Consider the following 67,853-nt stretch of genomic DNA (forward strand, 5'->3'; position numbering starts at 1 on the left):
GGCCCCCACAAAATAATATAAAGAGTCGTAGGAACAACTGCTCTCAAGGTGATGCCAAAGTTCTGGCAGTAACTAGTGTAGATGTTGCAAACACCAAATGTTCTAAAGGCCACTCATGGGGTGATAAGTAGTTTTCCACAGTAAAAGGAGACACCTGAATCATTGGCCTGAGTTCCAAGTGCTGTCATGGAGAAGAGTCACCAGCACCCTGATGTCCCCAAGAACAGCTGCCAGAAGTCACCCACTGGCTGCATCAGAGGGGCATCCGTGACTGTTCACTATTTGTTGAACTGGTGCCTGTTCATTGTCGGAACAACTGGTGTCCCCTTTCATCCACACACCCATCTTTTGTCATGATAATGAATAGATTAACTCGTTTCATTTGCAATTTTATTTGAGAGAACATACACATTCAATATGGAGCCGTAAGCGTTTCCATGGGACACTTGTGCAGAAAAACATCAGAAACCCATCTGTATCTGTAACAGTGATTGTCTCTGCCTTCCCCATATGGAAATTGACATATCTAAGACCCCCAAACTTGAACCTATAACAAAAAAAACAATCCTCTCTAAAAAGCTAATTTTTGCAAAACTGGTACAAGTGGCTGTTTTAAATGACGTGTGACTCAAAACTCATCAGCATGAAGAGGGTGCCCTGAGTGGATGTTAATGTTTACTCAGGAGTCAATGGCATGATTTCCGGAAACACTGTGTATTGTCCATTGTCACCCACCAAGTCAGAGTTTGGCATCGCCCAAGATGGCAGGGCTAGGGCTGGCTGGTGAGCAAAAGCAGAAGGCACGGTCAATGCTGAGAACGTCTAAATAGAGCCAACTGACAAATGTCACATAGTGTTTCCCAGGGCATGTCACCCTTTAGGTGACTCTCCACATTCTGGGGGATTTGAGTGCTCGTGCAAACATGGCAAAGTTAAACAAACACATAAACAACAGTAAACTATCTTGCAACCTTTGGTAACAGTTGACTGGAAAGAGTCGACCAATTGCCCCTTGCGGGCAATCTGGGGTTCCTGCATAAAATTCCCTACCCAATGGAGCGCGGGCTGTGAACTACCATGGAACTCTTAAACACTTCAGATTTCTAGTACATTCGGAGTGAAAGGCAATGCTTTGGCACAGATCCTTTTAGAAGCTCAAGAAAAATGACCACTCACTTTTACAAAGATATCTCCAGAATGCACCCACACCTGTTGCATGGGAAAACCCAAGAACTGAGACGAAGAAATTGCACGCGAAGGCACCTGTATTTACTTGAAACCCTAACTTGAAGAATGGTGAGTTGCTGGTGGTTTTCATTCCTTCTCTTTTGTTTTGGCTATACTATCTTCATGTTTCAACTAGAGGTGGTTACATGTAGAAAGCTGTTCGCTCCTAGAGGCAGCACCTGGGAATCCTGAGCGTTACTTATCTGAGTGGGGAAAAAAGAAGGAAAGCCCTTTAGAAAAGCCCTCACACCGCAAGGCCCTGGCCTGTCTGCTGGATAGGCCTGGGCACCTAGCAGCCCCCTGGTTAATTCATATCAGTGGTCTTAGTAACGTTCATCATGCACCGCCAACCCCCAACTCCAAATGGGTCAAAGCTGACCCTCCAGTACAGAGAACTTCTCAAGGGAAGGAAATCCGAGGTCTTTGGGGACCAGAGATGATAGCACAGCAGGTAGGGTGCTTGCCTTGTGTGAGGCCATTGTGGGTTCAATCCCTGTCACCCATATAACCCCCTGAGCCTCGCCAGGAGTGGATGCCTCAATGCAGTCAGAAGTATCCCCTGAGCACCGCCAAGGTGTGGAGCAAAACCAAACCCAAACCAAAACCACAACAAAGAGGAAAAAAAATCAAACGTCTTTGGAGACGTTCCAGATGCTAATCCGAGGTTCCCTCAACGAGCATGCTGCCTTAAACGAGAAGCTGTGTGCTGTCCAGCCCAGAGCAATCTGAGAGAGCTGGGGTTCGAAAGAAGCAACCCACGTGCATGGACCAGGGGGGAAAAACACAGGACATAGTTGGAAGGAATGAAAACCATCCACCTGCTTACAAGTGACTTAATGGAAGATGCCAATGGTTGACATCAACCCTAGATCCCACCACAGTCTTCACCCTCCTTTCCGCAGGTGCCAAGACAACCTGCAGAGGCTGGCAAAGGCTGGCTGTGTTTCCAACCCCGGGAACTGAGGGCTTAACTCACCTGATTGAGAACTGCTCTTGTCATCATTTGGTAGATTTTTGCAAACTGACAAGGACCCTCTAGGATGATATTTTTTGATATGGGCTGCACGACGTATGAGGGTCTCAGTGTCATTGGACATATCAATGACAGTACTACAGTACCATTCCTGTTCCGGGGGGACTAAACTTTTTGATGAGTCCAGACTCTTATTCGCTTCTAGTGATTTGCCTTTGATTGATCTGCTGGTGGTGGCTCTTTTGGACAATGTTCTAGAAAGAGAGGTTAGGTTAGAACCCTAACTATTCCCAAACCGAGACTGACCGTGTGATAAAAGACCTTACTGGAGGGAGACTTGTTGGGCAGGAAAACCCAAGAAGTTAAGACACAGGAGACATTTTACAGGAAGCCAGGAAGGAATTTTTCCTTCAATTAAAGTGGCAGGCTCCCGTCTCTTCAACCTGCCACTGGCCAATGGTCAGGGAGGAGTGAGGATTAACATGGAAACTCTCCCTCCAGGACCCTCTCCACACCTACACTACACTGCTTAGCAGGCTCTCCCACCCTTGGACCCTGTAGTTAATATCTTCTCAAGCAACCATCGTAAGGTTTCTTGGTAATAATCAGTCCCTGCTCTTTTGACCCTCCCTCAGAATGTTCATAAGTAATGCAGGGACATTAATGACTTGAGAGACAATGGGACGTGAAATAGGTACTGAGGCGTACAAGTTACAGTGGTCACTCACTGTCCCCGTCCCTGCTATTATGATCCTTATAGACCACTGTCAACCGAAGCCCTGTTTGGAGTGAAATATATCTGAGGTGTGTGACTCTGGGCCCTGCCCTGTAATGTGTTAGCAAACAAGGCCAAGAAGTGCTCTGGGCTTTGATTTTTCTTGCCTGGAAATAAGCTTTACCTAGCAATCTATCCTGGGCAAACCAAGAGTGCTCTCAGCAATTCCGCACATCCTGGTGAGAATATCCACCACCCCCTGGCCAGCTTCCTGGGCCAGCCTCACTGACGACTCACCTAGCCCCCTTTGTCACTGCCCCTGCGCCTTTGCTGCTCATTGGCTGGGCAGACTTCGCACCACAATCGAAAAAAACTCTTGTTCCTGGACGCAGTTGAGTAGATGTGGGGTCTAGGAAAATCAGTTTGGTGGATTTCTTGGCGTTCCGCAAACGTATTTGGGGTTTCAAAGATGTCTCTTCACTACTAAGTGAAGCTATGGGGGGAGGGAGAAGAAGATAAAATGGGATTTTGAAAGGAAGTGTCCAGCAGTACATGCACGGGCCAGCCCCTAGGAGCCAGGCCTGGGCTGAGGCCTCGCTGCCCATACCCCATGGTCCCACCCCTAGCTGATTCCCGCCCACACCCTAACCTTTCCTCAAGGCTTTAGGTCAGGGGTCCCGCCGACCTTTCTTACACCAGTAGGCTGGCATCTGTAAGCAGGTCCACCCAGATGGGTGCCTTTCTGCCATGTTACCCTACAGGGACTGAATGGCATTGATTTTTTGGTTTGGGGGCACATCGAAGCAGTGCTCAGGGACCACTCCCAGCTCGATCAAAGTGCTGAGGGCTGAAGGCAGGCATCCTGTGTCAAGCCCTCTCTCTGGACCCATCTCTGTGGACTGTGGCCAGCGAGCAGCAGCATCACTGTAGCTCTGCACTGGCTAGGGGCCGGGTTGCCGTGTGACCAGCTTGCCCGCTCCACTCCCACTGGGAGGCTAGAGGAGCACCACAGAAGAGTCGAGAGGGCATACCCATCTTGTCACGGCCTGCTGTCCTCACACAAGGCGGAAATGAAATCCCACCTGGAGGCAGGCAGATGGTCCACGAGGCTGGGCAACACCTCGCAAGTGGCGATGCACTGGCCTCTGCCACCAGAGGTTCTCTGGAACCCGGCAGGCCCTAGCGGCCAAAATCAGCTTCCCAGGTACCAGGCGGGGCTCTCAGCATATCCTGCTGGAATCCCAGGCCCACCCTACTGCGTTCTCCTCCTTCCCAGATACCAAAGCTGCAGAGCTCAATTGGCACAATGCCACACAGCTCCAAAGCAGAGAGAAGCCCCTCAAGGCAGGCCTGGGACTCAGGTGGTTACAGAAGTTCCGCAAGCAAACCTGATGAATTTCTGTCATCCGACAGATCAGTTTCACTGTCCGACTCCTGCTCATCATCGGCTTCATCTTCATCATCAGCGTCTTCAGCTTTGCTCAGAGATCCTGCAGCCTAGGAGGGAAACAGAGCACACAGACATGATTCCATTGTCCTGAGTTATTTATTATTGGGGGGGGGGATGGAACCGGGGCCGACGGCACATAGCACTGTCCTCCTGTTGTTCTTTGATTTGCTCGAGCGGGCCCAGTAACATTGTGAGATTTGTTATAGTATAGGCATATCGAATGCATCACGGGGAGTTTGACAGGCACTCCGAAAGGAGCGGAGGATTGAACTCAGATTGGCCAACCGGACACGTGCAAGGCAAACGCCCTACCTGCTGTTCTATTGCTCCAGCCTGGCACACATAGGAAACACCTTAACTCCTGAACTCTAGTCCCTGCCTTAGATATTTAAAAGGTGACAGACTTGACTGTTGGACTTCAGTTAGAAGACTGAAAACTATCTAACCAGGACCAAAGAGGTGGCTTAGAGGGTAGAATGCATGCTGGAGGCCTGGGACCTATTCCCAGCATTACATGGTCTCCCAAGCATCACGGGAGCCATCCCAGACCCACCCTACCCCTAGCCTCTTGGGGGCCTGAGAGACAGCAAAGCAGGTAGGGCACATACACCTTGCAAGCAGCTGACCCAGCTTCAACCTCCACCACCCCAGATGGTCCCCCAATCCCCAGGAGTGATACCTGAGCATAGAGCCAGAAGTAAGGGCCACTGGGTGTGGCGCAAAAACTAAACCAAAATCTACCCTCTTTGGGAGCATGATGGGGACACCCAAGTGATGTCTTTCGGCTAGAGAGAAAAACCCTGGGTGAGGGTCATGGGAAAATGGCTTTGTGCTGGCAGGTGGTTCCAGTCCTCCCAAGTCTTAGCTACGTCAAGGAAAACCTCTCAGGTCAAGGGAGCTTTTGGATGATCATTGAGATGGTGGATCCCAGCACTTTTCAGTCATGAAATCTCTTGTGCAACAGCCAAAACAGGGCAATTATAAACAGACAACGTAATGATCGGTGCAGAGGGTCAAATGGCACATAATCTGGAAATAAAAAGAGCTATTTGAGGGGCTGGAGCAACAGCACAGCAGGTAGGGCATTTGCCTTGTACGCAGCTGATCCAGGTTTGATTCCCAGCATCCCATATGATCCCCTGAGCACCACCAGGGGTAGTTCCTAAGTGCAGAGTCAGGAGTGACCCCTGTGCATCGCCGGGTGTGACCCAAAAAGAAAAAAAAAGCTATCTGAGGGCTGGAGTACGGCAGGTAGGGCCCTGCACATAGCAGCCAACCCTGGTTCGATTTCCAGCATCCCATATGGTCCTCAAGCAAGGCCAGGAGTAACCCTTGTGCATCGCCGGGTGTGACACAAAATGCAAAAAAATAAAACAAAACAAAGCTCTTTGATATGTGTGAGCTATACAAAGACCAAGGGTGCTGTAAAACTGGGAAACACTAATGAGCTAGACCCCAAGAGCACCAAAAAGAAAATTAAAAAAAAAACTTGTTTGTGAAGTTATGCATGTGAGGTAAACATATATAGATATATACACATACATATACACACATATCCAAAGGATTTATAATGCACAAATCAGTAATAAGAAGGTTAAGTGGCCATGCGCTAGGGAGCCAACTCAAAGAGCTAGAGCACTCACCTTACATGTGGGAGTCCCAGGTTTGATCCCCAACGATGCTTAGGGAATGCATAGCTCCCAGCTGTGGAGCCAAAACAAAACAATGCTCCCACCCAACCGTCAAAATGGGTAAAGACCTTTGCTAAAAGTGAATCTCCAGCAGGAAGAGTTTGCCTTGCATGCTGCCAGCCTGCATCCAATCCCAGGCATCCCATATGATCCCCTGTTCACTGCCAAGACTGACTCCTGAGTGTAGAGCAAGGTATAAGTCCTGAGCACCACTATGTATGGCCCCCCAAAACAAAAAATGGATCTCCAAATGGACTGGTGGCCTATGGGAAGTCCCTCCATTTCCATTAGCCATTAAAAAATATATTGAGGGGCTGGAGTGATAGTACAGCGAGCGGGTAGGGTGTTTGCCTTGCACAAGGCTGACCCGGGTTCAATTCTCAGCATCCCATAAGGTCTCTGGAGCACCGCCAGTAATTCCTGAGTGCAGAGCCAGGAGCAACCCCTGTGCATTGCTGTGTGTGACCCAAAAAAGAAAAATATATATACTGATAGATCTCATGGCCTGAACATTAAGAACTTCAACCTAAAGGATAATAATGAAGACAAGCCATAAATTAGATAGAAGGTATCCAACTAAAAAAGTAGAACTAGAGGGGCTGGAGTGATAGTACAGAGGGTAGGGCATTTGCCTTGCACGCGGCCGACCTGGGTTCGATTCCCAGCATCCCATATGGTCCCCTGAGCACCTCCAGAAGTGATTCCTGAGTGGAGCCAGGAGTAACCCCCTGAGCATCGCTGGGTTTGACCCAAAAATGCAAATAAAAAAAGAAAAGGAAGTAGAACTAGAACTCTGAAGGCCCTACAAGAAAAGGACAATCAGCCCAGAGCTTTGTTTTGTTATGCCAGGGTACATGCAGGGGGGTTTGGGTCACATGCAGTGGTGGTGCCCGGGGATTACTCCTGGCTCTGTGCTAACAGGTGAGTCCTGGCAGTACCTGAAAGACTCTATAGGGTACTGACAATTGAACTGGGGTCAGCTGCATGGCAAACAAGCACCGCACCGCAGCCCAGAGTTTCGAATCAAGAAACCTCTGCAGTAGAGGACAAGATAGGAAAGAGAAATGAAGGGATGAAAAGATGCTCAAGACTTTTAGTTTACTAATCCAGAAATGGAAAGGTCTATGTATACGGCAGCCCTGGTTAGAGCGGCGTCAGCAGTAAGAGGAAGCAACACTGGCAGACGTGAGTGAGGGGCTACCTTTGATGGGATCCAGTCTGTCCTTCTTGTCCGCTTCATTATCTCCTCAATCCTCTAGTTACGAGGAAAAGAAATAAAAGATTCAAACGTGAAAACAGATTCAACCAAAACAGCGGTCCTGCAGAAGTTGATGTACTTCCGTTTTCCAGAAGTGACTGCTCCTAGCCATTGACACCAGCCCTTTGAACTGGGTTCCTCCAATGCTGTCACCTAGAGGATGCCTTGCGGGCTGACAGCTCCCCCCAATGTGCATCTGGTCTCTCCCTTGTACTTCCGGCAGTGTTGGAAACCCACTACAGAGAGTAAGCACACAGGACCGTGTGCCAGTTAGAGCTTATGACCTAACTGGGGTGGGCACAGACTGTGACTGGTGCGAAGAGGTTTGGCTACACAAGGTTAGCTAAGACCTGTCTCCGAGCGAGTCTTTCTTTCCTTGGAAGAGAGCCGTGGAGCCTGATCTTGCAAGAGGCCACGCATCACCTCAGCCAGGAGGTGAACCGCACGAAATGAGACTGGGGTTGACAGCAAGCACTGAGGCAGACTGGAACTTCTCACTCAACAGCACCAATTTTCAGCAGGGCTGGTGCTGGTGGCACGCCTATGCCCATTACAAGTGACTGCTTGTAGCAGCTTTGTGCCCCTGGACTCTTGTTCGACCAAGCAAGGTACCACCATTGTGGCTAGACACGAGGGTGAAGGATGGTCTCGCAGAGAGGAGACTCTTTGGCATAGGAGTTGGGGCCTTAGATAACGAGAGGAGAGTGAGAAACCCCACCAGTAGCCAGCATGTCTGATTTCCCAAAGCACACCTTGATCCATGGGCCGAATATTGTTTTAAACAAAGACGCAAACCCCCCCCCCAAACAGAGAGAGCGAGAGAGGAGAGAAAGAGGGAAAGAGAGAGTACCTTCTTTCTTTCTAATCTTTCCTTCAAATTTTGTAACATAATTCTTTCATGTTCCTTCTTGCGTTTGTCCGCCTCTTCCTGAGCTTTAGTTTTGGCGTCCCCTTTCTAGGAAATTTGTATAAAAAATACCGCTTAATCTCAACATTATCAAGTGTTAGCCGAGAACACGAGTTCAAACTTGTAACAGTGAAACATTGTTCAGGACAAAAGAATGGAACCGAGGCCGGGGAGAGAGCACAAATGGCACAGCATATACCTAGCACAAGGTATGGCCAAATCCAAACCCTGGCACAGCCTAAAGGGGTAAGCAGTTACCACTGAAGGGGTAACAGTTACCCTGAAGAGGTAAGCAGTTACCACTGGGCCCCAGGAGAGCAGCATTAAGCCACACAAACAAAATCAGTAACGCTTATGGCTCCTACAAAATAAAAATCAATTTGATAAAGAATGGAATCTTCTGATTGAGGGTACTGTGTCACAATGTGACATTCAAGGAATAGCAATCTTCAGAGCATCAGCTAAACTGGATGAAACTAGGGACACTGATCAAGAAGCTGGAGAAGGTAAACCGTCCTCCCTAGGACTTCTGGGTTACCATTACAGTGACGCCAGACCACTATCATCTAAGAGCTATCCATTCACATAGGACAGGACATGCACTCTACCACTGAGCCACATCCCCGGCCATCTCTGAAGCACCACGACAATTCTTCTTGAGGAATTCACTGATGCCATGTAAAAGAGGAATTGGAAGAACAATACACTGAAACTGCAAGATACATTGGGGCAGGCTGATCACACAAACTGAGTGAGACATACACCGAAGCAGGACTGGCAGGTACCACACAGGCCTGGGAAAGCAATTAGGAGTTCCAGACACCAAGCTGAAATCTTATTAATATGGACACGCTAAAATCTAATATTTCATTGTTTTTCTTTTTGGCTTTTTGGGTCACACCTGGCGATGCTAAGGAGTTACTCCTGGCTCTACACTCAGGAATTATTTTGAACCTGAGTTGGCTGCGTGCAAGGCAATGAATGCCCTACCCACAACAGCACCACAACAAACCTAACTTCTTAACCTTGCAAACCTCCTATAGTCTTGAAGCTGAATGTGTGGTACAGCTTTCATATCAATTTCTTTACAATTATTTCCTGTAAATGTTCAATAGACACCAATATACCCAGAAGTGATGTAATGTTTTCTCAGAAAAACACTATAATGCCCAATATTGTCTGCCATAGTAGGGCAGGGGGAGGGCTGGGGGGATATTTGGGACATTGGTGGTGGAAAATGTGCACTGGTGGAGGGATGGGTATTTGATCATTGTATGACAAACTCAAACCTGAACGCTTTGTAACTATTTCACAGTGATTCAATAAAAAAAATTAAAAAATTTAAGACTGCTCACCTACAATTTTCTACGTTCAGCATGTTTCTTCTCAGAAAAACATTCTAGCATTTTGCCAAGGGTGGCTAAGAAAAACTCAACCACGTTGGCTACTAGCTTGACTATAATGTAAAATAAGTGACGACCAGACGGTGCTGCATTGGCGCATCATCTTTTGTGAATGCAAAAATAAAGCACAAAGTTTGCTTGCCACGTTTTTTATCTTCAAGGTGTCAGTGCCCCTTTGAGACTTAGGAAGTTGCGAGAGAACCTATGTCAGTACAACCTTTTGATCATCCGGCTCTGAGCTTCCTCCAGCTTTAGCAAGGTCTTGCTTCTGTGGAATGTAGTCGCTCTTCTGCAGGTCAGCATCATCGGATGTTTGCGGTTGAGAAGGTACATCCTCTCCGGGAACCTCCAGGTCTTTCTCTTTCCTAGTGAAGGAATGAAATGACACTTGGTTTTTATCTTGGACTCGATCATATGCAGCTTCCACTTACACAATACATTTCCTGTCGCTACACAGAAGGAACTACAATCCCTCTACCACCCTATCGTTTCTCATTCACATTCAAGTTAGTACTTGAGAGCTTATTAAGTACCTTGAGTTTGATGGTAGTAAATTCAGAACTGGGGCTGATGGTAAATTCAGAACCGGGGCCGGAGCCAAGCTTTGGGTATGATCTTCTACCGCAACCTTTTGTGATTCTTTCTCCCTCTGTTCGCGAATAAGGCGGCGTTTCTCAGAGAGTATTTTCGTAGCCTCTTCCTTATTAACGACACCTGGGGTGGTTTTATTACCCAGGTCGAGGTCTAGTTTAAAATAATGTTAAACAGTTAGTTTTGGAAGCTCACTGTTGCCTCTCAGCTCAACAAAGAAGCGCTTGATGATAACCAGTATGAGAAAATATTCCAGGGGGCTGGAATGAAAGTACAGTGGCTAGGGCATGCGGCTGACTTGGGTTCAAGGTCCCCCAATTCCTGAGTGCAGAGCCAGGAGTAAGCCAGGAGCATCCCCAACAAAAAAATAAGTGACAAAATCTGCAAATGGTTGATCATAGAACAAGGTAAAGCAAATAGTGTATGCTGCTCCCCAAAGCAAGGTTGACCACTCCCAATGACTTTAGTAGGGGACTTACCTTGGGACTTTGGTTTAGGAGTCATTCCTCTCATCCTCTCATGTCTACTTATGCTATTTGGCATATAAAGCATCTGCTGTACAGGTGTTATTTTGTAAGTCAAAGAATACTGCGCAGATGACTTTGACATCACAGGTGAGGGAGGACACTTCGGCTTGCTGGGAAAAACAAAGGGAAAAGTCTGATACAGTGCTGGGATACAAGCGTGTTAATTAAAAATTTGGGGTGTAAAGTAAGTTGTCAACTCTTAAGAGTTTAAGGTAAAAATCAATTAAAAGACTTCCTTGATGTTTTACATTACCCTGAATACTACATCATTTCACTTAGTATTCAGTGAACACTAATACTGCAACACTAACCTGATACGGGAACCGCCTCCAGTGAGGGATGATGATGCATAGCATGGGTTGTTCGATGTTAGCTTTTTGGCTAGATGACCGGAGCTCATTTCTGTTTTCTAAACACATCAATACAATCAGTTAAGATCACAAGTACTTACCATCCTATAGCTGGGTTTGCTTTCAAAAGAAACAGTTATTCTGAATAAAATACAGAAAGATCTTTTGAATAAAATGAAATAAAATACAGCTACCTGAACTCCCAATTTACCTCTCAAGCATCAGAATTAGGTACTTATTCCTAAATTCATTATTTAAGTAATTTAAAAGAAGTTTTAAATTTCAAAATTTTATTATAGTTCTATACCCAAATTAAGGATTTGTAAAATTTCAAAGCTTGTAAAACACAGTCCATACAAATTACCATAGTAGAGCAACTTATTTATTTGGATATTGGGCCATACCCAGAAATGCTCAGGGATCACATGGGATATGCCAGAGATTGAACCTGGGTCAGATGTTGTCAAGACAAGCACCTTACAAGCTGTACTATTTCTCTAGCCCCCATAGCAGAGAATTTTATTTATTTTGAGTTTGGGGCCACATTTGGTAGTGTTCAGGAATCACTCATGGTGGTGCTCAGGGAACCCTATAGGATCACCAGGGCCTGAACCCCGGTCAGCCACGTGAAGGGCATGACCTGCTGTACTATCTCTCCCGCCCCCAGAGCTGAAAATTTTAAATGACTGATGTTAGGATCCCATTTCATGGATTTTATCAGAGAATACTATAATAAGCTGCTTATGTTATGAATCCTGACCAACATATCCATCCACAGGCACATTATATTTTAAGAAAACTTAGAATTTGGGCACTAGAGCAATTAATTATACAGCGGGTAGCGAGTTTGCCTCACACACAGCCAACTTGGGTTCGATACCCGGCATCTCATATAGTCCTCCAAGCACCGCCAGAAGAAATTCCCGAGCACCACCTGGTGTGACAGAAAAAGCCAACAAACAAAGTAAAGAGAGCTTAAAATTTAAAGGTACTTAGACAAACCTGTCGAGCGTTCTTCATATCAGAAGACGGCCCGGTGATTTCATCAGTAGCTGATTCACTTAGCTGGTTCATTTGATCCGCATACTGCGCACGGGGCAATTCCATAGGATGTTCTGGAAGGACCTCCACCTTCACATCCAATGGGATTTCTACCAGACTGGCCTCCGGTGATACCTCCACACTTACGTCAGGAGAGGAGGTACCTAGACTCACCTCTCCTGATGAGTCAATGCTCACCTCTGGTGACGGATTCACACTGAGTGCCTCAGAGGATTCTGTACTTACTTCAGGCGAGGGGTCCAGGCTATCACCTGGCGATGACTCCAAACTGACCCCAACACAGGTTTCCAAGTTGGTCTCACACACTGCCTTATCAGCCGATGATGTCAGCTGGCCATCCGGGTTGAAGCGTTCTCCTAGTTCGATAGCAGGAAGCGATGCGCGACTCATCTTTGATGTTACTACCTTTACTTCCTGACTTGGGGATGCTACTTCCATACGCAGAGATGCAGGGACCTTGAAGGTCGGAGGAAGGCGACCTTTGGCAGGTTCTTGTCCTCGGGATTTGCGGGGAGGTTTTCTGACATTTTTATTATGGAGTACTTTGGTACTCTTGCTAATTGGTGTTTGGTCACTTAGCTCGGATGTTCCGGACTCAGGCATAGAGGGAATGACGATCACAGACTGTAGCTCATGACTACTTCGACTACGATTAGACCGTGCCATACACGGAACTAAGGCATGAGTGCCTGTACATAAATTGAAGATAAGAACGTAAGTAAACAATTGACGGCTGCCACAAACACATCACGTAACAGTTTAAGGACACGGAGAGACAGGAGACTGCTTATGAAGAAATTCCAAAGATTACAAACATTATACAAGCCTTTAGTGAACTGGATTACAATCCCAAGACACAAGCCTTGCAAAGTTAGTACTTTCCAACAAGAGAAACGCTGTCAAGCAACAGTTCACGGGAGAGGAGAGTAAGGTATTTCTCCGAAATGAAGCTAGCAAAGTTTTCTATTTTAATCAAGCTTTAGTTGAGAATGATTTCCACAGAAAATTAAGATCATCAATACTTCTTAAGAAGGATCTTCACTAGGAAGGAGAGGGTAGATGCAGAGTTAGTATAAAATTAGTTTATAAACTATAATTATATATTAAACTATACTGAACAGAGAAAGAGAAGAGGAAGACAAACTTACACTTACAGGCCCAGACATCTTACTTATTCAGCATTTTGAAATTTGCATATTATTTTTGTGAAATGCTGAATGCCGGTAACAATACTTATTTGATAAATCAGACTATATAAAACATTAAAGCAAGACCATCAGTAAGATGAGCACAAGGATGCAAATAGAAAGACAATTCAGAAAGATTGGAAAATTCATTGAAATCTACAAGGAGCAAGATGTCCTAGAATGCAGTGGTTTTCAACCTTTCTGCATATGTGAAATGGCACGAGTCTGTGAAATGGGACGTTGAAAACTGGAAGCTGCCCTACTGTATTTAAAAAACACCAAGATGGTACTCTTCAAGAACTTACATACTCAAGAAACATCATGACCTAACATTATGATCTAGGCACTGACTCATAGGATGAAAACTACCTGATGGTGATTTATAGAACATGCTCACTCAACTGGTACTTCCAAATAACCTGAGTATGGGGGAAGAACTCTCACTTGAGACCACGTTTAAAATCCGGTCCTTTTAGCATTAGTGACATTTATAGGTCTTACATTAAAATCACTCATTTGGAAACTGCTAATTCAAACTATTTTTATGCTTCACCATAATTAAAACCCACACGTACAGATAACCACAAATCTTAGGCTTTCGACCCTTTTACGTAAATTCTTTCTGGTGTTAGGAAGTGAAGCTGAGCTTTTGCTCCTTGTTATCATCACTGACTTCCTTGGGATTCTCAGATGACTGAACAGATTACCCTTTCCTAAATAATAAGAACAAAAAAGAATTCAATTTAAGGTCTAAACCACACTGTGAAAGTAGTGACCCTGAGAGTAACGCAATAGGATTGGACATGACTTGCTGCCTGATCAGACTACATTTTTAGAGAAGAGAAGTACCTTAGTAAAAGGATCAAGCACACAACAATAACCCCAGCAAAGAATTATGCAAAACCATATATGTTCCAGAGAGCTTCCGTGTAAACTTTTGTGCACAACCAAAAAGAAAAAAAAAAACTCATGTTGGGTGTGGTTATGCCACCGACAAACAGGTCAAGTTCACTGCCTGAAGTCCCAAAAGACAAATTCTTGTCCTAAGTTAGCCTTTTCATCCTGAGCACTGTTGGATCTGTAAATAGAAATAGCAACGACAGCAAACAAAAACCAAGAAATTAAAGATAACTAACCAGGCGGTCTTCCAACAGGTTGATTTTTATCAGAATGTAGTTGAGCATCCGTGTATTTTCTATTTAATGATGAACTCCTCTTACCCATCTTTCCTGGAGAGCAAGGGAAAAGTTATTTTTTTTTAGAAAGTTCAAGAGTAAGCTACCTTCTCAGATTAGAAACATCTTCTTTTCTCTTGTTTGTAATTAAAGAATTAGAGAGCCCTGGGTTTCAAGCCTGGCATCCCATTCTGGTCCAAACCACTACTACAAAGAGAGCCAACACCACCAAAAAAAGAGTAATAACTAGCACCATCCACTGAAAAACAATGTGGCAGTGCTCCATAATCTAAAGAAGTGGTACAGTGAGGTCCGGGATGTGGCTGGGTGTGGGCCTGGAGGGCTACAATGGTTGAGAGGTGAATTTTTTCACCTGTCCCTTTATTTTTTTTGGGGGGGGGGGGTCATACCCAGCAATGCACAGGAGTTACTCCTGGTTCATGCACTCAGGAATCACTCCTGGCGGTTCAGGGGACCGTATGGGATGCTGGGAATCGAACCTGGGTCGGCTGTGTGCAAGGCAAAAGCCCTACCCACTGTGCTATTGCTCCAGCCCCTCACCTATCCCTTTAGCAACTCAGTATAAAGTTATTATGATAGCCAAAGCAAAGGTAGCATTTAGGGCACAAAGCTCAAAATCTCAGGTATACCTGCAACCTCTTACTCTAAGAGCCAATATGCAAATCAGCAACTTAATGCTGCCAGAGTTACCATCTTTGATGTCAGCAGCAGGTTTCCCCTCAGCTATAGGGCCTTCCCAAGACCATCTTTTCTTGGAGTCCGCGCGGCTGTTACTGCGTTCAACAATACGAGAGAGGACAGCTTTGTAGCGCTCCTATTCAAAAGAAATGACGGGAAATAGTTACACGTTCATTCTATTTCACTAACACAATGCTGTGAAGGTCATGCCTACTTTCATAGGATCGCTGGTAAGATCTGAAATTCTGGACTTCGCTAATGAAGTTTGAAAATCTCTGATAATTCGAAACGGATGGTAAAACCACGAAATCTCAATCAATGAAAAGCCTTTTGAAAAAAAGACACCTTTGATAATGGACGTGGATCACAACTACACAAATGGAAATGCCACCTGTGGGGAAACTTCTCATCTCTGCTACAACAGCAACTTTAACAACCAGGTTTTTTTTACTCCCTAGGACAACCACGGTTTCTGACCTCTGTCCACATGGGGAAGTCTAGCAGGGGAAATGGAGCTATTCATATCACTGCAATTCTTAACGTTTACCATACGGTGGCATTTTAAAATTTAAACTGCTTTAACTAAAGGTTGTTGGAAAGCACCTAGAAATCCCAAAAATGTAGTTAAGAACTAAAAAGATTTTAACCCTAATCCTATCCCGTTTCCAAATACACAGTCACTCTGCACTTAACTCTCCCTCCTTCTACCCCTATATACTGAGAAGTATATGGATGCCTAAGAGAGAGGGCATGGCAGGGCATGTAAGAAGCAGGCAGTGGGACAGGGACAGGCTCAGCACAAGCTCAAGGTCACAGGTATCCCGTGTACCATACTGAGGTGGACAGAGCACTCTTCCTGGTTTTGGTAAATTCCATAGGAGCGAAGTTTTAGGGATCTGATCAGAACTGGGGTAAGGGCCTTTATTCCCTTCCCAGGTGAAGAAAAAGGGAGCCCAGGCCTAGGAAACAGCAAAGCATCTGATGAACATGGTATAAAAACGTTACTTGATCTTCTTCGAGCTTCTGCTTCCTCTTCTCCTCAACAGACATCCGTCTTTGTTCGTCTTTCTCTTTCTGCTCTTTCAGTTTCCGTTGTTTCTCCTCCACTTGCTTTTCATGGTAGATTTTTGCCTTTCTCTCCTTCTCCAGTAGCTGTATTTCTTTATTAGCTGAAATGGTCCAAAGTGTAAAAGGTAGGAAATAATATTTCCAATGTTATTCCAAAATATTTCAAAATAACCTGTGGTACTCAAAGGGCCTCTTCCTAGAACCCCGCTTTTCCCAAGTCAGCTTGCTAAGCAGGAATTTAGTCCAGGGAGGAGGCTTGCAGGGGGGAGACAGGCACTAATGCTCCCCCACACTGAAGCCCCACCCCCCACCCTAAAGTCTAGACCACAGGGATGCAATTGTAAAACCCTCTCACAAAGAGCCACAGGAAGAAACAGGTCCTTGGCCTAAACAAAGAAAATCAACATTCCATTTGAATGAAGCTCACCAAGTTGTTTTGTCAGTGGATTCAGAAGACCCCAAGGAAAAAAGATCTAGCTAAGAAATGATGCATGTGATCGCTCATTTCGCTGAGAAAGAACACAAAAATTACCCTTAAGCTTGATTCCCAGCATCCCATATGGTCCCCCGAGCACTGCCAGGAGTAATTCCTGAGTGCAGAGCCAGGAGCAATGCCTATGCATCACCAGGTGTAATCCAAAAAGCAAAACAAAACACCACTTTGGGACTTATCTAACATGAAAGTCCTGTATTAAGAGTTCTTTAAAAGAAAGGTCTGAAATAATATACCGTCATCTCGTCTTCTTTTCTCTTCTCTACGTTCTTTTGCAAGTCTCTGTTTTTCATCGTTTTTGAGGACAGATCCATCTAATACTAAAGGAATAAAAAAAACCTTGGTATTAGGAATCAAAATGTAAAGCTATGACACTTGGACATCGAGCAAAGCAACCCAGGACTCCTACTTGGTTTAAATGTCGACTTCATACTGGTAGTGGTGGTGGTGCTGGCCTGATGTTGAAGGCCACTTTGACTTCGACGCTCTGCTGCAATGGCCTGAGCCGCAGCAACTGGAAGAGGAGGAAAGAGACCCGATTAGATCGGCGTACAAACTACAGCCAATTAGAATTCTGGCAATAGTGGACAGCACCATAAAGAATTCATTTGGGGTGACAACAAGGACTAAGGAGCTATAATGCTCCGGCAGCAATGCAGCTAGCAACATCAGCGCAAGCTTGTGGACGCGTAGGAACTAATGATTAATGACTTTCAAGAAGTATTTCCTAGCAGGCAAGGAATCAAAAAACTTTTCCCCATATACTGTGAACCTAGAAAAGTTAGGCTTCTGTAGGGATTTGAGTGTGGAATCAAAGATATCATCCTCAAAAGATTTGGTACAATATTAAGGAGAGTATTTGTAAATTACCTAGGTTAAGGGTCCTCTAGTCTAGCCACACAACAGTCACCTAAATTGCTTTAACAATGCCTACCTCTTTGGGGTGGTACCCTCCCTCAAGCCTTTGTTAAAAACTATTCTGATGCACAGCAGAGATGCATAAAGGAATTTCTAATGAGATGGTACCATTCTTAAGCAAACAAGAGTAGTTTACACAACATACACGCCCACTAGTCTGTGAGAACCGGCAGAAATGTGATATATAAGGTAAGGAGATGAAAAATACAATATTGGAAGGCACAATCTAAAAGGTAGTAAAACAAGCTAAAACCCCAATAGGACAGATTATGTGAGTTTCTTAAAATGGGAAGGTAGAATATTTCAGGGAATACTATGGTGGTATTTCTACAAGAAACAGGGGTTGGAGTTAACAGCTGTTACCAAGATACATAAGAGCCATTTTAGAGAGTAACTTGGAGAGCAATATCACCAGGGTTGCCATGGTGATCACCTTTTCAAAGGGAAAAGAGTTTTTTTAAACTTGAGAGGCCTACCAACTCAGGTAGCCCATAACCCAACTAGACTCTTCTCAGCATTCAACTGCAAACAATTCTGTGGACCACAATTAACCTCTGAATTTGTTTTGAAGGGAAAAATCTTAAGCCTATATACACTTTTATCTTGTCTCTTGCAATATCTCAATTCCACATCAAATCTGTAGGTAGGTACCCAATCCCATCCCATGATCTCTCTTCCCAAGGTCCCTTTCTTGTGTGTTGAGGAAGTATTAAGTTTTAGAATAGAAAACCAAGCAAATGACAAAAATAAGGTAGATTCCTGGAGTTTTTGCCAAAAACCAGAAGGCAAAGACAGACTCCAAAGTCTTAAATCCAATCCATTTCTGTATCTTAAAGGCAATGAAAATTCTAGTTAAGCTCCCTCCATTTAGAGCTGCGTATATGACAAATTTATTGTTCAGGGAGGTGTTTTACCTCTTGCAGCAGACTTCCCAGCTGATGAAATTAAAAAACAGCATATTTTGGACTCCATTCTCCCTCCCCTTCCCCCTCTCTCTGGAGAGCACTTCCACTCCAAGCTAAAGCAAACCCAGCATGTGATGTTTCCAATTCCATGAAGGATTGTCAATTAGGGTTCTTGGTGAAGTCTTTTTTTTTTGGGGGGGGGGGGGAAGTACCGTTTCTGCTTTGATACACTGTGACTTCAAGTTAATTGTCCCATCCAAGGTTTTCAGACTATTCCCACCAGTCAATCTCGATCATGGTAGTTCCTTTAAATCATGAAAATTGATGGGAACAATCTCAATTTTTGACAAAACTAAGGTGTCTAAGGTGAACGCTAATAAGGTAGAGACAGAAGGCAAATTTCCTTTCCAAGAAAAGAAAAAGTTCTACTTGCTCCCATCACGCTTTCTTTAAGGAGTTGTTTCGATGTGTTTTGTATTGTTTATATGAAACTTAACAATCACCGCCCATCTAAATCGGCTTGTAACGGCATATCAAAAAATCCCTCGGGATTTTAAGAAAAACCCAAAGATCGTTTCCTCCGAGGAAACGGAGCCGGAAAAAACGGGCTCAAAAGGTGGAACCGTCTCTGGGAGGGAAGTCACAGCGCCGCCAAACTTCAGCAAACGATTTTCGGGGAGAAAAACCGTTGGGCGCGCGGGGACCAGTTTAGGAACAAGCATCCTTCGGGGCTGATCCCCGTGCGGCTCACTTTGGGGTCGCCAAGATGTGCCACGGCTCGGCATGTGCGGCCAAAGAGCCGCAGAAACTCCAGGAACGACTTTCGACTTTCGTCCCCACTTGGCGCTCGACGGCCCGCCCCCCTCCGCTCCGCTCCCTCATCCCTCGCCGATGCTCATCAGCGGGGTGCGGACGGTGACCGCAGGACGGCGAGCCTGGGAAAGGATGAAAAGGGGGAGCGAGCGCCCACGGGCTGCGGGCGCACTTCCACTCTCGGGGGACGTCCGGGACACCCCGCGGGGCGCGGTCACCGATTACCCCCCCTCCCACGGCTATCCATCCCCGAAGGCAAACGGGTCCCCTAACGGTCATCGCAGGGTTCGGGGAGGGGGTGCCGTGTCGCCGCCCCACTCCCGCCTCCACGGAGCCCGTTACTTCCCCGGTGCCCCGCCCCTCCGGGCGCGACAGTGGGGCCATTGACTTGGGGAACCCGTCAGCCCCAGGGCGGCGTTGACCGACCGTCTCGCCCCAACCGTCGAGGCCTTCCCCCACCCCATCCCCCGTTCCCCCGCCGCGCTCGGTCCCATCGCCAGCGGTTCCCAACCGGAGCGAGCGGGGCGAGTTAGGGGGGTGGAAAAGTTTTTTGGCGTCGGCCAAGAACTTTCCAGACGCCGCCCGGGCCGTGAGAAAGCCACGTGGCAAGCGGGCCCGGGCCCGAACCGTTCCCGGGAGCCGCCTTTCCGCTCACCCATCCGCTCGCGCATCCCTCGCAGGGATGTGCCGCCGCCGGCACGGTCCGCCATCTTTCCGAGCTGCCGAGGCACTGGCCGTTGCGAGCTCCGGGGCACCAGTGCGCAGGCTCCGGCGCGACCTCGGCGCTGGCTTTGGCCGCGCGGCTCCCCGCCCGGGGGCGGGAAGGGGCGGGGCCGGGGGAGCCACCGGGTCTCCCGCCAACCTCGCAAGTTCAGCAGCACCCGCAGCAATTAACTCCTGCCTTAGGCGACAAGTGACCACCTACGCGCCCCCCACATCCCCCCCCCACCGCGCGCTGTCACTCTCGTGTCAGCGATGCGGAAACTAACGACCCTGCCGATCCCTCGTTCACGGTCTAAACGGAGTTCCTCTGTGTAGAGACCGACTAGGATGGCACTCTGGGGGTCCTGGTGATGGAGGAATGACACTCAGGTGCTGGCTAGGCCACCCACGAGTTCTGCTTTACTTATCCTCGAACCCCATCATCCAAGATCTCTGATCGGAATCAGCATCTTCCAAAAATAGAAAGGGAATTCACTATTGACACAGTTGAGAAAGATTGGACTTGAACTGTGTAATAGATAATCACTGTACGCAAAGGTCAGGTTTCTCGCTCTGAGAACGACAGCTTTCTTAGGAAATGCGGGAGAAGTGGAGTGAACACCAGAATAGCTGAAACTCACAATCAAGAGGTGGTGAAGGGTGGGGGAAACTATCAGAAAATCAAAGCATCACACACATCATAAGTGTGTCTAGGTAGTTGAATCTTAGTCTTTGAGCCCTTCTGTCAGTTTGAAAATACACAAAGTTTCCAGCAAGTGAACTATTTTCAAACTATTTTCACATCACTTGCAAACCCCTACCAGCTTAAAAATTAAAAAATGGATGTGGAGAAACTTATGGGGAGGCACTCACAACAATCTTTTCTGCATTTTGTATGCATTTCAAGCCTTGAAAGACCTTAACTCCTGCCTGGGGGAAGAGTACCCAGACAACAAAGAGGCACTGGAATAAACCAATGCACGCTGCATATGCAAAGAGAGATGAGGGCTGCATATGCAAAGAACTACCCTGGGATCCGGGGAGCTCGGAGGAATGGAAATCATCACCTGTGGGGCCATCAGATAAGCCTTTGTGGAAGAACTGGCCTTGTTTCTGGGCCTCAAGTCCCAGAGCTATTGTATCACATCCCATGCACCACAAACAATCCTTCAGGCCAGCCATCCGTAGTGGAATGGGAAGATGGGGTTTCCTCCCTTTTTTTTTAAAGAAATGCCCAGGAAATCCGGATTTTAAAGAAAACTATCTTACTTTTAAAAGGATGACACTTAATCGCTTGGAAATTATCATGCGCAGGACAAATAAAATGATACAATATCTAATCAGCGTTCAAAAGTTGAGTGCGAGATTTCAAAGTGCACACGTGGCTTTCAAGCTTGTAATGTGTAGCTAATTCTCATTTTTGCCTTCAAAATCTCAAATGGCTGGGGGGGAGTTTACTACTCGTTTGCAGACCACCTACTCTGTGCCTTGTGGGATCCCTATTGGAAAAAGATCTCTGTCCTCTGTTGACTGCAAGTTGATGATTAGACCTCAACCCCAGTACCCCCTCCCTTACACGTGTCCTTGGGGCTCCAAGAAGCCTCCCAGTGAGACTGTCTGTGCAGATTCTCAGAAAAATATTAGAACTGGAGGCTGCCAAGTTGGGGAAAGAGTCTACCCTGGAGTCAACCCAGACTCAGCTGGAAAGAACTGAGGCGCTCCCCTCTGCTCCTCCTGTGTTTGGAAAGCGCGTGTTCCCCAGTGAGCGAAAAAGAACTGGAATCCTGCTCGCTTCTTTTTCCTACTTGACTCCTTTTTTCCCTTAAGCCTGGCGCCAGCAGGAAAAAAATATTCAGAAACCACAGTCGTTACAGGTCTAGGAATTGTCACATTTTTTTTCTATTAAAAGATGAAGTTTAAAAAATGAAATTGACATGTAATAAACCCCCAGTGAGCTTCCCAAGTCTAATCAGTTTGCCTTTTTGAACTGCCACCAACCACAGAACCTCGTGCTGGGTGTTTTTACAGTTTCATGACCCTGAGGTGGCTTCTCCTTGCCATCCTGAACTACCAGATCCAAGCAGTCGGGCAAATAAATGGTTCAGACAGGCCTCTGGTTGCATCTCCTTTTGCCTCTTCTACCTCTTGCCTAGCATCTGTTGCAGCTTGGCTGTGAGGCAGGGGAAGAGCCGATGTTTCATGGTAACTCATCTCTTGCCAAGTCTATTCACTTTTTCCTGCCTTTTCCCAAATCTGTACTTTATAGACTTACCTCAGGCTCTGCTCACCGGGGCCTGAAATTCCCACTGTAATACCCCACTCCACCCCCCCCTACCCGTGATGTATTCAACATGCCAAACACAGTAACAACAAGTCTCACGATGGAGACGTTACTGGGCCCTCTCGAGCAAATTGATGAACAACGGGAGGACCGTGACCGTGAGCGTGAGCCCCCCTACCACCGCCCAGCCTAAGAAAGGAGACTTGGGTACTTCTTGGCTTCCCTATTTTGCCAGCAGGACCAGGTGACCTTGAGCTCTGTATCCTCTGAAGTGGGATAAGAATTTATATATATATATATATATTTTGCTTTTTGGGTCACACCCGGTGATGCTCAGGGGTCACTCCTAGCTTTGCACTCAGGAATCACTCCTGGCGGTGCTCAGGGGACCATATGGGTTGCTGGGAATAGAACCGGGGTCAGCTGTGAGCAAGGCAAACACCCTACCCCCTGTGCTATCACTCCAGCCCCCACGAATTGACTTTCTTATTGATTCTTCATCATTCTGAGCAGGGCAGGGTGGGGGCACGTTTTTCTTTACTCAGGACTGACTTCAAATTGCCTGTGTAAAGGAAACCATGCCCCATCTAGCACATACTGTTTATCCTGCAGAGCCTGTTTGTTGAATGAATGAAGGAGAGTAGTAAAAGGCTCCACAGTATCAAAGGGGGAAGAAATGAAAATATTTTGAATGGCCACTGGGGTGTTGAAAAGGCCTAGACTTCAAATTATTAAAGGGCAAGAAAATGTCCTCATTTTTTTCCCCTTGACTTCAAAAAAAGTAGAGCAAACATGGGCTGTGCCTTCTCATTCTAAATACAGGTCTGCAATATAAAGGGAGCTTCAGAGGATGCCCAAAGCAGAAAAATATCAAGGAATGCCCTTTAAAGACACTTTGGAATTTCTAATAGAGCTGAAAATTGGTAAAATCCAGATGGGAGAAAAAGAGAACGAAAGAGGATGGTCTGTTAAAACACAGATTTCTGGGCCCCATTCCCAGAGTTTCTGATTCTTCAAGTTGTTCATTGTATGAGATACACCTCTAAGGAAATGTACCACAAGTCTACAAGGAGTTCAACTGCAGCCAAGTAACTTGTGATAAATATTTTAAAAATCTAATACACATCTAGTGTCCTGTAGGACTTCCTGATAACTATTTTTCCACAAAGGGCAGACAGATGTTTTGCCCTAGGGTATGCTAAGTGCCCTGGTGAGAACTTCAGGAGGGGGAAGGGCATCAGAATGGGGGGTGGGGAGTTCACAGTGGAGGGGATGAACAGGAAGGAGTTGGGGGGGGTGCAGCTGCCATTTCGAGCAGAGTCTGATACAACACACTAGTTGCAAGCAGTTCCTTTGCTTCTGCTCCAAACCCAGCACATCCACATAAGCACCTTCATTGCTCACACACACAGGAAGTGAAATGCAAACAAAACTCCTCTCCTCAGATCCCAGAGAGGCATTTCCCAGGGAATTCCGGTCTGATCTAGGGGAGATTGTGATCGCTTCCCCCCCCCCACCCTCCATTCAGCCCGAAGTTTGTCCTGCTGTAAACTCAGCTGTCTCTCTAAGCTGCTTTGCACATACTAGACGTTTGCAAGTTGTGTGGATTAGAAGGAATGACATCCATATTTGTAACCCTGCACTTCATCCATCATGCACTGTAGTGGGGACCTACACGCACTCTTTTAAAAAGTCTTGAAGCCTCCGAGACTTCAACTGAAGTCTCTTTTTTTTCAATGATTAATACATTTGTCCTCTTCTTGAGAACTTCCCTCTGCAAAACTCAATTGTCTCACCAATGGACTGATACAGTTCTGCTAACGAAGAAAGCAGAAACTATACACCTCATTGTTTCTTTGTGGTCAGCTCGGAGATCTATTTAGAGAATGTGTACTTTTGAGGGCAGGGAAAGGGCCCTGGAGTACAAAGAGAGCTGTGTGCACTCAGCCTGGGGCACGTGGGTTTACTGGAATGCACCCACAAGCAGCCAATAATCCAAGTGAGTTTCACCAGTGGGTCCTGATCATCTCCACAGCAGTCAGGCTGGGGTGAAGGACTCAGCAATACAGCCCTCCCCTCCCCCACCCCAGACCCGCTTCTCCAAGAACCTAGGAAAGTTTTCTAAGAAGACTCTTGGGTTCGATGGGAGGAAAAGAGATGAAGTGCCGGTTATGCCTGAAGTCAATGGGTGACTTATTTCTCTACCGGATTCCTCGTCTCCTGAAAGACCCTTGACTTCACTTGTGTTGCCAGATGTGACTGCCAAGGATGGAACATAGAATGGGAAAGCTGGACCGCTTTCCCAATACAGGCCGTTTCACTTCCCCTGAGGCTCAGCGAGGGTGTTGACTCAAGCTGGGACCCTGGCACCCTCTCTAATGCTCTTTGCTCTGCACAGATGTGGAAGGCTGGCCAAGTCATCTTTCAGAAGGGAAAATAAGTGAGAATTGCTGATCCAATACTGGGAATCATTACAGAATTGAGCAGGAATTTGACCTATATCCTCCCAATGAAACTGAAACGGGAGATGGGAGGGAAGTAAAGAGAGATACCATGGCTGTGAAGGCAAGCTTACAGCATGTTTAACAAACTGCTTTTTGGGTGAAGGGGCTTTTAAATTGGCCCCTACCTGTTTCTATGGGATCATTTCTCACTATTTTTTCCTTTTCCTTGTCCTGTAGGCAAACATCTGACTTGGGGGTCTTGGCTCTCTTCTCTTTACCCATCCCTTTCACTGAGATTCACATTCATCTTTATATTAATTTATTTTTGGCTTTTTTGGGGTCACATCTGGCGATCTGGCTATGCTCAGTGGTGACTCCTAGCTGACTCCTAGCTCTGCACTCAGGAATTACTTCTGGAGGTGGCCTGAGGACCATATGGGATGCCAGGGATCGAACCCGGGTCAGCTGTATGCAAAACAAATGCCCTACCCGTTGTACTATCTCTCCGGACCCTGATCTGACTTTATTTATTTATTTTGCTTTTTAGGTCACACCCAACAATGCTCACCCAACAATGCTCAGGGTTACTTCTGGCTCTGCACTCAGGAATTACTCCCAGCGGTGCTGGGGTGCCATATGGGATTCCAGGGATCAAACCCAGGTCAGCCGCATGCAAGACAAATGTCCCACCCATTGTACTATTGCTCCAGCTTTATTTTATTTTTAATTTTTTAATTTTCTTTTGCTTTTTGGGTCACGCCTGGTGATGCACAGGGGTTACATCTGGCTCTGTACTCAGGAATTATTCCTGGTGGTGCTCAGGGGACCATATGGGATGCTGGGAATCGAACCCAGGTCAGCCATGTGCAAGGCAAACGCCCTACTCGCTGTGCTATTCTCCAGCCCCTGATCTGACTTTAGAGCTCTTGCTGAAGGCAGTGCCTGATAGGCAAGGGCTAAGTGAGCGGCAAAATCAGTGATTTGAATCTGGGGGTGGGAAGTGAGCGTGAGGGTGAGGGAAGGGTTCATCACTGATCTAGAAGGATTTAAGATTGTTCTGCTGTACATGAGACTTATTAGGGTGGTCGTAGAGAATTCATTCAACTGAAACAGATCCAGAAGAAACTGTTCGGTCTTCTAAAATGAACTAGGTTTTTTTTCCTCTCTCTTTCTGGAAGGAGGAATGTGTGTTCCAATTGTGGTTCCTCCTGGCAGTGTGTGTACTAGGACCTTGGAGGCTGACTTCAGAAGGAAGGTGTGAGAAAGCAAGTACTGATTTCAATTTGGGTTCTGTAGAAATATTTAGGAAGCCTGTGTGGTGTTTTCATGATTAAAAATGACCCTGGTGCATGCGTTTGATGGCAACACAGCCCACAGCAAGGCTGACATATGCTTTTACCCATTCTCCATATGTTTCATTTATATCTTAATCCACAGCCTGCTGAGAAATCGCCGGGTAAGAGCACACTTTGGGGACTGCTGTCAGTTGGCCTTGTGCTATTTTCTTAGCCTATGTATGGTAATTCACACATCCTCCACTGTGAGCTAGAGTCTGGCCCAGGGCCTGTGGAATTGCCATTGGACTGACTGCAGGGAAACGAAAATTCATAATGTGAAATGAACTTGGTTCAAATCTGAGTCAGGGATGTGGTGGGTCTGTTTATAGGAGGGGAGAATAACACGAAGAAAATTGGTGCAAGGGGGCTGGAGCAATAGTACAGCTGGCAGGGCCTCTGCCTTGCATGTGGCTGACCTGAGTTTGATCCTTGGCATCCCATATGCCCCCTGAGCACAAATCTGAGGAATGTGGTGGGTCTGTTTATAGGAGGGGAGAGAATAATGTGAAGGAAATTGGTGCAAGGGGACTGGAGCGATAGTACAGCACGAAGGGCGTCTGACTTGCATGTGGCTGACCTGAGTTCGATCCCCGGCATCCCATCTGTCCCCTAAGCAACACCAGGAGTAATTTCTGAGTATGCAAGGGGGCCGGAGCAATAGGACAGTGGGTAGGGCATCTGCCTTGCATGAGGCTGACCTGAGTTCGATCCCCGGCATCCCGTATGTCCCCTAAGCACCATCAAGAGTAATTCCTGAGTGCAGAGCCAGGAATAACCCCTGAGTATCTCTAGGTGTGACCTCAAACCCCCAAAACAGGGAGAAATGTGGTTATATAGAAACACTCCAAGTTTAGTAAGAGAATCATAGACTGTCTGAACTTGGGAAGTCCCCGAATACGCTCTTAAAAGAACAGGGACTCTGCTACTCAGTGCATCTAGCCAGGGGTCCCAGTCCTCTCTTCGTCTCATTTTCAAAATGTGTTACACCACCCAAATTATAATCCCTGTTGTGATGAAATTGTCATGAATAGTCAATATCTGCAAACTAGCGAAACGAAACTCAATGAAAGTTTCTCCCTTCCCATTTTCTCTCCTTTATATTCACGTCTACAATTATTTTAGGTTGACATAGTTGTGATGTTTGAGTCTATATCTCATTGCCATCTCCTTTCACTTCGCGCAGCCCACACACTTACCATTTTAATGCCTAAAGAACATTCCATCTGGTGGTTAGACTTGACTTTTTTATAGACACGCTGCCATCCTTGAACATTCTGAGTGCCTTCCCTTTTTCCGCCAATATAAATAGTGGGACTTGGAACAACCTGACATAACTTACCTCCTTTGGGGATTGTCTCTTTGGAATATGTTCTTAAAAATAGAAGGATGACTAGAAAGGGCTTTCAAACCACATTACCCTCCAGAAAAAATGCCCCACTTAGCAGTGTTTGTATATCACTACTGAGAGACTGATTGGGGGGTGCTTTTATTCTCCTATCTTACTCTCACTCCACCCCTTTTCTCTCCTTCTTGGCATTATTCAGGCTCACCTTTATTTTTTGCCACATCTAGCATGGTCAAGGGTTACTCCTGGTTCTGTGCTCAGGAATTACTTCTGGTAGGGTCTGGGGAGTCCAAGTGGGGTGCCCAGGATTGAACCCTACTCCGCATGTGCAAGGCAAAGGCCCTACTTGCTGTACTATTGCTCCAACCCCTCACCTGGTTTCTTGATGTCTTTCGACATGTTGCAGAAGGATGTCTGTTTCAGTTATTTGGAGAAGAGGGCATTGCTACATAAAGAGGTGTTCATGGGACTCCGTTGTTCTTTTGTGTCAGATGTTATGATGGTCAGATGCTGCAAAGAGAACCAAAGAGGAACCAGAGGTCTGTTATATTTCTCTTTTAACAGTGAAACCTGGAGTTAGACTTACAGGTTCTTTAAACTACCTGAATCCCAGAGTGTTTGCATGGAAAAAGGCACTCCTTACTCTCCACTGGGACTTGGACCCCCTACTCATTTTTTATTTCCTACGTATTTTTTTAGCGTGTGAAGAGAAGGCATTGAGGTTGCTTCTGGTAGCCCTGTGCATAAGGCACTTTAAACTTGTGTTTGGCATGCCCTGCTTCTTTGTGTCATGTTTCTCTCGGGTAATGTCCTCCAATCCCCTACATGCAGCATCATTAATTCTGGTCCAACCTTCTAAAGATGGGGAAACTCAGATTCCAGAGAGGTGAATTATCCCTCGTGCATTCACCACTTATAAGCAGAAAGGGGGAAGTGCATCACTCCTTGAAGTGTAGTTTCCGCTTTCTCTCTTTCCCTCCCTGTATGATCCCGGGTAAGTCATTGGGGTTGTTTGCTCCTCTAAAAGAGGGTAGGTTCCCATGAGCTGCTTTGTTCTTTGGGTCATACCCAGTGATGCACAGGAATTACTCTTGGCTCTGCACTCAGAAACTACTCCTGGCAGTGATTGGGGGACTTTATGGGTTGCTTTGGATCAAACTTGAACCCAAACCTGGTTTTCCACGTGCAGGCAATCACCTTACCCTCTGTACTATCGCTCCAACCCTTACAAGTTTGACACTTATGCCTGTTTTTCCGAGAACTGGTAATAGCTAGGAAATCTAGTTAGTATTTTAGGAAAATAAACACAAAGAATCGAGGTGCTTCCAAATCCAACTCAGAGATGGAGAGAATCAAAGAATCAAGAGACAGGACCTTTTTTTTTTTTTTTTGGTTTGGCAGAGCTAAGTGTTACTGCCATCTAGTGAGGAAAAGAAGCATGACCTCCAAATCAAACCTGTGGAAAAATACCAGAATCTTCAGGTGACCTGATGACTGATGAGATCTTGCGCCCCACTCCCTGACATTAACCACATTCATTTAAATATTGTTTTCATTAAAAAAATATGTGCTTACGCTCCTATTTGCCCATTCCAAGTTTTTCATGATCGTGTTTCAAGCATAGATTGTTTCATCATCAATCCTTTCACCATGCCCACTTCTTTCCAATTTCCCCCTACCTCCTCCACTTGCCTCCCCCACTTGTCTCTACAAGGGGTGCTTCCCTTCTTCCACCCACTCCCCTTTTAGGTCAGACCCCACCCCCAACAATGCTCAGGGCTTACTCCTGGCTCTGCACTCAAAAATTACTACTGGCTCAGGTGACCCACTATGAGATATCACTCTGGCCCCAAGGGACACTTTTCACTATTTGCTTTCGCATTGTGGATTATAGTACTGTTGCTGACAAAGGTTCACACCTAATATTTTACTACCTTTCAGCACCACCTCCTTCTCTGGCTGAACTTCCCTCCGCCATAGTCATTGCCCCCTGCCTATCCTATCCCCCACCCCCCTCAGAGGAGCCTGTTTCTGACTACTAGTTCTCATGTTCTTTGTTTCCATTGTCTTTAAACACCTCAAAGGAAGATAACCAAGATAACCAGAACATAAAGATAGCCCAGGGAATGGGAGAAACTATTTACCTAACACTTATATGATAAAAGATTAAGATCCAAGATATGCAAGGCACAGGTTGAAACTTACAAGAAAAAAAATATTCAAAACCATTAAAAAAAGTGGGGAGGAGAGAAGGCAGAAACTTCCTCAGGGAAGAAATACAGATGGCCAAAAGGCACTTGAAAAAATGCTCTGCATCACTAATGATCAAGAAGATGCAAATCAAAACAACAATGAGATACCATCATATATCAAAAAAGAACCAGAGCACTGGGTGCTGGTATGGATATGGGGGGAGAAAGAGACTGATTCACCGCTGGTGGGAATGTTGACTGCTTCAAACTAGGAACTGAACTTCCATTTGACTCAGCAGCCCCACTTCTCGGAATCTGCTCCCCTATCTTCCTTGCAGCATTATCCACAATAGCCCAAATTGGGATTTCACTGAAGTGTTCAATCTTAGAATATTTCTGCAGGCCACTCTCTCCCTTTGACTGAAAGGGAAGATGAGCTTTGCTGGCCAACATTAGACGTGATGATCCTTGGTCACCTCTAAATATGTCTGCATGTACTTTGTACCTTTCCCACGTCCTCTCCCTTTCCCAGAATCCCAGATGGAGTCTGAGCAGTTAAGGTGCTGTGATTGAAGAAATTTTGGGACAGATCATGCCACATTGTTAATCAACAGATTTAGGAGGCATTAGACAGGCAAATCTCTCTTATTTGGGATCAAGGAATTGTAACTTTGGTTTGGTGGTCACATTTGGCGGTGCTTTATGGCTACTCTTAGCTTGGTGCTCAGGGAATCTCGAGGTGCCATTCAAAGCATGTGTTCCAGCCTTTTCTACTATCTCTCGCTGACCCAAGTTAGGATAAACATAAAACTTATATTTTGTGGCCACACTCAGAGATGCTCAGGGGTAACTCTTTTCTGTGCACTCTACATTACTCCTAGACCAGATTTAAGCCCGGGTCAGGTCAGCCAGCCTTGTGCAAGGCAAGTGTCCAACTCACTGTACTATCTCTCCATAGTATAGAACTGGTATAGAGGTTTACCTCGCTGGCCCAAGTTAAGACTTGTGTTTTGTGGCCACACTTAGAGATGCTCAGGGGTAACTCTTATCTCTGCACTCAACATTACTCCTAGCCCAGGTTCAAGCCTGGGTCAGGTCAGCCAGCCTTGTGCAAGACAAGTGTCCAACCCACTGTACTATCTCTCCATAGTGTAGAACTGGTATAGAGGTTTGCCTACCAGTTTTACTTTTTTGGGGGGGTAACACCCTGCGATGCTCAGGGGTTACTCCTGGCTCTGCACTCAGGAATGACTCCTGGCGGTGCCCGAGGGACCATATGGGATGCTGGGAATTGAACCTGGGTCGGCCGAGTGCAAGGCAAATGCCCTACCCGTTGTGCTATCACTCCAGCCCCTGCCTACCAGTTTTAAATGACTCCATTGGCATGCTAACTTTTCACAATGGTGCTAAAAGTGTTTTGATCCAGGCCACTAATGTAGTTAATACAAGGGGTATAGGTGCAGTTGACTCTGAGGGAGCTTTAAAATCCAGTACTTGGGCCTAGGAGACAGCTCCAAGGACTAGAGTTTCACTGAAGGCCCAAGTTTGATCCCCAGCACTGCATAGTCTCCTAACCCAAGAGCAGAGCAGGTATAGTCCCTGAAACTGCTGGGTGTGGCTCCCCAAAACCAAAAAACCCAAATCTTTAAACTTAAATCCAAGTGCTTTAAGTTTTAAGTGAGGGGCAAGTTGGGTGTGAAGAGTCTCAATGAGTATATTTCCGTCTTCCTGAGATACTTTCCCACTCACCATTGGGGCCTCCCCAGGCCCTGCCAGACCTCTAGGTGTGATCTTACCTTTTCCTCTGTTATCTTGAATGCCAGAAGTGCATAGGTTATTAAAACATAACTTGTATGTTAGACATTGCTTTACCAAAAGCCTTTATTTCTTTTATAATACTCTCGACAAACAAAACCTTGAGATAATCCACTTATTTTTATAATGATTCAACAAGGACTTTGAATAATAAATAATGATGATGATTTTTACAATAACCTATATCACCCAGGGTAACCATTGAAACCATGGCAACCACTGAGTTGGGGCTTTGCCTTCATGATAACATTAAAATCTAACAAGACTCCAATGAGGGAGGTCATATGCTTATGGCTCTCACTTACTCAGCTGAGTAAGCAATCAAATCCCCCAGAATCCCAGGGCTTATATCAGGAATACTGTAGGGGATCTGTACATTTCTATCTCTAGAATAAGATTCCCAGCTTCAGATTCCATTTGTAGAATTGAGAGATACTCTAGTCACACAGCTTCTGCAGAGGACTGATTTTTCCGCTAGTTGCCTGTAGGGGGAGAGATTACCTCAGGGAAAATATGTTCCATAAATTTACAACAAATTGTTTGCTCATGGGGGGGGCAAGGGGATGACAGGGTGTAGGAGGACCACTAACTCAATTAAGGGGAGAAATGTCAGATTGCCTGTTATTTTGAATTATCAGAACAATTATTTCTCTCTATTAATTAACACTGGCAATTAAGAATTGACTATATAATCATGGATTTCAAACATTCCTCTCTCTTTTTTCACACATTAAACATATTTTTTCATGGGGGGGTACACCCGGAGATACTCAGGGGCTCTGCACTCTGGAATTACTCCTGGCAGTGGTTGGGGAACCATATGGGATGCCCAGAGATCACAAGGCAAGTGCCCTACCCACTCTATTATTATTGCTCCAGCCCCAGTACTAAAGCACAAAGGTTTAGTCATCAAAATGGATGGACTGCCTTCAAGTGTTTGTTAACTAAGATCCGATTCCCCTCTTCCATTTAATTGTTAATTAGGTGAAGAGCAAGAATTTATTAGTATTACACATATATAATATAATATCAACGACCATAATAATTTTACTTACCTTAACCCCCTTATTAATTTGATGGGTTATTTGTGTGTGTGTGTGTGTGTGTGTTAGATAAAGAAAACACGGCAAAGGTTTTACTACCATTTTATTTTGTGTTGTTCCTGCAGTTTGATTTTGTAAAGGAAGAAACTAATACACAGGGGCATTCAGAAAATGTGAACAGGAAATAGTTGAGCACAAGCTGAGGATGCTTTTTAAAAAATCTCTTTAAAGAGAGGAAGTGAGTGGGGGACTGAAGGAAGCCGTGTTGGGAGGAGTCATCAACAGAGAAAAAAGTCTAATTTTTAAAAATGCCTAGACCCCAGAAGCTTTCCTGAAATAAGCCTGATACTCCTGAAACCAGAAGGGGTCTTTCAGGGTCAAGATTATGACATCAGCTTCAATATCATTGAGTACCTCCGCCCTTCCCCCTGTGGGTTCTGGCTTTGGTTTTTAGCATTTTTAGATACACAATAATATTAGATCAAAATCAACCAGGGGACCAGATTCATCCAAGTTGTCTTTTCTGGCATTGCCTTTAAGGAGCCACCAAAGAAATAGGAGAGAGCCACAGGGACTTCATTTCAGAGTGTGGTCGGGGAAGGGGGGGTTGGAGGGCTTGACAGTAAGTGTTTTCATCTCATTGCATCTGAATCCGAACTGTAATCATGTGGCCAGTGGGCTCAGGCAGGCAATTTAGCTGCTTGTTAGGGGTGCCTTTATGATCTGCTGCTGATCTTTATTATACAATTCACTCTGAAACAATGTTTTAATTTAAAAAGGAAAAAAAACCTGCCTGTGTATGAAGAAGAGGAAAAGAGGGAGGAGGGAAGAGGAGAGAGGCAAAAAAGAAGAGGGGAGGGAGGGCACACACACACACACACACACACACACACTATTGAGGACTCATAGGTCCAGCGCCCTCCAAATTTATCCCAGTGACCTATGCTCCCCAGCATGGGTGACTCTTGGAGAACATTTCCCGATAAGGGGGGGTGGGCATGTGTTCACAGGATTTACTGTGCCTTTCACAATCGATACTGATTACTTCCCCTCATTAATGGCTTCTGCTTTCAGCAAGCACCAGAGCCCCTCCCCACTCTTGTCATTTCCCTGACAACCATAAATCACAGTCAAGGTTACCCTCTCAGATCCACCTGACTCAAATCATCCTCCTGAGCTTGAGGCGCTCTGGGCCACTGAGTGCTTAGAGGTTGCCATGGTTGTGCCTGACTACCTGGCAATTTGGTTAATGCAGGCAAATAAACTTAGGCTCTCTGCCTTTTACCCCCGGAGGGGACCTGTCTGGAGTTAATTGAAATAGAGAGACTCAAATAATCAGAGCAAATATGCACTGCATTACAACTGGATCAAGCCAAAGACGAATCTAAAGTGGTGACTCCAGTCTGGTGGTGCCTGCCTGAGTCGCTCATGGAGAGATCATTGTTTAGGATGACAACAGGACCAGTGACTGCACAATCAATGGGTTTGCCATCTGGTTTATTTTGTTGTGGTTAGTTTGGTGAATACCGTGGACCTGAAAACAAGCCATTCAACTTCTGCTCATTTCCACTTGTTCTGGCAGAACTGACATTTAAACTAATGGAAACAGAATGTTTTTTATATGGCTTTGATATTTAGAAATTTGTTGCCCATCACCTCTAGAAATGATTCAAAAGTTCTATCCCAGTGGCCCCCACCCCTCAGGACTCCACACAATCTCCATTGGCTCTGTTTTCTTTCTGAGACCCAAAAAATTGAAACAGAAACCTTCTATTGATGTATTTTCTCCTTCCCTTCCTTTTGTGGTTTGCTATTGCTATTGTGATGACCAAGGCTCACACACACACTTGGTGTTTGTATGGCTGGGCTGGACCCTGGCACTCTGGTCCCCATCATTCTGACTTCATGTTAAGCCTTATGGGGGATGTTCAGAAGGCTTCTCGCAACAGTAAATAGAAGCCAAGAGATGCAGGGAAATCAGAAAGCAGTCAGTGAGAATCATTAGAATGAACAAGTAATAATCATAATAACTGCCATTTACCAAGTTTCAAGCCCTATGCTCCACACTTTCCCATACATTTTCTCCTGTCTTCCTCATAATGAGTCTGTGGAGAGAGATATTATCTCCATTTCATGCTGCGGAAACTAGGACTCAAGTTGGTTCAGAATTTGGCAGCCTTCCCACAGAAGTCCAAGGCACACTGACTGTGCTCTTACGGAGTTCAGAGGCAGAACTGCCTTACAACCGCTCCTCTATGAGCTGGGAGAAGAGTCTAGAATCAGGCAGAACGCTCTCTGTGAGTAGAGGTTCAAAGCAGCTTTCAGAGTGTGCCTTTGGACAGTTGCTAGATGACCAGAAAGAAGATAATTTTTTGCCCGTTGGGTAGGAAGACCCATGTAAACAGGTTCTGGCTCAAATACTTACATGGGTTAGAAGCAATACAGGAGTCCGGGTGGATGAGGCCAATCGATGTCCAGTAGTTAGGTGAGCTCCAGGAAGCTGTCCCAAGTCATGAAAACTTATTCAGTGATGTGAACAGGTGGCACGTACTGATGCTGTTCTTGGCAGCTCATAAGAGGGACATGCATGTCAGGGGATTGAGATATGTGCTAGGTGTGTAAGTTGTAGCCAGTTAAGCCCTGGATTCTTAACAGTGGAAACAGTAGTGACAGCTGTGAAAACAAGCAGCTTGGCTCATCTTGGCATTGAGTTATAGAGCACATAGTCATTATGGAGGGGAGCAGTAACATCTGTCTTTCCCGGCCCTCCTTATTTAACTTATTCCAGTTATGAAGCCTTTCCATGTTCCCACTCTGTAACTACTGTAAATGATGCAAAAGAGGAGCAAGACACAGAGACAGAAAGAGTAAGGAAGAATTAATTTACCACTGGGTAAAATGAAAATGTACTGAAGTGTAATGGAATTTCATTAAGTTCGGAAATGATGATGAATGCTGTCCAAATAATTCTTACTAATGCATAATTCACAGCTGAAAATAGAGCCAAACTCTCCTAAAAAGCACATCCATTTATGCCCCCAAATTAATTTGGTGTGTTATTCAGGATGCTTGACAGGATAAAAGATCTACTATGAAATGTAATCATCTATTAAAGATTGGGAATCTATGAGTCTTTCGAGTTTAGTAGATGATGGTAGCTGATAACAAGTGGCATCTTGAGAGGCAGACACCCACAGTTCTCATTCTTATAATTTGAAACTCCCCAAAGACATCATTTCAGACATAACCACAGAGAAGTTAGAAAGAGCTTTGAGATCTCCATAGCAACCGTGACCCAATTCATATATGTGTATATATATATATATATATGCCAAAAGCAAATTAAAATCAGTTTCAAAAATTCAAGAGGAGTTGGGAAAAATCTCATAACTTTTATGACTGCCAATATTTTTACATTATGTGTTTGCATAGTATATACATTTTCTATATTACATCATATACTTTTACATAAAACTACGCAGAAATAGTTTAAATTCCATTCCCTTTCTGTGTAATACCATCTATCTAATTCCAGAAATTTTCAGTGACATTTATCTCTTAATGTCTCAACTGAGGTTTTAAATCCTTTCATTAAAACCTGCTATGCTTTTTGTATACTCAGGAGAGTGGTAATGGAGGAGAGACCTTTTCACCTTTAGATCTAACACAAACCCCCACTGTGGTTGGCAGAGAGAGAATTTGATTAAGTATTTGTGGAGGTATTGGCTTAGCTTTCACCAATAGGAGCTGAAATTTCAAAGGCCAGTCAGTGCCTTACAATTGAGGCACCACTGCACTACAGCCCCACCCCTTCTAACAAGGGTCCTCCCGTTACTCAGAGCACCTTGTGCTGATAAACAACAGTGTTGTCTGGGAATGTGTAGTAATAATAATAATAATTTATGGTAAATTATTACTCAAGGTAATAATAATAATACCTTCACAAGTCCCTTTCAGGGAAACCCCAGTGAGTGACAAAGGGGTACGGAGCCCTTCTAGCACCAATTTATAGTGCTCCACATGGTCGAGCAATATATGAGAAAATGCCATGCAATATTATAAGCATTATATAAATAACATTTATATAAATAATGTAAACAATAATGTAAACTAATATTTTATTATTATTTATGTCTTTATTTTTAGAAACATAATTTTATATTATTATATTTTGTTTATATTATGTTAGTAATATTTTACTATATTATATCCTTATATAATATTCTAATACCATAATAATATTATAAGTTATAGTAATATAATAATGTTATACTATAATATAATATATAGTTATAATATAATGTTATAATTGATATATTGTTGATGTAATATTGCAATTAGTGATTGTACATGATAGTAAAATGACATATAGTTATAATATTATAATTGATATATTGTTGCTTGTAATATTGCAATAGTGATTGTACATGATAGTAAAATGACATAATATAATATTACATAGTTATAGTATAATATTATAATTGATATGTTGTTTATAATATTGCAATTAATGATTGTACATGATAGTAAAGTGACATATTGTTATAATAAAAGCTAAAAAATAATATGCTATTGTTTATAATTAAATATTATATGCAATTTTAAATGATTCCACAATATAGCGATAGCTGATAAAATGATATTAAGATAATGATCAATGACAAGGGGTCTGTTATTGCAATCAAGCAGTGGATTTAATTGTGAGGCTAGCCTTGCAATGAAAGCCAGAGGCCACTAAGGTCTCATAATGGAAGTACCATGGCAACTTCCCCACCCACCCAGGATCCCTCAGCCACTCATGGCACGTCACTGGTAACGTCAGAAATGGGAACACGTCACCTGATGAGGCCACACCCAGAGGTGCACAGGGCTTACTCCGGGCTCGGGGGACCCTATGGGGTGCCGTACCCACTGTTCTAAACGGAAGTGGATGTGTCATGGGACTTTGCTACCTTCCAGGGCCACCTCTATATTTCTGATGGCTGAAGTGTGAGAAAGGGGGCTATGATCAGAACTTAATGCAGTGGTCATGGAGACAGAGGAAGTGGGATGCAGCCATTGGGCGACCCTCCACCAATAGCAAGCCTTGTTAGAGTCTGGTAACACCTCCTAATGGAATCTCCATGGCTACTCCCCCCCCCCACCCCTAGGGCTCTTCTCTGCTTTGGAAAAAAAAGCTAGGGTTGACATTTTAAATGGCAATATTAAAACTATGTTTCTTCCTTCTACACACATACTTAAGTTTTCCTCACTTCAAACCCTTTGCTTACTGCTAAGTGGTTCCTTTCCCTTTGGTGGCGGAGGGCGTGGGGCCACACCTGGGCTGGGCTCAGGGCTTCATCCTGGATCTGCACTTCCAGATCACTCCTTCCCCCGGCTCAGGGGAACAAATGGGATGCCAGGATCCAACCTGGGTGGGCTGCGTGCGAGGCAAGCGCCGTGCCCTTTTCTAAGCGTATTCTAGGAATTTCCCCAAGGCTTCAGGTAAAACACTAGTGCTGGCCCTTTGCGGAGATACGTGTTACTTTTCTACCCAGAGAAATACCACTTTTCTTTCAAAGGCCAGGTCCACTATCTGCTTTGAAGCCTTTTATCCTAGTTGATTTATTTTCTGGTGCCAGGAATCACACCAACCTTGTTTCGGGATCACATCTGGCAGTGCTCAGGGCTAACCTCTTGGCTCCGCAATCAGGAATAACTCTGGCCGGACAGATGGGGTTGGGGGAATTCCATATTGGGTGCAGAGGTGGGTGTGGGACTGGGAGAAGGGGACTCTTGCTGGGCAGCTCGGGGGTTCCATAATGGGCACAGAGGTGGGTGGGGCCGGGGTGAGGGTGACCGTTCGGGGGTTCCATATTGGGCGCAGAGGTGGGTGGAGGGTGGGGAGAGGGAACTCCTGCCGGGAGGCTGGGGGTTCCATATTGGGTGCAGAGGCAGGTGGGGGGTGGGGAGAGGAAACTCCTGCCGGGAGGCTGGGGGTTCCATATTGGGCGCAGAAGTGGGTGGGGGGGTGGGGGGAGGGAACTCCTGCCGGGAGGCTGGGGAGGCTGGGGGTTCCATATTGGGCGCAGAGGCGGGTAGGGGGGTGGGGGGATGGAACTCCTGCCGGGAGGCTGGGGGTTCGATATTGGGCGCAGAGGTGGGTGGGGGGGTGGGGGGAGGGAACTCCTGCCGGGAGGCTGGGGGTTCGATATTGGGCGCAGAGGTGGGTGGGGGGGTGGGGGGAGGGAACTCCTGCCGGGAGGCTGGGGGTTCCATATTGGGCGCAGGGGTGGGTGGGGGGGTGGGGGGAGGGGACCGTTCCCAGGTTAACCCCAAGCAAGGCAAGCGCCCTGCCCGCTGTACTTCTGGGCCTGATTATTTTGTGTTTTCCTTTGAATTACCTTCCCTAGTCCCTTCTGCCCTTCCCCCGCCCACCCTTTAAATTCTCCCTTTAGCTACTAGAATTTCAGTTACCTCTGAAAAATAAAGAAAGCAGGAAGAAAAGAAAGAAAGGGAAGGAGGGAGGAAGGAAACAAAGAGCAAATGAAAGGAAGGTGTCTTGTCTGCTACATTTTCTTTGTAATTACCCCCAGCCCCCTTTAATTCCTTGCCTAGTTCTTAACGTTTGTTCAACCGTACCTGCTGCTTCTTGATGGGTTTTGATAGATGTTCAACTGCTCTCCTGATGGGGGTGGATGGTTCTTAACCTAACTCTGGATAGAGTCTTTACATAGAACCCCGATGTCGATGTCGTCTGTTGCCTCTTAACCAGAGTCTGAGTGGTCCGAGGCAGTGCAGCCCTTTTTATACCCAATGGTCCCACCTACTTGGCTGCACTATGTGTTCATCAGCTTACTATGACCTGCTCTTTGACATCAGTGCATTAGGACCAGCATCCAGAGGGCTGTTTTTTTTTCTTTTAATACTGAATACATTGTAAGGTGGAAGAAACATTTCTGTTTATTTTATTTTTATCCCCCTCTCGGAGAGCCCGGCAAGCTACCGAGAGTATTCGATATGCCAGACACAGTAACAACAAAGTCTCCAATGGAGACGTTACTGGGCCCGCTCGAGCAAATCGACGATCAACGGGAGGGCCTTTACCTTTTACCTTTACCTTTATTTTTATCACATTAATGTGAGATATAGTTACAAAGCGGCTCGTTGACTGGGTTTCAGTCACACAATATTCCAACACCCATCCCTCTACCAGGGCGTATTTCCCATGGTCAATGTTCCTAGTTTCCCTCCTGTCACTCCCCATCCGCCAGCCTGCCTCTATAGCAGACACTTTTCTTCTTTCTTTCTCCCTCTCTCCTTTTGGGCATGATGGTTTGCAATAAAAATACTTAGAGGTTATCATATTTGTTTCATTACCTACTTTCAGCACTGTAGGCCTTCAACCATGGACCAATCTTCCTGATCCTTGTTTATACTGTTTTTGGGTGTTAGTCTCATACTATATTTTTTAATATTCCACAAATGAATGCAGTCATTCTATGTCTGTCCCTGTTCTTCTGACTCATTTCACCTAGCATGATACTTTCCATGTCTATCCATTTATAAGTGATTTTCACGACTTCATATTTCCTAGTGGTTGTGTAGTATTACGTTATGTAGTTGTACCATACTTTCAGTAGTTCTCAGGAACTCAGGTTATTTCAAGATTCTGGCTATGCTGACTTTGCAGGGGGGCGGGGGCACACCCAGAAATGTACTAGGATTTGTGCTTAGGAATGACCCCTGGAGATAAGTGTTGGAGGACCATATATGATGCTGAGGACTTGAACTGAGGTTGGTTTAGTGCAAGACAAGCACTTCTGTGCTACCTCTCTGGCCCTACAAAAACAGTTTATCACAATTTTTTTCCAGAATTTATAATTAACAAGCTAACTTCCACTTTTGTTTATAGAGAGCATGAATGGGCACTAGAAATACTGCATCAGTTACCTGGGAATCATCAGATGCTTGGACTTGTCTTTTCTTAAACTCAACAATCAAGACTTACCTCTCTTATTTAGGAGTTTTAACAGTTCAGGATGTAACTCAGTGGTACAATGAATCTTTCACATATATCAATGGATGAATTAGTGTATTCATTCATTGATTCCATCATTTATTGGTGCTGAACCAGGGCCTCAAGTATACAAAGCATGCACTTTACCACTGAGCTACATCCCTAACCCCTCAGCCAGTTTAGTAGTAAACACAAGGGTTCTCTATGCTACGATACCTGTGATATTGGAAGATCCTTTCCACTCCTTTTGGGTTTTGACCTACCTCCTATAAAATTCACTTGTTTTCTTCTTTGGCATCATGGTTCAGGGCTGTAGAAAGACAAAGCCAGAAAAAAAGCAAAACCTTTGCCTGAAAAAAAAGCAAAACCACTGCTAAACAAAATCTATCCACATTTTATTGATTTGATTTAATTTTTTATGCTGGGGATCAAACGCAGGGCCTCACATAAATGAGGCAGGTACTTGAGCACTGAGTTACTGCCTGGACCAGGCCAAAGCATGAATTAATGACAAATTCAATGCTAATCTCTTTCTTTTTTTTTCTTTTTTTGGGGGGTCACACCCGGCAATGCACAGGGGTTACTCCTAGCTCAGAACTCAGGAATTACTCCTGGTGGTGCTCAGGGGACCATATGGGATGCTGGGAATCGAACCAGTGTCTGTGTGCAAGGCAAACACCTTACCTGCAGTGCTATCACTCCAGCCCCTAATGTTTTTCTTTGATTTTCTTTTCTTTTTTTTTCTTTTTTGCTTTTTGGCTCATACCCAGCGATGCACAGGGGTTACTCCTGGCTCTGCGCTCAGGAAGTACCCCTGGCGGTGCTCAGGGGGCCTTATGGGATGCTGGGAATCAAACCGGGTTGGCCGTGTGCAAGGCAAACACCCTACCCGCTGTGCTATTGCTCCAGTCCCGGATTTTCTTTTTTGTTTTGGGAGCACACCTGGCTGTGCTCAGGACTTATTCCTGGTAGTGCTGAGGGGACCATATGTGGTGCAGGGGATCAAACTGGGGTGAGCCAAGAGCTAGGCAAGTGCCTAAATCCCTTTATTATCTCTCTGTCCCATCAATGCTAATTTAACTGTTAGTTCATTGGTTTTTTTTTTTTTTTTGCTTTTATAGGTCACACCCAGTAATGCTCAGGAGTTACTTCTAGCTCTGCATTTAAAAATTACTCCTGGCAGTGCTTGGAGGACCAAATGGAATACCAGAGATCGAACCTGAGTTAGCTGCGTGCAAGGCAAACATCCTACCCACTGCACTATGGCTGGGGCCCCTGTTCATTGTTCTTATCTGAGAAGTAATCCATAAATCTGACAAATAAGATAACAGTATCACAGACTTAAACTTATCCCCAGATATAAGTTTGTCCCATAGAAGAAATCATTCCAGATGGCCTTCACAGAGTTAAGCTGAGCTCACCTAGGTCATCCCTGACAGACAGGCAAAGAAAAAGTATTTATATTGACACTATGCATCTTGTTGTAATTTAATCTGACTTCCGAAATTGTTGAGACCAGGAAGTTTTCTTTTTTTTTTTTAAATTTTTTTTTCTTTTTTATTAGTGAAACACCATGAGGTACAGTTGTAGATTTACAAATTTTTGTGCTTGGATCTCGGTCATACCACGATCAAATACCCATCCCTCCACCAGTGCCCATTTTCCACCACCAGGATAATATCCCTCCCCCCCCCATCCTCCCATCCCCCCATCCCCCCCTGCCACTGTGGCAGGGCATTCCCCCCTGTTCTCTCTCTCCTCCTGGGCGCTGTGATCAGCCAAAGAGGCATTGAGTGGCGAACATGTTCAGTCCAGTCTACTTTCAACCTGCATCTCCCCTCCTGGGAGGATCCTCCAAACACCCTCCACTTGGTGTTCCCCTTTCTATCTGAATTGTCCTTTCCCCTAGAATACCCAGCTGGCCTCTAAGTTATGGAGTAATTCTCCTGGTGTTGCTCTCAGCTATTCTTGGGTATTAATCTCATATTTTATTATTTTATATCCCCAGATGAATACTATCTTTCTATGTCTATCCCTCTCTTTCTGACTCATTTCGCTTAGCATGATACTTTCCATATTGTACCACTTGTATGTAAAGTTCATGACTTCATCTTTTCTAAGAGCCACATAGTACTCCATTGTGTAGATGTACCAAAGTTTCTTTAACCAGTCATCTGTTCTTGGGCACTCAGGTCTCTTCCAGTTTCTGGCTACTGTAAAGAGTGCTGCAATGAACAAACAAGTGCAGATGTCACTTCGGCTACACGTTTTTGCCTCTCTGGGATATATTCCCAGGAGTGGTATCGCTGGGTCAAATGGGAGCTCAATTTCTAATTTTTTGAGGAACGTCCATACTGTTTTCCAGAAGGGTTGAACCAGTGGACATTCCCACCAACAGTGAAGGAGTGTCCCTTTCTCGCCACATCCGCGCCAGCAACGGTTGCTTTTGTTCTTTTGAATGTGGGCCAGTCTCTGAGGTGTGAGATGGTATCTCATTGTGGTTTTGATCTGCATCTCCCTGATGATTAATGATGTAGAGCATTTTCTCATGTGCTTTTTTGCCATTCGGATTTCTTCTTTGAGAAAGTTTCTGTTCATTTCATTGCCCCATTTTTTGATGGGGTTGGATGTTTTCTTCTTGTGGAGTTCAACCAGTATTTTGTATATCCTTGATATCAACCCCTTGTCAGATGTGTATTCGGCGAATATTCTTTCCCATTCTGTAGGCTGTCTTTGTATTTTGGTCACTGTTTCTTTGGAGGTACAGAAGCTTCTTAGTTTAAGATAGTCCCATTTATCTATCTCTGTTTTCACTTGCTCAGCCAGTGGCGTGTCATCTTTGAACATACCATTAGCCTCAATGTCATGGAGGGTTTTGCCAACTTTGTCTTCAATGTATCTTATGGTTTCTGAGACCAGGAAGTTTTCTGACCTGGACAGATAGTCCGATAAAAACAGACTAATGAAAGAACTCTTAGAAGCTGTTAACTTGAGGAAATAGTAGTAATAAAGGCAGAGGGTCTTTCGAAGTACAAGGGCCCAGAATCTCTCAAAACATGAATTTACCACCATACTAATCAAACAGCTTTCACCAAGACAAAGACAAACAGTCTTCAGAAAGGAATGAAATAAGATAGGTGTTAACTGTTAGAGAGAGATAAGCCCCTAGTTTGAGTGAAAAAAAATCCCAGGGGAAAATTGTTAAAGATGGTGCCAAACATGTCTTTCTGCTTAACAGCCCAACACTAGGTTAACTATAAGTGTGGGACACAGACGAGCACTGAAGCCTGATGGGCCATTCAGACACCACTGAATGGACTTTAGACAAATGTCTCCTCAGGAGGCTGTAAACATGTCTGGTTATCGTTTATTTTCAGGGTGGGTTAAAGCTTTTCCTGTCAGAAGGCTCCACTTCCATATTAGTTTGCAAGGAGTGCAGCAATAAAGCACCACATGCTAGTGGTTTAAATAACAGAAGTGGATTATCTTACAGTTTGGGAGGCCAGACGTTTGAAATCCAACTAAGGCAAGTCTTGATTTCTTTGTGTTTTGGTCACACCTCCCCGTGCTCGGCGGCTACTCCTGTCTCTGCTTAGGGAGCAATATATGGTGTTGAGAATCGAACCAGGGTTGACCTCATATAAGGCAAACACCTTAAAACTTGTACTGTCTCTCCAGCATGGATTCTTATGAAGTCATGAAGACAGGGACTATATAGGCCTCACTCCTTGGCTTTCTTATAGATGGCTCTCTTCTCTCTGTGTTTCTTTATAACCATTTCCCCTTTTTTTGTTTTTGGGCCACATCTGACTGTGCTCAGGGATTACTTCTGGCTCTGTACTCAGGGATCACTCTTGGTGGTGCTTGGGGGACCATCTGAGGTGCTGGGAATTAAACCTGACTTGGTGCGTTGCAAGGCAAGCTCTCTTCATGATATATTATTACTCTGGCCACCCGTTTTTTTTCTCTGTGCTATTTTTGTGTCCAAATTTCTTCTTTAAATTGATAAATATTTTTATCTTTGTTTTTAGAACGCACTCAGCGATGCTCAGCAGTTACTCCTGGCTATGAGCTCAGTAATTACTCCTGGAGGTGCTTAGGAGACCATATGGGATGCTGGGGGTTGAACCCAGCTTAGCCATGTGTAAGACAAACACCCTAATCACTTTACTATCTCTTCCACCCTCAGATTAATAAATTAATTCTACAGGGACTACACTGGTGCTTGGGGAGATAAACAGTACTGAGGGCCTTTGCACATGTTAAGTAGTGCTTTACCATTTGAACTATCTCCTAAGCCTCAAAATCTCTTTTTGCTCAATGTCCGTTCCTGGCTCTTCTCAGGAGTGACCTCTAGTGCTACTCAGATGACCATATGTGGAATTCAAATCAGGGTCATGGTTGTCACAGCAACATATAAGTCAAGTGCTTTTTTATTTTAAAATTGAATCACCGTGAGATACACAGTTACAAAGCTGTTCATGATCAGGTTTTAGTCATACATTGTTCCAACATCCATTATTCCACCAGTGTCCATTTCCCACCACCAATGTACCCAGTATCCCTCACACTCCCACTTTCACTTTTATTCTCTATCTATCCATCCATCTGTCTGTCTATCTATCTATCTATCTATCTGTCTGTCCCCTTTTGGGCATTATGGTTTGCAATACAGGTACCGAGAGCCCATCATGTTTGGTGTTTTATATTCTGTATTATTGCTATGGCCCCAAATTTTTCCTTTCTTTTTAAGGGCTCTAATAGTATCAGGTTAGACCCACCCTGATGACCTCATTTTAACGTAATGAATCCTAAGTGCAGAGACCCTATTCATGAAGAACTCACTCAGAGGAATGGGAGTCAGAATTCAGTTCACGGATATATAATTCAACATATAAAAGCATCCAGAGTTCCAACTGATCTCTCCTAATAATAGGGAAACTCATTGGACTATCCCTGGTGCTCTATAGAGGTCTACTTTCCCTCCAGGAACCCCCTTGTTTCTGTCAGTCATGAGTCATAAAAAGCATAAAGAATTGATTTAATTTGTTTTATTTGGGGACCACACCCAGAGGTGTTCAGAGCTTACTCGTAGTTCTTTATTCTGGGGTCACTTCTGGACGTACTCAGGACATATTTAGTGCCAGGGATGGAGCCAGTGTCCACTGCATACAAGGCAAGTGCCTTAATCTTTGTACTATCTCTCCGGCCTGAATTAATGTAATTATGTAACTCAAAAGCAGCAACCTCCCAGAGACCCTAAAATTTGGCCTCATATGTTATATTAGTTTTTATGGGGCAGGGAGGACCTCCCACGTTGTGTTCAGGGAGAACAGGGGCCTCCAGATGATTCTGTCAACCAGGCCAACAGTTCAATGCAGGACCCTAAAGTTGAGATGTCTCTCAGATCTTGCAGTGTTGGGGATACCCGGAACATTCTGGTGGTTCTGGGGCCCTCAGAGCCATACCTGGTGGTGCTTGACGTCTTCAAGTCTGCACCTGCCAATGCTTGTGGGACCTTGTGGTGACAGGGATCAAATTACCTACCATCAAACCTAACCGCTGTACTAACTCCTGACCCTGTTATCAATAGCTTTAACACCTTCAAGATCAACCTGAACTCACAATTTATCTTATGAATCAATAACAGGCCACCTTATGAGTTGGGGATTTCACCATCAGTCTTAAAAAATTCTCCCCTCTGACAAGCAGATAGGATTAAAACCAGGGACGCAGTCACTGCCTCTAGCTTTATCACCAATAGATACAAGCTATCTTTGCAAAATATCTACCCAAAGACTTCTGCACATAATGCAGCCTGGAGGTTTCATCTTCTGGAAAAGATACTAGAGAAACCCAACTCTTGAAAATCAGTAGCCTGGGTACTATCAGGTACTGTTACCAATTATCGCATGAATAAAATTCCAAACTATTTTTCCTTCAATTCATGGCTCCCAGTGGAAAAGAAACATATTGCTTTATTCTTTCTGATAACTGGACCTCCATTCCACCAGAAGGCCTGAAACCTTGGACTCTTAGGAATCTTCCAGAGGTAGACAGCTTCTGCTCAAGATGACAGAGCCAGGTGAATTTTATGCTTCTCCACCATCTTTTGGTCTTCCTTTTTCTCTCATCTTGCCTGGCACGCCCTCTGGAACAGAAAGGTTACATCCTGATCTCCATTTGGTTATTTTTGCCTCTCTGTGTCTCCTTCTATCACTTAAGAACAAACAAAACTCTCTGATCCCTAGCACCTAAAAAGTGTAGAAAAAAGAAAATTCTCTCATGTATTTTTCCTGTAACCATTTCTCTGAATTTAACTGTACCTGTTACCCCCTACCTCAGCCATCTGACAAAAATTTAATAGCTATTCCTTGGTCGCCTCAGGAGGTAGATTCCCTTTTACCGGTCCCTTCGGATACTTGTTTCCCTCACAGCATTAACCCCAAACCTTTTAGTTTTCTACAAATTGGACCTCAATCTCACAACTACAAAAATGTTTCTGCTGAAATCATTATAATGAGCAGGTCTAGTTAATCGGGAGGAGACATTAACATTGGGGATCTCCTAGTTGAATTGCATGGTTTGTTTTCTTCAACCTGCTTTATAGAGAGCAATTTGACTTGAGAAATACAAACTGGCTCTAGGTTACTGAAGTAAATGAGAGCTATAGTTTTTTTGTATTCGTTTCTGGGAACCATATCTGACTCAGGGCTAACTTCCAGCTCTGTGCTTGCTTCTGGCAGTGCTCAAGGGATCAAACCCAGGCCTCCTGCATGCAAAGCGAGTACTCTGCCCATTGAACTATCTTTCAGAGGAGAGATATACTCTTAATACAGTCTGTGCTTCATTTGGCTACTGTATTTTGGCAGGGGTATTTAGGTCCACCTGGTAGTACTCCAAGCTCTGTACTCACGGGTCAGTCCTGTCAGTGCTCGAGAAACCATGTGGGTTGGGACCCAGGTCAGCCACATGCAAGGATAGCACCTTAGCCCCTATACACTATCTCTGGCCTCTGACACTGGGCTGGAGTGATAGCACAGCGGGTAGTGCGTTTGCCTTCAATGCGGCCAACCAGTTCGACCCAGGTTCGAATCCTCTGCTCCTCTCGGAGAGCCCGGCAAGCTACGGAGAGTATCTCGTCCACACGGCAAAGCCTGGCAAGCTACCCCTGACATATTCGATATGCCAAACACAGTAACAACAAGTTTCACAATGGAGACATTATTGGGCCCGCTGGAGCAAATAGATGAACAATGGGAGGACAGTGGTACAGTGCTATAATAAATTACAAAGTTACGAAGATTTATGAATCAGTTTCAGATGTACATTGTTCCAACACAGTCCCTTCACCAGTGTCCACTACTGCCCCCAATGTCCCAAGTTTCCCTTCCACTCCCCGGCCTGCCTTTACGGTAGGCACTGTTTCCCTGCCCCGGATTTTCTTAGTGCTTCCTTCCTTAACTTATCCTCCCTTATGCCTGCTCTAATGGACTTTCTACTGAAGACCAGTCCTCCTGCTCTTCATTTCTATTGCCACAGAACATTTGATATTCCCTTAGAAGTCTATATTCTGCAAATGTGAGAATTAATTCTGAGTCTATTCCTCACCATCCTACGGATTTCACTTAACACTATATATATATGTATATATATATATTCATCCATATAGCAGCAAATTACATGACTTCATCTTTTCTTTTTTTTTAATGTTTGCTCCTTTTTTATTTATTTATTTATTTATTTTCTTTTTTATTAGTGAAACACCATGAGGTACAGTTGTAGATTTACAAATTTTTGTGCTTGGATCTCGGTCATACCACGATCAAATACCCATCCCTCCACCAGTGCCCATTTTCCACCACCAGGATAATATCCCTCCCCCCCATCCTCCCATCCCCCCACCCCCCCTGCCACTGTGGCAGGGCATTCCCCCCTGTTCTCTCTCTCCTCCTGGGCGCTGTGATCAGCCAAAGAGGCATTGAGTGGCGAACATGTTCAGTCCAGTCTACTTTCAACCTGCATCTCCCCTCCTGGGAGGATCCTCCAAACACCCTCCACTTGGTGTTCCCCTTTCTATCTGAATTGTCCTTTCCCCTAGAATACCCAGCTGGCCTCTAAGTTAACTTCATCTTTTCTTATGGTCAAATAGTATTCCATTGTGTATATATAGCATAGTTTCTTTATACAGTTATCTGTTTGTGGGCATTTGGGCTGTTTCCATATTTTGGTTATTGCATAGAATGCTGCAATGAGCATAGAAGTCCAGATGCCTTTTCTGCATTGTGCTTTTGGGCCCTTATTCCCAGAAGTAGTATTGGTGGGTTGTTTGGAAGTTCAATTCCTACATTTTTTCTTAACATTTTTTTAATCACTGAGATAGACCCTTATAAAACTGTTCATGATTAGGTTTCAGTCATACAGTGTTCCAACTATAGGATAACAACTGTACTTTTGTGATTTCTCCTCCGCCACAAGGAGCTCAGATTTATTGGGTTATACTCATCACAATGCTCTGGGAACACTCCCATTTCCTTGTTGTTCACCTTTAACTTCTCTGATCTCTGCTTCCTCTATCTGTTAATCGCTCATTTCCCCTAAACAGAACCTGTGAATTGTAAGGTCAGATCTTTCTAAGGACTCTGAACTTTGTATTTGTAAGTGAAATATTGCTTTTCTCTTTCCCTTATGTCCTTTGCATAGTTCACTTTAGAGCAATGTCTTTTTTTTTGTATAGACACAGTAAGACAGTTAATGCTATACTTTTGTAACTTGGGAGTTAATTGACTCCGAATAACATTTACTCCTGGGCATTTGTTATATTTACTTGACTTATGCCTTGGTTGGGCTGGAGCTATAGCACAGAAGGTAGGGCGTTTGCCTTGCACTCGGCCGACCTGGGTTCGGTTCCTCCGCCCCTCTTGGAGAGCCCAGCAAGCTACTGAGAGTATCTTGCCTGCACGGCAAAGCCTGGCAATCTACCTGTGATGTATTCGACATGCCATAAACAGTAACAACAAGTCTCACAATTTGTTGTGAGACCTCACTGGTGCCAGCTAGAGCAAAATGATGAACAATGGGAGGACAGTGCTATAGTGCTACAGTGCTACGCCTTGGTTGCCCTTAATTCCTAGCACCCCAAAGCAGGGTCCTGAAGGAAGGGCTGGACGAACCCAGGGCAAGCTGTAAGCTAACCTGGCATTGAAATGGGTCAGGCCAAGTGCCTTAAAAATTATAATTTAAGAGCATAGTCATGGACAAATTCTGTGATGACCCAAAGAAAAGTGACTGGACAAGGACCCTGCTAGGGTTAGGAAGAACTAATCTGGTCTGAGAACTGTAGTCTGGGCTCTTTAGCGAGATGTCCCCAGGAAAGCCACCTTATAAGATTAATATACCTACTACTGTTGGGCTGGAGCGATAGCACAGAGGATAGGGCATTTGCCTTGCACACAGCCAACATGGCTGACCCAAGTTTGATTCCTCCGTCCCTCTCGGAGAGCCCAGCAATCTACCGAGAGTACGGCAAAGCCTGGCAAGTTACCTGTGAGGTACTCGATATGCCAAACACAGTAACTAGTGTCCAAAGGAGACATTACTGGGCCCACTCGAGAAAATCGATGAACAACGGGAGGACAGTGACAGTGACAGTAACCTATTAGTGTGTCCATACAAAATGACTAGAAAGAATATTAAGAAATGAGTAAATCTAAGATGATTGTTTATGAACTAAATAAAGGAGAAGTATGTCCTTAGATGAAATTCTGCCCTTGAGCAGATCTCCAATAGGAGGAAGTCTTTGTCTTAGAAGAACTTCCCAGGAAGTAAGGGAAGGGCTTTACATATGTTGATTGTGCTATCTGACCTAGGAGTAGTTGCTACCCTCACCCTTGGAGCAGCTGCAGGTCAGGGTGGAGAAGCGGCCTGACCACAGAATGCAAATGGTGAGAGGGAGCACAATCACATAATATTGAATACACACCAGAACCCATCCCTCCACCAGTATACGTTTTCCAGCACCAGTGTTTCCAGTTTCTCTTCATCACATCCTCCAGCCTGCTTCTATGGCAGGCACTTTCTCTCTCTCTCTCTCTCCTCTTTCGGGCATTCCGGTTTGCAATACAGATACTAAATGGTTATCATATATTATTATGTATGTACCTACTTTTAACACTCAGTTCTTGTTCAGTATGATCATATCCAGTTATTATTGTTATACTGGTCCCCGTTCTCTATCTTACCTACCCTCCGTCCCCCACACGATTGTTGGTTCCAACCATTGACCAGTCCTCCTCTCCTACCTCTTAGCCCCTGTTTTCCCAGGCCATGGATATTAGTCTTCTAAGATTATTTATGTATATATATATATATACACACACATATATAAATATAAATGAATGCAATCATTCTATGTCTGTCCCTCATCCCTCTCTTTCTGACTCATTTCACTCAGCATAATACTCTCCATCCATTTATAGGAAAAATTCATGATTCCTCTTTTCCTAACATCTGCACAGTATTCCATTGTGTAGATGTGCCATAGTTTCTTTATCCATTCGTCTGTTTTCGGGCACTCAGGGTTTTCTCCAGATTCTGGTCATTGTGAATAGTGCTGCAATGAACATAGGAACACAGATGGTGTTTCTGCTGCTGTGTTTTTGGCCCCCAGGATATATTCCCAGAAGTGGTATTGGTGGTCAAATGGGAGCTCAATTTCTAGTTTTTTTTTTTTTTAGTAATGTCCATTTTATTTTTATAAAAGGCTGGACCAATTGTCACTCACACCAACAATGAAGGAGAGTCCCTTTCTCCCCACATCCTTGTCAGCACTGATTGCTTTTATTCTTTTGTATGCATGCCAGTCTCTGCAAGATGATGTCTCATTGTTGTTTTGATTTGCATATTAATGATGAAGAGCATTTTTTCATGTGCCTTTTGGCCAATAGAATGTCTTCTTTGAGAAAGTTTCTGTTTATTTCTTCTCTCTATATTTTGATGGGGTTGGAGGTTTCTTCTTGTAAAGTTCAACCAGTGCCTTGTGTATCTTTGATATTAACCCCTTATTAGAAGGGCTTTTTTAAACAAGTTTAATTTTTTCAACTTATTTTTATTTTTATTTTTTTATTTTGTAGGTGGTCTTTGTATCTTGCTCACTGTTTCTTTTGAGATGCAGAAGCGTCTTAGATTAATGTAGTCCCATTTTTTAATCTTTGATTCCACTTGCTTGGTAAGTGGTGTTTTATCTTTGAAGATACTTTTAGCTTCGATATCGTGGAGGGTTTTCTCTACATTTTCTTCCATGTACCTTTTGAATTTTGGTCTGATTCTGAGATCTTTAATCCATTTTGATCTGGCTTTTGTGCATGGTGTTAGATAGAGGTCTGAGTTCATTTTTTTGCATATAGCTGTCCAGTTTTTCCAGTACCACTTGTTAAAGAAACTCTCCTTGCTGCATTTTACATTTCTTGCTCCCTTATCAAAGATGAAATAATCATATATTTGAGAGTGTGTTTCAGGATACTCAATCCTACTCCATTGGACTATGGGTCTATTTTTATTCCAAGACCATGCTTTTTTAATTATTACTACTTTGTAGTAAAGTTTGAAATTGGGGAAAGTGATGCCTCCTATCTTCTTTTCTCCAAGGATTACTTTAACTGTTCGTGGGGGGTTATTGTTCCATATTAATTTCAGGAGTGTTTGATCAATTTCTTTGAAAAAATGTCATGTGTATCGATGTATGATAACATTGGTTTGTCCTTTCTGCCTTGTCACAGGGAGCTTTAGGTTTATTGGGTTACTCCCACCACAATGCTCCCATTCCTCTGTGTATATTTGTAACCTCTTTCTTTGTGTTCTGCTTCCCCAACCAGTCAATCACCTTTATCTCCTAATCAGACTCTGTTAACTTGTAAATACTGCTTTTCTCTTTTCCTTAGGTCCTTTGCATAGTTAATTGAGAGCAAAGTCCTTTTTGTATAGGCATAGGAAGACAGTTAATGCTATGCTTTTGTTACTTGGGAGTTAATTGACTCCGAATAATATTGACTCCTGGGCACCTGTTCTCTGGACTTAAACCTCAGTTACCCTTACTTCCTAGCACCTCAAAAGCAGGTACCTGACTAGGGACTGGATGGACTCAGGGCAAGATGTGAGCTACACTGGCATCGATATGGGCCAGGCCAAAGCACCATAATACTTAACTATAAGTTAAGAGCATGGTCATTGACAAATTCTGTCATAATCCAAAAAGTAACAACTAGATTAGGACTCTGCTAGGGTTAGGATAGATTAATCTGGCCTGAGCACTGTAGTCTGAGATCTACAACAAGATGTCCCCAAGAGAGCCACCCTCCAAACTTAATGTATCTCTTATTGTGTCCATACAAAATAATATCAAGAATTAGAATTAAGATGTTAATTGTTATTGGACTAAGGAAAGGAGAAAAACCCCTATGTGGTATTTTGTCCTTGAGCCTGATCGCTAATCAGGAAGGGATTTGATATGTTGATTGTGCTACCCCCAAGGCTGGGGAGTTGGTGAGAGACTAGGGAGAGACCAAGACGGTGAGTGGGAGCATGGAGAGATGAGTGGAGAGATCGGAGGAGATGGGAATGAGGGGCAGTGTGAGACTAGAACGGGGAACCCAGTGAGATTGGAACAGGCGAGTGGGGAGAATGAAATAAAAGGCAACTGGTCACCAACCAGCTTGGCCCTCATTTTCTCCTTTATCCACCCATGGCATTGGCCGTCCAGGGTGGGGAAGTGGCCCGAGACCACTGAACACAGGCGGCAAGAGAGAACCGGGGTATTCCCTTGTGGCTTCAGGTATCCTTATAGGGACTGCTTTGAATCTCTATAATGCTTTGGGGATTATTGCCATTTTGAAAATATTAATTCTCCCAATCCATGAGCAGGGGATGTGTTTTCATTTCCTTATGTCTTCCTGTATTTCTTGAAGCAGCATTTTGTAGTTTTCTTTGTACAGGTCCTTTACCTCCTTTATTAAGCTAATTCCAAGGTACTTCATTTTCTGAGGCATGATTGTGAACGGATTGTTTTTTAAATATCATTTTCTTCTCTTTCATTATTTGCAAATAGCAAAGGCATGGCCTTTTGAGTATTGATTTTGTAACCTGGCACTCTACTATACAAATCTATTCTCTCTAGAAGCTTTCTTTAGCGGCTTTAGGGTTCTTTAAGTATAGTATAATGTCATCTGAGAAACAGTGAGAGCTTGATTTCTTCCTTTCCTATCAGGATGCCCTTAATATCGTTTTCTTCCCTAACTGCTATGGCAAGTGTCTCCAGTACTATATTGAATAGGAATGGTGAGAGTGGGCAACTTTGTCTCATCCCTGATATTAGAGGGAAGGCTTTTAACTTTTCCCCATTGAGAATAAAACTTGCAGTGGGCTTGTGGTAGATGGCTTTTACTGTATTGAGGAAAGTTCCTTGAGCTCCAATTTTGTTGAGAGCTTTCATCATGAATAGAGTTGGATCTTGTCAGATGCTTTCTCTGCATCTAATGATATGATCATAATGTTTTTATCTTTTCTTTTATTAATATGATGAATTATGTTGATTGACTTGCGAATGTTAAACCATCCTTGTGTCTCTGGAATGAATTCCACTTGGTAATGGTGTATAATTCTTCCCATTAGACATTGGAATCTATTTTATAATATTTTATTGAGTTTGTTTGCATCTGTGCTCATCAGGGATATCAATCTGTAATTTTCTTTTTTTTTTGTGGAGTCTCTGCTTTTGTTATCAGGGTGATATGTGTCTCATAGAAACTATTTGGGAGTGTTTCTGTTTCTTGTTTCCTGGAAAAGGACTGTCAAAAGGTCCTCTTTAAAGGTTTGGAGAATTCACTAGTGAAACCATATAGACTGGGACTTTTGTTTCTGGGAAGACTTTTGATTACCATTTCAATTTCCTTGATAGTCATAGGTCTACTTAGGTATTCCAAATCTTGGTTCAGCCTTGGGAGGTTGTGGGAATCCAGGAATTTATCCATTTCTTCTTAGTTCTTTTGTTTCATGGCATAGAGCTTCTCAGAGTAATCTCTGATGATCTTTTGAATTTCTGTGGTTTCTGTTGTGATGCCCCCTTTTCATTTCTGATTTTGTTTATTAGGGTTCTCTCTCTTTCTTTGTGAGTCTTGCAAGTGGTTTATTGATTTTGCTAATTTTTTCAGGGAATCCACTCTTGGTTTCATTGATCTTTTGGATTTTTTTAAATTCAGCTTGTTGATTTCTGCTCTAAGTTTTATTATTTCTTTCCTCCTGTCTGGTTTGGGATCCTTTTATTGGTCATTTTCTAAGATCTTAAACTGTGATGTCAAGCTATTTATATGAGTCCTTTCTTCCTTCCTGATAAACACTTGCAGAGCTATAAACTTTCCTCTTAACACTGCTTTTTCTGTGTCCCACGAGTTCTGGTATCTTGTGTCCTCATTCTCATTTGTTTCCAGGAATCTTTTGATTTCTTCTTTGATTTCCTCTCTAACTCACTGGTTGTTCAGCAATGAGCTGTTTAATTTTCAGGTGTATGATTTGATTCTGTTTGTGATTCACTTCCGTTTTCAGGGTATTGTGGTATGAAAACATAGTTGATACCATTTCTATCTTCTTGATTTTATTGAGGTAAGATTGTGGTCTATCTTGGAAATGTTCCATGTGAATTAGAGAAGAATGTATATTTGGCTTTTGGAGGATGAAAAGCCTTATTATATCTACTATTCCTCTCTCTTCCATTTCTTCCTTCAGGGCCAGTATTTCCTTGCTGAGTTTTAGTCTCGTTGATATATTAAGAGGTGACAAGGCAGTGTCATAGTCTTCAACTACTATTGTGTTGCTACTTATGTCCTTCATGAAATCTATTAGCAGGTGTTTTAAGTATTATGCTGGCTCCTCATTGGGTGCATATATGTTTAGAAGTGTAATTTCTTCCTGATGTACATATCTTTTGATTATTAATAAATGGCCTTTGCTATCCCTTCTAATCCTTTTCAGCCTGAAATGTTTATCATTGGATATTTGCATGGCACCATGGCCTTTTTGAAGGAGTTGTTTGCTTGAAGAATTGTTTTCCAGCCTTAGACTTTGAGTCAGTGTTTGCTCTGACTATTCAAATGTGTTTCCTGTAGGCAGCAGAATGTTCGATTCAGGTGTATTTTTAACCCATTCGGCCACTCTGTTTCTTAATTCTTGCATTTATTCCATTGGCATTGACAGAGATTATTGTCATGGTGTTTTGTGGCATCTTTCTATAGAAATTTGTTGTGATTGTGAGGTTTATTTTGCCTTACAGTAGTCTCTTCAGTCATTTCTTTTTGTTTTTAATTTTTATTAGTGAGACATCATGAGGTACAGTTGTAGACTTACAAACCTTTCTTTTAAGGTTGGTTTTGAGTCTCTGAAGTTCCTGAACTGTTGTTTATCCATGAAATTGTGCATCATTCCTTCAAATCTGAATGAGAGTGTACCCAGGTAAAGTATTCTTTGTGAGTCCTTCATTTCATTAAGGTTTTTTTAAAACTTATTCCACCATTATCCTCGGGCCTGGAGGGTTTCATACAATAGGTCTGCTGTAAATCTAAGGGATGTTTCTTTGTATGTAATGTCCTTCTTTGACCCTGTTACTTTCAATATTGTATATCTATCTAGATATTTGTAGTTCTGATTAGGATATGTCTTGGAGTCTTTTTATTGGGGTCTCTTTTATCTGTTAACCTTCAGGTTTCTTGGATCTAGATGCCTGAATTCCCCAGCTCTGAGAACTTTTCAGCAATTATGACTTTAACTGTGACTACATCATTGGGGTTGCCTCCCTGTCCCTCTGAGACTCCAATAATTCTTCTGTTGTTCCTCTTGAATTCATTCCATAGTTCTATTGCCTGCCCCATGCGCTATTTTGAGGTATTTTCCCATCTTCTGTTGTTGTGGCACTACTTCTTATGTGGACATTAACCTTGTCCCTTGAGAAGGGTACCCGGAAGCCATCACAGTGAGGTCAACACAAATAATTCTTAAATTTATTTATTTTTATTGTATCACAATGGACTGGAGCGATAGCACAGTGGGTAGGGCATTTGCCTTGCATGGGGCTGACCCAGGCGATCCGGGTTCTATTCCTCCATCCCTCTCGGAGAGCCCGGCAAGCTACCGAGAGTATCTCGCCTGCACGGCAAAGCCTGGCAAGCTACCCATGACATACTCGACATGCCAAACACAGTAAGAACAAATCTCACAATGGAGACATTACTCTGCCCGCTCGAGCAAATCGAACAACAGGAGGACAGTGCTACAGTGCTACACAAGTGAGATCATTACAAAGCTTTCATGTTTGACTTTCAATCATACATCCACCAGTGTATGTTCTCCACCACTGATGTCCCCAGTATACCCCCTCTTTCCAATACTCCCCCTGCCTCTATGACAGACAATTTCCCCAATACTCTCTCTACTTTTGGGCATTATGGTTTGCGATATAGATACTGTGAGGCTATCATGTTTGGCCCTTTATCTACTACCAGCACACATCTCCCATCCCAAACGTTTCCTCCAGCCATCATTAACTTAGCAACACAAATCATTTAACAAAACTTCCAGGGGGGCTGAGCAATAGTACACTTGCCTTGCCAGCAGCCGACCTGAGTTGGATCCCCCACAACACAAGCCCTTTGACGAATGACTCCTGAGTGCAGAGCCAGGAGTAACCCCTGAGTACCACCAGGTGTGGCCCAAAAAACAAAAAAAAAAAGAAAAAAAGGAAAAGAAAACTTCCAAGAGGCAGCATTGATTCACTATGAGTTGCAAGTCTAGCAATAGGGGATAAATTAGAAAGGGATTTCAAAACTCATCTCTGCCTATTGGCACATATCTACCTTGGAAAGCCCACACAACTAGTGAAAGTTAAGTTGATCAATTAGTTATGGTATTTGTTTGTTTGTTTCTTTGTTTGACCCCCGCTCTGAGCTGGGATTAAAAACTGCTCTGTCTTCTTTTTTTTTCTTTTTTGGGTCACACCTGGCAACGCACTGGGGTTACTCCTGGCTCTGTACTCAGGAATTACTTCTGGCGGTGCTCAGGGGGACCATATGGGATGCTAGGAATTGAACCCAGGTTAGTCCCATGCAAGGCAACCGCCCTACTCTCTGTGCTATGGCTCCAGCCCCTGCTCTGTCTTTTATATTGACTTCTTCCTCTGAAATCATTTCATTGCAAACAACGTAACAACATATTTTGTAGCAAGCTGCAGAGAGGACCTCTGATCCAGGTCAAGTGATTTTTTTTAATTTCCGGAGGAGAATGGGGAGCCCTACCAGGTGGTGCTCTGGTAAACATGTTTGCCAGGGAGTGACCTGGGGGTTGGATGCATGAAAGCCATGAACCTTAAGCCCTATGCTATCTCTTGGGCCTTCAAACTTCCTTGTCTAAACAAACTCTTGATCAGCAATGGGGACGTCTGGATATCAAAAGGTAATGGCCTGCAGCTCAACTTCCTCTGCCCTTGGTCAAAAGTGAAGGAAAAGAAGCAGCCAGAAACATTCAGGAACTGGTCTGGAGCTTGCAGTTAGGTCTCAGTGTTGGTACAAGCTGGGCCTGGCAGCAATACTGCATTATTCTTTTTCTTTTCTTTTTTTTTTTAAATTTTTATTCGTGAAACACCATGAGGTACGGTTGTAGACTTACAAATTTTTGTGCATTATTCTTTTGATCTAAACCATCTTACAGGACACCCGTGTTGGACAAGGTAAAGAAAGAGAAAACAAGGTGACTGCATAATTTTGTGGAAGTAAAGATAAAACAAAGCTTGCTGTGCAGCTCTCCAAATGCAGCCATTACCCTGTCCAGGGTAAAATGAGTTAATGCTGTTTCTTTCTCAAGTTGAACTTAATTCCTACTTTCCTTGCTAAGAGATTATTTGCTGAGGTACCCAGCAAAAGCATTACCCTCACTTCCTTTTGTCTTTTTCTTTATATAATTTATATTTTTTATTTTTTATACTCCAACACGGTGACAAAATTGTTAACCATTTTTTGCTTTGATGTACTGTTGGGTACCGAGTGAGACCTGACACACTCCATGATGGACTCCATTCCTGAAGTCCCTGCTCCATCCCTCTTGTTGCATTTCCCTGTCCCACACGTTGTTTGCTTTCTTAGGTTGTGCTCTGCGCCCTCCCCACCCCCCCCCAGGCCATCTGCAAAAGGAGGACATCTGGGCTGATAACTCGGCCCGGTTCTCAGAAACCACCTGGACAGGAGCAAGGGAGGAGGAAAAAACTGCCAGAATGGCCAGCAAATTATCAGGCTAAGACGACCTGTTTGTAACTGCCCATTGTGCTCTTTGAAATTAGGTTGAAACTTGTATTTTTACTTATATCTCTCTTTGAAACTGTAAGCGTGGGCTATGACGCACACACTGATTATAACAATGAAAGCATATCCCTTGCTAAGGGTCTTGCTCTGGCCTGCGTGCCTGAGAACTTGACCCCAGCTGGCTGGCTTGAATAAACTCCGCTTGTGTTTTGTATTGGGCTAGAGTGATAGCACAGCAGGTAGGGTGTTTGCCTTGCACGTGGCCGACCTTGGTTCGATTACTCCACCATCTCGGAGAGTCCGGCAAGCTACCGAGATAATCTCGCCCGTACAGCAAAGCCTGGCATGCTACCTGTGACGTATTAGATATGCGAAAAACAATAACAATAAGTCTCACAATAGAGATGTTATGCGAAAAACAATAAGTCTCACAATAGAGATGTTACTGGTGCCTGCTCGAGCAAATCGATGAACAATGGGAGGACAGTGTGTTTTGCATTACTGACTGGACTCTTTGTGCGGTTCGTGGTTTGAAGAGGGGAAATTATCAACCTTGGACCCTTTTGCCCTCCTTTTGCAGATGGCCTGGGGGAAGGGGGGAAGAGCAAAATCCTGAGGAAGCCAAACTGTTGAGAACTACAATCTCTTTAGAAAAACAACGTGTGGGACAGGGAAATGAAACAAGAGGTATGGAGCAGGGACTTCAGGAATGGAGTCTGTTAGGTCCTACTCTGTACCCAACAGTACAAAGCTGTTGCACCATCACCAAAGCGTCCAACACCTTTCACTAATGTCTTTGTGTCACCTCTAGGCCACTTCTACATTTCTTCCAACCCTCTTTTCACTGCTTGGCAATCTGACTTTTATAATTCAAGGCAAAGGGTATACCATTGTTCTATACTGTCTAGTTCCTTGTTTTATGACTCTGTTTACCATATATGAATCAGATAACCTGGAATTTGATCTTCTATTCCCATTTATTCCTGACGACCCTAGCCTTAGGGACTCTCTCTCTCTCTATATATATGTATATATGCATATATATATATTTGAATCACCATGAGATATATAATTAAAAAGTTGTTCATGATGGAGTTTCAGTCTTACAATGTTCTATCACACATCCCTTCATTAGTGCACATTTCTCGTTAGCAATGTTCCCAGTTTCCTTCCACCCCAGCCTGTCTCTGTGGCAGAGACTTCTCTCTCTCTCTCTCTCTCTCTCTCTCTCTCTCTCTCTAATTTTTCTTTTAGGGACAATGGTTTGTAATACTGTTACTGAAAGGGTATCATGCATATCACTTTACCTCCTTTCAGAGCTCAGTTTTTGTCCAGAGTGATCATTTCTAGCTATCATTGTCATGGGCCCTCCCGTTGATCATCGATTTGCTCGAGCGGGCCCAGTAACGTCTCCATTGGAGACTTTGCTGTTACTGTGTCTGGCATATCCAATACTCTCGGTAGCTTGCCGGGCTCTCCGAGAGGGGCGGAGGAATCGAACTCGGGTCGGCCATGTTGGCTGCGTGCAAGGCAGACGCCCTACCCGCTGTGCTATCGCTCCAGCCCCTTGGATTCACTTATATTATGGATCAGACCCTAGTACCTCTGAGCTTCCTAGGATCTCTTACCAACAGTCATTATCATTGATACTTTAAGACAAAAGTAATCCAAAGGATGATTTTGATCTTTCCTACCAGAAAGGAGGCTAAAGGATGAACAAGGGTCTGGAATGATATTACAAGAGTTAAGCCATTTGTTTATCTTGCATATAACTGACCCTGGTTTGATTCCTGGTATACATAATGCCAGAATTGAATCCTAACTTAATAGATTTGCTCGAGCGGGCGCCAGTAGTGTCTCCATTTGTCCCTGTCACGTGCTGGTATAGCCCAATGGCGTCTGTTCGTTCTAGGAACACGAAGAACCTCAAATCGATCATTCATAATCTTGGCGAAGAAGTCTGACCATCTGGTAGGTGGGCAGCCACGTGGTCTTTTGATGTCCCGTGGAATCCAGTTGGTAATGACTCTAGTCCAGCGGTCGTCTCTAAATCTCATTACGTGTCCAGCCCATCTGATTTTTGATGCCTTGGCAAATAAGACAGCGTCCCTGATTCTTGATTGTCCACGGAGGTCGGAACTCCGGATTTTTTCTCTCATTTGAGTGAAATGTGATACTCCAAGCATAGCTCTTTCAATTCCTCTTTGGGAGACTCGAATAGCGTTCTCATCCTGTTTGCGTAGGGCCCAGGTCTCTGAGGCGTATGTTAATGCAGGAAGAACAGTGGAATCAAAGAGATGTGCCCGGAGTCAGAGGTTCTTCGTCCTCTTAGCTATTTCCTCGAATCCTAAGTAAAGAGATAAAATAGCCTTTGAGCACCAATATGCGTGGCCCATTTTCCCACCCACAAATGAGCAATGAATACTAAAACAAAGGTTTGAAGAGTGCTATAGATTGAATAGGCATCAAAATTCATATATTGATGCCTATTCTCCTATTTGATGGCAAGTGCTGGTGGAGCAATTGTGTGATGGTTAAGTCATGAGGGTAGGACTTTCACGAATGGGATCAGTATCATTACAGTCCCCCATTTTTGTTGATATATCATTGGTCTACAATATTATAAAATGTCAGGGGTGAAACAATCCTTCTCTGTGTATAGAAGCCACCAGCACCCCCATCAAGGGTTCAGTGCCTTCCCAAATCCCAATCTCTACCATTTCCTCCTACCTACCCCACCTTCACTTCCAAATCAGTGTTTTTTACTGTTTCTAGGAGCTAATTTTGTTGTTTCTTGCCAGTTTTTTTTGCATTGATAATGTGCATTCATCCACATATGAATAGCTATCTCTCACTTCTTATTTTGTTTGTTGTTCCTGTTTTTGGGCCACACTTTTTGGCTATGCTGACGGTTTATTCCTGACTCTTCACTCAAGGATCACTCCTAGAGGCTCTCAGGGAACCATATGGGGTGTTGCAGAACAAACCTGGTAGACCCTGTGCAAGGTAAGTAACTTGCCTTCTGTACTACTGCTCTGGCCTCTATCTTTCACTTCTTAACTTATTTAATTTAGCACAATAGCCTCCAGTTCCATCCATTTTGTCCCAATTGAGTGCCCATAGAAGCTAGACCCAAGCAAATTCTCGCAATCCTTTTTTCCACATGAGGACACAACAATAAGATGGCTCTCTCTAAACCAGAAGGCAGGTCCTTTCCAGAACCCAATTTACTGGTACCATGATTACGAAATTCCCACACTCCAGATGGTGAGAAATGAATGTCTGTTGTTTATAAGACGCTCAGCCCAAATTTGTATAGCAGCCCAAACAAACTAAGACATAGAGGAACAGGATTTATATAAGCTCTAATTATTTTCCCATTATGAGTTATAAATGGAAAAATTCTGACTTTGAATAGAATCTAGGAGATATCACCTTAATATAGTGATCAGAGTCCACACAATTGAGTTGGTTGGGGGCTGTTTAAAGGGAGGAGTTTTTAGGGAGGGAGGTACTCTGGCGATGGGTGTGGTGTTGAATCATGTGCATGAGCAACCATCATTAACAGTATTGTAAATCACAGAATCTCTATCAGTAAAAAACAAAATAAGTAAAAGAATGGATATAACTCAAAAGACAAAATAAAGTGATCAGAATTAACTGCAAACACAGTGCAGGGATGTGACTCAGCATTAGACCACTTCCCTTGCATGTATGAGACTCTGAATTTAATCCCCAACACTGAAAAAAGGTGGGGGGCACAGAGACAGTTCAGAAGGTCAAACACTTGTTTTGTAATGCAGCTGACGCTGGTGTGATTCCCAATACTCTCAGGATCATTCTTGAATACAGAGCCAGGCAGAGCCCCTGAGCACTGCCAGGTACGGCCTCAGCCCCTTCCCCGCTATGCAGAAATAAACAAAGAAAGAATAGGATAAAGTTGGAGAGATAGCTGAGTGGACCAGAGTGCAGGATTTGCATGCAGGAGGCTCACAGTGGACACCTTATACCACCTGGTTTTCTGAGCACTGCCTGAAAAATAGCCCCTGAGTCCACCAAACTGAACAAAAGAATGGGAGAAACTCACACGAGTGGGCCCTGCTGTGATTTCCTGAGAAGGACTCATCACTTCTATGTCATTGCTGCTAAAAATGCATAATCTGAACCATGAAGCGAGATTAGACAAGTAAAGTAGCTGGCCCATTCACTTCAAAAATGTCATTGTCATGAAATTCAGAGAAAAGATGAGAAATAGTTCCAGATTCAAGGAGACTAAAAAGAAATGACAGCTAAAAGCAGAGGGGCAAGCTCGATGTTGTCTTGAATGAAAGGGGGACACTGCAACAAAAGGTCTGAGGGAGAAAGCTCAGTACGTGGGAAGTTGCACTGTTTAGGAGACAGGTTTGCGTTGTGGTTAATTTCCTCATTTTGATCATTGTTCTGTGCTTATGAATGAAAACCGAATGATCAAAAGGCACAAGAAAAAATGCTCTTTATCAGTAATCATCAGGGAGATGCAGATCAGAACAACAATGAGATATCATCTCACACCACAGATATTGGTCCACATCCAAAAGAACAAAAGCAATTGGTGTTAGTGTGGATGTAGGGAGAAAGGGACTCTCTTTCACTGCTGGTGGGAATGACAACTGGTTCAGCCCTTTTGAAAAACAGTATGGACGATTCTCAAAAAATTAGAAATTGAGCTCCCATTTGACCCAGCAATACCACTTCTGGGAATATATCCCAGAGATGCAAAAAAGTATAGTCGAAATGATATCTGCACTTGTATGTTCATTGCAGCACTATTAACAATAGCCAGAATCTGGAAAAAACCTGAGTGCCCGAGAACAGATGACTGGTTAAAGAAACTTTGGTATATCTACACACCGGAATACTATGCAGCTGTTAGAAAAGATAAAGTCATAAATTTTTCTTTTATTAATTTTATTGAATCACCATGAAATAGTTATAAGCTTTCATGTTTGGGTTACAATCACACAATGATCAAACACCCATCCCTCCACCAGTGCACATTCCCAACCACCAATATCCCTGGTATAACCCCCCTTTCCCACCCTCCCTCTGCCTCCATGGCAGATATGACTCCCCAAAATCTCTCTCTACTTTTGGGCATTATAGTTTGCAATACAGACCCTGAGAGGTTATCATGTTTGGTTCTTTATCTACTTTCTGCACACATTTCCCATCCCGGTCTATTCCTCCAGCCATCTTTTTCTTAGGGATCCCTTCTCTATTCCAGCTGCCTTCTCCCCTTTGCTCATGAGGCAGGCTTCCAGCTATGGAGCAATCTATCTGTCCTGTGTATCTACAGTCCTTAGAAGTCAACCTCATGTTATGTTGTTTTATACTCCACAAATGAGTGAAGTCCTTCTGTCTGTTTCTCCCTTTCTGACTCATTTCACTTAGCATGATACTCTCCATGTCTATCCACTTATAAGCAAAGTTCAGAAGTCATGAAATTTTCATGTAAGTGGATCAACATGGAAAATATCCTGTTAAGTGAAATGAGTCAGAAAGAGAGGGACAGGCATAGAAAGATTGCACTCATTTGTGGAATATAAAGTAACAGAATGGGAGACTAAAACCCAAGAATAGTAGAGATAAGTACCAGGAGGTTTGCTTCACGGCTTGGAAGCCAGCCTCACATGCTGGGGGAAAAGGCAGCTCAGATAGAGAAGGGACCACCAAGTAAAGGGTGTTTAGAGGGCCTGCTTGGGATGGGAGATGTGTGCCGAAAGTAGACTATAGAACGATTATGATGGCCATTAAATACTTGCATTGCAGATCACAACACCCTAAAGGAGAGAGAGAGTAAAAGGGAATGCGCCTGCCACAGAGGTGGGGTTGGGGAATGAGGAGCAGATGGGAGGGATATTGGGAACATTGTTAGTGGAGAACAGGCACTGTTGGAGGGATGGGTACTCGATTATTGTATGACTGAAACATAATCACGAAAGTTTGTAAGTTTGTAACTGTACCTCACAGTGATTCATTAAAAATACAAGGTAAAGGTAAAGGTAAAGGCCCTCCCGTTGATCGTCGATTTGCTCGAGCGGGCCCAGTAACGTCTCCATTGGAGACTTTGTTGTTACTGTGTCTGGCATATCGAATACTCTCGGTAGCTTGCCGGGCTCTCCGAGAGGGGCAGAGATACAAAATTAAAAAAAGTTTTTACGGAGACAAATTGGAGACTCTAAATGAAGGAACGACAGTTCTTTGTGCTTTATGTACGAATCTTCTGAAGTTTATGTGTCTTTAAAGGAAAAAAATTTGTAGGGGGGTGAGGTTGGAGTACTATGTTGCCTGTCTTGTAGGCATAAGGCCAATGAGGCCAAGAGTTCGATCCTCAGTTCCACCCTGCAAACTCAGTGATCCTTGAAGCCATTGGTGAACTCTGGAATCACAAGAGGGTAAGATCTCTGGCATAACACCAGTAGGTGGAAAACCCTTGGCGAATACTACAAACAAGTGTGATTCCCACAGACATTACAGTAACAAGGGAAGTGGAAAAATTAAATAAATAAAATTTGGAGGACAGAGATGCAACTCTCTGGTAGAGTGTGAGTGAGGTCCTGGATTTTATCCCTGGCAAAGTAAAAAATAAATTTTCTTTCTTTCTTTCTTTCTTTCTTTCTTTCTTTCTTTCTTTCTTTCTTTCTTTCTTTCTCTCACCCTTCCTCCCACCTCAGGTAATCTTAAATCTGTTACCAACATCCATTGATATTTTTTTTTGCTTTCTTTTGGGTCACACCCAGTGATGCTCAGGGGTTACTCCTGGCTCTGCACTCAGGAGTTACTCCTGGTGGTGCTCAGGGTACCATATGGGGTGCCGGGGATCGAACCCGGTTAGGCCGTGTGCAAGACAAACACCCTACTCGCTGTACTATCGCTCCAGCCCCAATCCATCCATTGGTATTTTTAATTTTTAGTCTGTTTATCATTTTTTGTTTATATTTTTGATTTTGGGGCCATACCTGGCAGTGCTCATAACTTTCTCCTGTCTCTGCACTCAGCAATTACTCCTGGTGGAGCTTGTTAAACCATATGGGGTGCTGGGGATGGGCCCCAACTTAGCCATGTGCAAGGCAAGAGCCATGTACTATCTCTCCAGCCCATGTTCATCAATTACCTTTCTTTTGACCCACACCTGGTGTTGTTCAGGGCTAGTACCAAGCTCAGTGCTTGAGGATTACTCCCAGTGGTACTCAGTGGACAAGGTAGTATTTGGGTTTAAACCTGGGCCACCCATACGCAGAGTGTGTGCTCTGCCCTTTAAACCATCTTCTCGTATCTTTTGTATACAGTTATGCATGTTTTAACATATGAATTTAACTATGATGTGGTCACTGCAGTCAAGATATAAAAGATATGTATTTCCTTCAAAAAAAAATAAACCATCTTCCCGGACTTTAGTCTTTTCATAAATTTTATATACAGTGGTAGGGCGTTTGCCTTGCATGCAGCCAACATGGCCGACCCGAGTTCGATTCCTCCGCCCCTCTCGGAGAGCCCAGCAAGCTACCGAGAGTATCTCGCCCGCACGGCAGAACCTGGCAAGCTCCCCGTGACGTATTCGATATGCCAAACACAGTAACAACAAAGTCTCCAATGGAGACGTTATTGGACCCGCTCGAGCAAATCGATGATCAACGGGAGGGCCTTTACTTTACTTACTTTACTAAATTTCACACAGGTGAAGTCATATAGTACTTGTATTTTCCTTTTGATTTATTTTACTTCCGATAATTCTGTCGAGATTTTGACATTTAGGGATTGGAGTGATAGTACAGCAGGTTGGGCATTTGCCTTGCATGCTGCTGACCAGGGTTCAATCTCTGGTATGATCCTCTGAGCTCTGCCAAATGTGATCTCTATGTGCAGAGCCAGGAGTAAGCCCTGAGAACCAATGGGTGCAACTCCAAAATTATAAAAAGCAAAAACAATGACAAACAAAAAGTTCATGTTGTTTAGTTGGGAATGGCAAATTTTCATTTTTCTCTCTCTCTTTTTTTTGGCCTTGGGGCCACACCTGTTGATTCTCAGGGCTTACTCCTAGCTCAGCTCCTGTACTCAGGAATCACTCCTGCTGTGGTTCAGGAGACCATATTGGATACCAGGGATTGAACATGGGTTGGCCAAGTGTGAGGCAAGCTCCCTCCTCTCTGTCCTATCACTCCGGCCCCAATTTTTGTCTCTTTTTGACTTGCATAGTAATCTTTTGTATAGGTATCCCTTGTCTTCTAAGTTATGTGTTATTGGAGAGGGGCATACCCAGGATCCTCAGGCCTTGCTCCTGGTTCTGTGCTCAGGAATCACTCCTAGCAGGGCTCAGAGCCCAAATGTAATGGCAGGGATCAAACCTGGATCAGCTGTGTGCAAGGTAAGCGCATCACCCACTGTACTTTCTCTCCTGCACCCTTTTTCGGTCCGATCATCTATCATCAACAGATTTTCTTTTTTCCCCATATTTTTGTTATTATCAACAACATTGCAGGTAGACCTTGTGTGTGCACCACTTTGTGTTATTAGTTTTTGAATAAATATATAAAAATAGGATTGCTGCATCATTATGGTACTTCAACTTTCACTTCTGAAAGGAACATCATAGCATTTTCTTAAGTGATTGCACCAATGCACACCCCCCACGTTTGGGTTCCTTTTTTTCCAAAACTTTGCTAACACTTGCCACTATTTTGTTTTGGGACTAGACTAGGTGGTTCTCAGGACTTACTACTGGCTCTGTGCTCAGAAATGGAATTGGCACCAAAACCTCTGTAATCTCTCTCTGGCTCCTTGCTGCTTTTTCTTTTTGGTTTTATATGGAGGAATCACTTACCAGTGGGGCTCTAGGGACTCTGTGGGATGTCAGGGATAGAACCTGGGTCAGCCGCATGCAAGGCCAGCACCTTAACCACTGTGCTATTTCT

At 44.0% G+C, this 67,853-nt stretch overlaps 1 protein-coding gene across 1 annotated transcript; it reads right to left on the reverse strand.

Annotated features, from left to right (window-relative positions):
- Positions 1-386: 386 nt before the first annotated feature.
- MAP7D3 (MAP7 domain containing 3) lies at positions 387-20,150 on the reverse strand. Its single transcript, XM_056130295.1, has 17 exons — positions 20,068-20,150; positions 17,186-17,290; positions 17,013-17,096; positions 16,221-16,384; positions 15,228-15,351; positions 14,478-14,570; positions 12,095-12,843; positions 11,054-11,151; positions 10,695-10,852; positions 10,158-10,368; positions 9,842-9,989; positions 8,165-8,269; positions 7,258-7,311; positions 4,304-4,412; positions 3,213-3,408; positions 2,204-2,454; positions 387-1,430 (listed from the first exon to the last, which is right to left on the reverse strand). The coding sequence occupies exons 1-17, from the start codon at positions 20,120-20,122 to the stop codon at positions 1,423-1,425; spliced, it is 2,712 nt and encodes a 903-aa protein (XP_055986270.1). The 5' UTR covers positions 20,123-20,150; the 3' UTR covers positions 387-1,422.
- Between the last annotated feature and the right edge of the window lie 47,703 nt (positions 20,151-67,853).

Source organism: Sorex fumeus, unplaced genomic scaffold (genome assembly GCF_029834395.1).
Source record: "Sorex fumeus unplaced genomic scaffold, SorFum_2.1 ptg000075l, whole genome shotgun sequence".
In the NCBI taxonomy this organism is placed as follows: Eukaryota; Metazoa; Chordata; class Mammalia; order Eulipotyphla; family Soricidae; genus Sorex; species Sorex fumeus.

Excerpts from the sequence above, each read along its gene's own strand:
- MAP7D3 (XM_056130295.1), bottom strand. The coding sequence starts at position 20,122 with ATGGCGGACCGTGCCGGCGGCGGCACATCCCTGCGAGGGATGCGCGAG. Across the intron at positions 11,152-12,094 it reads ATATGAAGAACGCTCGACAG|AAAACAGAAATGAGCTCCGG; the intron begins GTTTGTCTAAGT and ends TGATGTGTTTAG. Across the intron at positions 8,270-9,841 it reads CAGAGCCGGATGATCAAAAG|AAAGGGGACGCCAAAACTAA; the intron begins GTTGTACTGACA and ends CAAATTTCCTAG.